Source organism: Lampris incognitus, chromosome 4, assembly GCF_029633865.1.
Source record: "Lampris incognitus isolate fLamInc1 chromosome 4, fLamInc1.hap2, whole genome shotgun sequence".
Taxonomy (NCBI): domain Eukaryota; kingdom Metazoa; phylum Chordata; class Actinopteri; order Lampriformes; family Lampridae; genus Lampris; species Lampris incognitus.
Genome location: NC_079214.1, coordinates 72,866,726 through 72,938,814, shown reverse-complemented (window position 1 = coordinate 72,938,814; position 72,089 = coordinate 72,866,726). Strand labels below are relative to the sequence as shown.

Here is a 72,089-nt window from a genome sequence, read left to right as displayed (position 1 = left end):
TTATTATTATTATAAGGTGCTGAGAGCTGCAGAGAGGGTGGTTCGCCAAGCTGCAACAAAGCAAAGTCCAAAGCGGTCTACAGTCACCCACATCGTCCGAGAGGAGACTGGCACGGAGGAGGATGTTTCTCTGCTTGGGGAGACACACTGAGGAGACAGTTTGGCATCGACAACCACCACTACAACTTGTTGTCTTTGGTTGTGTCTGTGTTTCTCAAGATCAGGTTGCACCACATTGCAAAACTCACCTCTCTTGACCTGCAGAAAGGGAGCACGAGAAAGAAACTCTGCAAAACAGTTCTCTTTCAAGGGTTTTAGGGGTTTCATGTCAAACTTTAATTAGCAACTTTTATTTTCCCCTACATTGTTATGCTACATTGTTTATATATTTATCTCTCTTTAAAATATAGTATATGTATATCTGTATTTATTTTTTATTATTACATCATACTATTGGATATAATTACGATATTATTACAGTATTATACCACTTTATTATACACGCACACACACACACACTGTATACTTCCTACCCTCACATGTAAATATTTTGTGTTGTCAGTGTTTACGTTTGTCCATTGTGTGTAATGTACTGGTCACCTATGTAAGCAACTTCGTACATGTGTAAATATGGTTTGGGGCGGGGATTTATATATATTTTCATTTGATCTGATATATAACATATATTGTTGTTATATATACTGTAGATATATTATGTGTTCATATATTGTTTATATAGCCTAATCATATATTGTTTCTTCAACTTATTAAAATAGCTGACTTTACTGCCACTATCTGCTTCTGCCTCTCTATCATATTTTAGCGTGTGTGTGTGTATATATATATATATATATTTATAGTGAGTGTTTTGCTAAATACCGTATTGTTCCGAATATAAGACAACCCTGATTATAAGACGACCCCCCTTTTTCAAGACTCATTTTTGGAAAAATACTTTTTGAAGAGCAAATATTGGTTTTATAAAGAAAAACATTATAATAAAAACACTTTGAATAAAACAAGGTAGTCTGTTTAACAGCTTTTAAATAAAATTATGTTTTCAATATATTTTAGATGAAATTGTCACATTTAAATAAAAAAATGTAAATACATTTGTAAATGAATGACTTATGGTATTTAAATAGCATACAAATGAAAATAAACTGTAGTCTATTGAGACTGTCCATCTCATAGTGAAAAAATAACCATTTCAACATTTCAATAACTGCATTAACCATCGAAGTGGTCTAATTTTAGAGCGGTCTTGAAACAAATCTGACTGAGTGAGAATGTATATTGACATTCAAAAGTCTAGACCTCGAATGTAAGACGACCCCCACTTTTTCGTACGTATTTCCAGGGTAAAAACCCCGTCTTATATTCAGAACAATACGGTAGCTACCTATCATACATCACATATATCATACACTACCGTTCAAAAGTTTGGGATCACCCAAACAATTTTGTGTTTTCCATGAAAAGTCACACTTATTCACCACCATATGTTGTGAAATGAATAGAAAATAGAGTCAAGACATTGACAAGGTTAGAAATAATGATTTGTATTTGAAATAAGATTTTTTTTACATCAAACTTTGCTTTCGTCAAAGAATCCTCCATTTGCAGCAATTACAGCATTGCAGACCTTTGGCATTCTAGCTGTTAATTTGTTGAGGTAATCTGGAGAAATTGCACCCCACGCTTCCAGAAGCAGCTCCCACAAGTTGGATTGGTTGGATGGGCACTTCTTGCGTACCATACGGTCAAGCTGCTCCCACAACAGCTCAATGGGGTTCAGATCTGGTGACTGCGCTGGCCACTCCATTACCGATAGAATACCAGCTGCCTGCTTCTGCTCTAAATAGTTCTTGCACAATTTGGAGGTGTGTTTAGGGTCATTGTCCTGTTGTAGGATGAAATTGGCTCCAATCAAGCGCTGTCCACTGGGTATGGCATGGCGTTGCAAAATGGAGTGATAGCCTTCCTTATTCAGAATCCCTTTTACCCTGTACAAATCTCCCACCTTACCAGCACCAAAGCAACCCCAGACCATCACATTACCTCCACCATGCTTAACAGATGGGGTCAGGCATTCTTCCAGCATCTTTTCATTTGTTCTGCGTCTCACAAACGTTCTTCTTTGTGATCCAAACACCTCAAACTTGGATTCATCCGTCCACAACACTTTTTTCCAGTCTTCCTCTGTCCAATGTCTGTGTTCTTTTGCCCATCTTAATCTTTTTCTTTTATTGGTCAGTCTCAGATATGGCTTTTTCTTTGCCACTCTGCCCTGAAGCCCAGAATCCCGCAGCCGCCTCTTCACTGTAGATGTTGACACTGGTGTTTTGCGGGTACTATTTAATGAAGATGCCAGTTGGGGACCTGTGAGGCGTCTGTTTCTCAAACTAGAGACTCTAATGTACTTATCTTCTTGCTCAGTTGTGCAACGCGGCCTCCCACTTCTTTTTCTACTCTGGTTAGAGCCTGTTTGTGCTGTCCTCTGAAGGGAGTAGTACACACCGGTGTAGGAAATCTTCAATTTCTTAGCAATTTCTCGCATGGAATAGCCTTCATTTCTAAGAACAAGAATACTGTCGAGTTTCAGATGAAAGTTCTCTTTTTCTGGCCATTTTGAGCGTTTAATTGACCCCACAAATGTGATGCTCCAGAAACTCAATCTGCTCAAAGGAAGGTCAGTTTTGTAGCTTCTGTAACGAGCTAAACTGTTTTCAGATGTGTGAACATGATTGCACAAGGGTTTTCTAATCATCAATTAGCCTTCTGAGCCAATGAGCAAACACATTGTACCATTAGAACACTGGAGTGATAGTTGCTTGAAATGGGCCTCTATACACCTATGTAGATATTGCACCAAAAACCAGACATTTGCAGCTAGAATAGTCATTTACCACATTAGCAATGTATAGAGTGTATTTCTTTAAAGTTAAGACTAGTTTAAAGTTATCTTCATTGAACAGTACAGTGCTTTTCCTTCAAAAATATGGACATTTCAATGTGATCCCAAACTTTTGAACGGTAGTGTATATCAGAATATTTTATTACTGTTAAGCCAACTATGAATATTAAAATACGTCAAACCATGTGTCCTGTATCATAGCTACATGTATGACGTTTTCAGCAACAAAAAAGGCGTGGAAATCAGTTTGGTATTCAGCGAGTTATGATTGATTAACTGCGCTGACAGTTCATTGCGCCTGCCAAACACATTACACTGAGTGGAGCGGGTGACCGGTCCAAGATGGCGGCCCCACGGCTCGTCAGCGCCAATAGGTAGTAGCGGTCGATGCGGCGTCTACTCTTTATATGTCTATGACTTTAAGTATGTTGCGTCACAACAGTTTGGGGGCGGGGCTAACGGGCCGTGTGGGGAAAGCGAAGCGGGAAACGAGCCTGCTGGCACTCGGCCATGAGGGTTTGAGTGTATTATGCCCTAAAGTTGTTTTTGCCTACAGTTTTGACTGCTGATATTATGTTTAGCTGCCAGCTAACATGTCACTGAAGTCTTCATAACCTGTAGCATGTGTTTTTGGAGCTAGTCTCGTCAAGTGTATACAGCCACATGCTACTTAGCGGCTAGTTAGCGCCCCTGCTAATGTATGCTAACCCTGCATGCGCGGACATTGAGGCTGCACACAGCGTCACCAGACAGCGCCCCGTGTGGCCGGGAAAGCACGGCTGCACCTCTGGCAACGAGGGACCTCCACTGTTTCCCCTCTTCATCACCTCTAGGACCGAGGTGGATTTTCCTTCACCATAGTCATCACCGGAGCAGATGACGTGAGAAGGCCGTCACCGGACATTAAGGGGCAGAGGCCTTTGACTTTTCATCAGGGGTGAGTCACCCACGGTTACAGTGCTCAAACCCAGCTTCCATCAGGCCTGCAACAGGGTTGTTTATTTGTTTATTGCCGCTTTTGTTTTTGTTTTTTATTAAGTGGGCCCACACCAGTGAATACTTAATTGTTGTTAGTTTCTGTCAAGTGTTCATTGTGAATGTAAATTCATGCAAATTGATTATTAATGTTTCCTAATTGTGAATACAGGTTTAAAGGGTTAGTGCCTATATTTTTGTTGTTGAGTGAAACTCCTTAGTGCCTTAAAAGAACACTAAAAAGGGGTCTATTTTCATTTCATTCATTATTTTCTACTGTGAATAAATAATACATCTTCATGAAAGGTCATTTCACTTTTCTCATTGTCCTGTTGATAAATATGTAATAAATAGAGGGGGTTAAAATAGTTAAAATGTACAGGATTTTATAGGGATAAGGTTAAAGTTTGAAATACATTTGCATCATAATATCTTAAGTTGGCAGACAATTAATATTTTACTTACCTTTAAGGGGTAACCTACATAAAAACAAAACAGGGTTTATGTTAAAGGACCCAGGGCGCTGTATCTCAGGTAAGGTGATACCAAGAAAGCGCCACACAGTTAACTTTCAACCCTTGTGTTGCGTGGTTATTGCACTCTAGTCCTTGCTCCTTACGAACCTAGCAGACGTGTATTATCCAAGAGTGGGTTACACAAGTGCACATGTTTAGAAAGGCAATGCAGCAGCCAGGTGAAAATTAAGACACACTGTACACAAGACTACGCATGCTAACGAAGAATTGTGAGTTTAACGACGTCGACAAGGAGATTAAAGCGCAACTGATTCAAAGCTCTCTTCAACGAGGCTACACAGACGAGCGCTCAGGGAGCCTGATAGCAGCCTGGATGAACTCCTAGACCACGGGAGATCGCTGGAATTGTCCGAGCAGCAGGCATGGGACAGAGTGCTGCTGCGCCAGTGAACGCAGTGCATCAGAAGGGGCGACCAGCTACCAGCCGACGCACCGGGAGAGCCAAGCCCAACAACCAGTGCCGTAATTGCAGGGGAAAATACCCTCACGATGTGGAATGCCCAGAAAAAGGGAAAGACTAAAGTATGCGGCAAGCTGAATCACTTCGCGAAGCAGTACAAGTCAAAGCAAAAGCAACCTCGAAAAGACTTTGAAATGAAACCCAGAGACAGTCGGCAACTCAAACCGCACAAGAAAGTGTATAACATTAACAGCACAACAACACATTAACACACAACATTCATCTAGCAGTGACGAGGCATATGTGTTGGCACCCAGTGGCAGCAACAATGCTATGCAGCCACAGACATACATTAGACTGAATGATGTTAGGATTTCAGCACTGATAGACTCAGGGGCTGCAGTGAACATTATTAGTAAAGAGGTGCTCGGTACATTGAGACCACGCCCACAACTCACCCCGGCTGACATCAGGATATTCCCTTACAGCTACACTAAACCACTGCCCACAGCCGGTGTATTCACATGCAACACAGAAGCAAGAGATAAGAAGACTAAAGCCAAATTCTATGTGGTGACTGGTGAGAGCTGCTCTCTGCTAGGCTACAAAACAGCTAAGGAGCTAGGCCTCGTCAAAATCGTGATGAGTTTGACCTCCCCAAGCAGCTGAACAGTAGCAGATGAATTGGTAGAAAGCTACCCAGAGCTGTTTTAAGGTATTGGCAAGTTAAGAGACTTTCAAATTGAGCTGCATATCAACACCGACATTCAGCCGACCTGTCAGCCACACAGGCGAGTGCCGTTTCACATCCGACAGAAAGTCGAAGAGGAATTGAAAAAGCTAGAAGATGATGACGTCATTGAAACAGTCACAGGCCCTACGCCATGGGTCTCACCCATCGTCACACCACCCAAGCCAAAAGATCCAGACAAGGTGAGAGCGTCGACATGAGACAAGCCAACACCGCCATCCAGCGCGAACGTCACATCACCTCCACCATGGACGACGTGATCCACTAGCTGAACGGAGTGACAGTCTTCTCCAAGCTTGACCTGACAGCTGGATACCATCAGTTTGAACTCCACCTGGACAGTAGGTACATCACGACCATCACAACACACCTAGGCTTGAGATGCTACAAGCGTCTGAACTTTGGGATATCTTCAGCAGTGGAGGTGTTTCAGAATGCAATCTGCCAGACACTACAAGGGATGAAAGGGGTGAATAACCTGAGTGATGACATCATTGTCTATGGGAAACGCAGACTGACCATGATGACAGCCGCCGAGCGATGTTCCACATACTGAAAGAGAGAGGGCTCACGCTCAGCAGGAAAAAGTGTGAGTTTAACAGGTCCAAGCTCAAGTTTTTCAGGTTCATCTTCTCAGCCGGCGGAATCTCAGCTGACGCCCAAAAAGGTCGCCACCATTCAGCAAGCCAGCAACCCGCGAGACCCGACTGAAGTCAGGAGCCTACTAGGTATGGCCAACTATTGCTCACGCTTTATCAAAAACTTTGCTTCAATTTCAGCACCACTATGCAAGCTGACCAGAAAAGACACACAGTGGCACTGGGGCTCAGAGCAAGACAAAGCACTACAGACCATCAAAGAAAGCCTGACCATCAACACGGTAATGTCATATTTTGACCCTAGCAAAGACACAGAACTTGTCGTGGATGCCCGCCCTTTCAGCCTGGGTGCCATTCTCTACCAAAAGGAAGAAGGGGAGAGACGCACCATAGCCTACGCCAGCTGTGCCCTCAGTGATGTAGAAAGACGCTACTCGCAAACAGAGAGGCACTGGCCATTGTTTTGAGTTGTGAACACTTCCACCTGTACCTGTATGGCAACCCTTTCATCCTTGTCACAGACCACAAGGCACTCAAGGTGATCTGGAACAACCCCCGATCGAGACCACCCACCAGGATCGAAAGAAGTGGACTGAGACTACAGCCCTACAACTTCAGGGTAGAATACAGAAAAGGAACGGAGAAACCTGTGGACTACATATCCCATCACCCTGTTCCAGTGCAGACAAGTGGTAACTAGTAACGTGCAGTGAGGTCCATGACTGGTTAGGCAGTGAACTATATGTATTTGTGCCAGAGAGAGGCACTAGCAGACTCTGCCTCAGCAGCCTGCATTCACGAATGCTAGCTTTGGGAGCAAGCCATCCTGAATAGGGCATGCCTTTTTTTTTTTTTTTTTTTTGATAAAAAAACAAGTTTTACATGATTGTTTTTATTATTTTTTACAACAATCTTAACAAATTAAAGTTAAAAAAAATACATAAATAAATATGTTTTGTAACTATCATGATTATTTCTTTTTTTTCTTTTCTTATTAGCCTGGGTGAGGCACTGCCTACCCCGCCTCCCCTGACTGCACATCACTGGTGGAAACGCAAGAGCAGAGAAGGTGGCAGAGGAGTATGTGAACTTCGTGGCAAAACATGCCACACCCAAAGCAATGACTCTCACAGAGATAAAAGATGAAACATTTAAAGGCACAGTCCTGCAGAAGGTCAGTACCCACACCAGAGACAATACATGGTTCAAAGTTGCAAGTGACACACAGCACGCTAAAATACTCAAGAAGTACAAACAAATCAGTAGTGAGCTCACTGTGTCACACACTGATGACATCATCCTGCGAGGCACAAACATTGTCATCCCTGCATCTCTTGAACACAGAGTGCTACAGCTAGCCCATGAAGGACACCAGGGCATTGTAAAGACAAAGACACTCCTCAGATCAAAGGTATGGTTTCCTAACATTGACCTGAAAGCAGAACTCACTGTTAAGAACTGTCTAGCATGCCAGGCCAATACACCCATAGCACAGTCGGAACCTTTGAAGATGTCTGAACTACCAGTAGCCCCCTGGCATAATGTCAGTGCAGATTTCTATGGCCCACTCCCTAACGGAGAATACCTGTTAGCTATCATAGATGAATACACACGCTACCCAGTAGTTGCAATTGTGAGATCCACTTCAGCCAACACAGCAATCCCAGCCATAGATAAAGTGTTCTCCATGTTTGGAATTCCGAGAAACCTAAAAACAGACAATGGGCCTCCTTTCAATAGTGAACAGTTCTCCAAGTTTGCTGGCCATCTAGGTTTCCACCACCAGAAAATAACACCCCTCTGGCTTCAAGGAAATGCAACAGCAGAACGCTTCATACGCATGCTTGGAAAAGCCATCCCCACGTGGGAGAAACTCAGAACATCCCATGGAAACATACTCAACACGTTTCTCCGTGAGTACCGCTCCACACCGCACAGCACCACTGAAGCATCACCTGCAGAACTGATGTTCCAATGCAAATCCACACCAAGATTCCGATGATCACCATGGCCACTGAAAGTGACATTGACCACAAAATCAGAGAACGGGACAAGACTGCTAAAGCAAAGGTGAAGTCTGACTCAGACGCATGCCGTCATGCCAAGTCAAGCGTACTCACCCCTGGTGATACTGTGCTTCACCAACAACCCAAGCACAACAAGCTCACCCCTCCGTGCAACAATGAGCCTTACACAGAGTCAAGGGTCAAAGGCTCGATGGTCACAGCAACCAAAGATGGACATTCCATAAGCAGAAACTCTTCTTTCTTTAAAGAGATCAATGCTGAGATACAGGACACTCAAACAGATCCTGACGAGGATGATAGTGACTGTTACTGTTGCAACACTGAGGTGTCCTTTCAGAAGCAATTGCCAGTGCCCGTCATACCTCAATGGCTATGATTAAGATCCTTACCTGTAGGCCATCAATGTGGCCAAATGAATGAGTTTAACAATATAGATGAAAACTGTTATGTGTTTCAGACTGTTTACTTTCAAGGCATTAATGGATTCATCTGAAGGACTCTAAGGCTGTTCTGTCTTTAAAGCCATTTACACTGGGTACACTATGAATATATCTTAATGATTGAAAATGAGTGTTATATCTTTGATAATGTTTGCACTAAGCACACCAATGAGTTTATTTGAACTTGAACTAAGACTTTTGAATTTTAAATTGTATGTAGCATTTGAATTTTAAATTGTATGTTGAGTTGTGATTGAGAATTAATATTGCTATTGCAGATAGTAAGTGAATCAGTTATGTGTAAGACCTTATAACCTGTTTATGCCGCCCATTGAAGCATTGCGAGGACTCCGGTTCTTTAATTACAGATGGGTTTTCTTTATTGATGCCCTCGAAAGCAAAGCTAGCATGGCTAGCATCATGTAGCATCAATCACCACCATAGAACTCCAAGGTAGACAAAATAAATGTTGTGGTTACACCGCCCCGAGCTGCCTCCCCGGCACGTTCAAGCCACTCCCCCAGCTCGGACGTGCCGGAAACATCCGAGCGCTCGGCTCGCGCTCTGAGGAGACGAGCGCTGCACTTCACCAGGTGTTTGCCATCATCCATCAGGCACACCTGCGGCAATCAGGCAGCCCTCTACAAGAAGTCTCCCAGAACACCACTCCGTGCTTCGACGTACTGAACCCTGCGGTAAAGCTCTGACAAGCCCTCCAGCGGCGTTCCTTGCAATTCTGTTTATTCCCCAGTGTCTTATCTTTGTGTCTCTCTGTTTCCTTCCAAGACTCTCCCTCCGCGACTTCCACGGCTCCCTCGTCCCCAGCGACCTTCACGTTTTTCCCCGGACCTCTCCAGCGATCTCCTCCCGTGTCCCTCTACCTGGACCCCTCCTTTCGGACTCGACTTCCCGGATCTCGGACCCGGACTTCCTCGGACAACCCCTTGCCAGGTGCACGCACATTATTTCAACACCTCCTTGTCATTTACATACCGCACCACACATAGGCTAAGAACACTCACACATAGTTATACACGCAAACCACTGGACACCACACATAGTTTATTCACACATCCCACTAACGAAACGTTTTTTGCACCATACATTCCCCTCCCCCAATAAAACCGCCTTTTTGGATTTTGAAGTCATCCTGTGTCTGTCTGCCTTGGGTTTCGCCACACGGGTCGGGTTCTGGTGCGCGAGCATAACAATAAATCATGAATTTACGTGCAATTCAGTCAATAAAGTTACACAAATGAAATTAAAGTGAGAGAATAAACTCTACTAACCATTTTGGCCTGCTTGCAGCTCAATGGGAGGGGAAAACGTCGATATCTCTTAAAAATATTTATAACTTTGCCAGACATAACGTGCACAATATGTCGGCTGTAACATCATCTTCTGACAGATAGAAATTCACCGCGGCAAGTGATGGAAAACCGGAAATGACAGTCACGTAACAAAACGGAATATCAAAATAAGAGTGCGACCTCTAGTGGTCAGCATCTGCATTCACACTCCCACCAATCACACAACTTGTGATTCTTGAATAACATTATACAAGGCATTGTTTATAAACACAAAAGGTTTTCCCAGAGTTAACCCTTTACTCAGCTTCAAGTAATAGTATGGTTTTGTGTATGGGTCTCTCTAAATAAAGAGGCTGAGATGTGTGCGTGCCTTTGCTGTCTAGAGTTGTATCACTGACTAACAGTTTGACTCTTCTGACCCTTTCGTCAGCAGCTGGGAAGACTTCTACCACCTTCGCCAACTTCCACTGATTTCTTGGTAAGTTCTCGTCTTGCAACAGGACAATGTCGTTTACTTTAGTATTTCTCCTGTCCTTGGTCAATTTTCTCCTTTCTTGCAGATTAAGCAAGTACTCCTTTCTCTACCTAGTCCAGAACTCATTTGACAAGAACTGAACTCTCTTCCGTCTTTTCTGAAGATAGAGATCCTTTTTACAAACTCTCCAGGTGGGGGCATAATGACTGAAGACTTTATTGTAAGTACATGCGATTCGGAGTCAAGGGTTCTGGGCCTGATGGATCGTTGAGATGTACAGTGGTTAGTGGTTGACTATTCACGATAGCCATCACCTCGTGTGAGTACGTTCTCAGTGACGAGCTGTCTAGTCTGCTTGCGGACTGGTCGAGGATAGATGTGAGGACACTTTACACCGTACGGATCTGTCTCTCCCAGACACCGCCCATGTGACTGGAAGCAGAAGGATTCATGACGAAGCTGCATCCCAGTTCTTTCACACGTTCTTCTGCTATTCCCTTCGTCAATTATTGGAACTCATTCCGCGCACCTATGAAGTTGGTGCCTTGGTCACTTTGGAGTTGTCTTACATTGCCCCTTATTGCGATAAAGCAATGCAACGCATTGAGGAAGGCATCGGTGGTAAGGTCGTCCAGTACCTCGATGTGAATGGCTCTTGAGCACATGCAGGTAAATATGAGCCCGTATCTCTTCAGTTCCTTCCTACCTTCTTTAACATAAAATGGTCCGAAGCAATCCATACCACTGTAAGTGAATGGAGGCGTACTTTCCATCCTCACTTGCGGAAGGTCGGCCATTTTTGTTCTTGATTAGGCTTCCTAAACTTCCTGCACTTGACGCATTTCAAGATGAGAGATGACACTTTGCTACTACATCCGAGGATCCAGATTCCATTGGCGCGTATTTCATCGATGGTCATTCCGCGACCCTGATGACACACCTTCTCGTGGTAGTGCTTGACTATGAGACGAGAGACGTGATGTCCTTTCGGGAGAATGGCTGGGTGTCTGACATGGGGATGGAGTGCGGCTCGTGTCAATCTTCCTCCCACCCTCAAGATACCAAGGCTGTCCACGAAGGGACTTAACTTGTGCAGGTAGGGTGACTTGTTCTTATGAACCTCTTTCTCTTGGCTTAGAGCGTTGATCTCTTCACTGAACGCTTCTCCTTGAACTACGTGGATTATGAATTGTTCAGCCTCTTGTCTTTCTTCAAGTGTTATGGCTTCATTAGATCCTGTCTTCAGACCCTTTGATTCCTTCGCACGACGCTTGAGTCTCGCTATGGCCTTTACTACTCTCCTCCAATCTGAGAACTTCTCAAGGCGATCTGACAGCGACCTCTCCTCCTTTGCTTTGGTTGTGAGAACCTGTGCTCTTTTGAGTTCTGGGTCTTCATTGTCGATCTCTCCAACCTTAGTCTCTTCTTCTTTAGGGAGTTCATTTTGCCATAGGAAACTGGGTCCTGTAAACCAGTTTGACTCCACAAACTCCTTTGCAGTGAGCCCGCGAGATGCGTGGTCAGCTGGGTTATCTTCCGAGGCAACATATCGCCACTGCCTTGGCTCTGTACTTGATTTGATCCGCTGGATTCGGTTGGCTACAAACACATGGAACCGCCTTGCATCATTATTGATGTATCCAAGGACAACTCTTGAGTCTGTCCAAAAGTATTCCTGTAGACCTTCCAGTTCCCTTTCTCGTTTGAGCAGATCACTTGTTCTTGTGGCCACTAATGCAGCCGAGAGCTCCAGTCTTGGGATTGTTGTTACTTTTGTTGGTGTAACTCTCGCTTTCCCCATAACAAGAGTGCAATGGACTTCTCCAGACTTGCAAACAGTTCTGAGGTAAGATCATTCTTCGTAGCCGGATGAGCTAGCATCAGCAAAATGGTGGAGTTCATACTGCTGAACTTCCTTGACTGTTGATGGTGCGTAGCACCGTGGTATCTCTACCGAATACACATTATGGAGATCTTGTAGCCAAGCTCCCCAATGCGGCCTGAGGTCATCGGGAGGTGGCTCGTCCCAACCTATCTTGTCCTGACACATCTTTTGCAGGATCATCTTCCCTGTCAAAATGAAGGGTGCGAGAAATCCAAAAGGATCAAAAACTGAGTCTACTGTAGATAGCACTCCTCTTCTGGTAAATGGATTCTCCTTTACTGCAACTCTGAACTGGAATTTATCAGAACTAATGCACCATTGGACCCCGAAAGCTCTTTCCATCTTGTGTTCTCCGAGGACCAAGTCCAGGTCGGTTGCTCCTTCAGCACATTCTTCCTTTGGGATTGTGTCAATCACCTTCTTGTTATTGCTGATGAACTTGTGTAGGCGGAGCTTTCCGGTTCTGCAAAGCTCTCTTGCTTCTTTAACAAGCTGGATCGCTTTGGTTTCATCGTCCACACTTCTCAATCCATCATCGATATAAAAGTTGGGTTTAATGAACCTCACGGTAGGTTCACTTAACTGTCCTGCTCAGCCAGGTGCTTGAGCCCGAAGTTGGCGTATCCTGGACAAGACGCAGCACCAAACAGGTGGACCTTCATGTGATACACTGATGGTGGATCTTCCATGTTGCCTTCGTACCACCACAGGAATCTGAGGTAGTCTTGGTCCCTTGGTGCAACGTGAAACTGGTGAAACATACGCTCCACATCACACATGATGGCTACTTTCCCTTTTCGGAAACGACACAAGACCCCGACAAGGGTATTCGTGAGGTCTGGTCCAATCAGCAGATGCTCGTTCAGTGATGTATTGCGTAACTTTGCGGAGCAATCAAATACAACACGAATCTTTCCTGGCTTTTGGGGATGGTAAACCCCATGGTGAGGGATATATCATGATGTTTGACTGTTGTTCTCTATCTCTGTCTCTGGGACCTTTTCAGCATCGCCTCTTGATATTATGTCCTTCATGAAAGCCACATAATCCTTGCAGTACTTCTCATCCTTTTTCAGACGTTTCCCCAGGCATTTCAGTCGATGTTCTGCACACGCTCTGTTGTTTGGCAGACTTGGCCTCTCTTCCTTGAAAGGCAATGGAGGTCTTCATGTGATATTGGAAATCCTTCACTCGTCCTTTCAGTGAAGTCTGACTCGAATACCTTGATTATGTCTGATGGAGTGATCATCTCTTTGACTTGGGTTCTGGAGGCGAAGTGGACTTTAGACTTGAGCTCTGAATGATGCGTCATAGCTGGTGTGACTTGCTTCGTGATGATACGATGGCTCACAACTATCTCATCTTCATAGTCTGTGGCAGCACTATTGTAGCCAACGATGCTCCTACCCAGCGCAGACTTAAGCGCGAAAGGCTAGTCTTCGCTACCATGGAGGACATTTCTGGGAGCTAGAGCTTGAGAACAGTTATAGCCGATTAGTAACCCTACGTCACAGTCGAGTTCTTGGGACATCTCATCTGCCAGATGTTCTAAGTGAGGCCAGGACTTTCCAGTTTCACTTGTGGGTATATGAGATCTGTTTGCTGGTATATAATCCCTGGTGTAGCTTACTGGCAGTTTGATTTTGTTTTCAGACTTGATGCCTCTCACTTGCAGTCCTGTCACCTTTTCGCTGGACACAACCTTCGTTCTTGATGTCATTGTAGATACCTTGAGCTTTACTGGATCCTTCTTGACATTCAGCATCTCAGCTATATCCTTTAAGATGAAGGTAGTGTCGCTCTGAGTGTCGAGCAGAGCATACACTAGGACTTCATTGTCTGGTTCAGTTGGTGTGGACACGTAGACTGGAACGATTGATGAGGTGCGAGTGCCACTCTTGTCTCGGACTACTCTATTGGAGGTAGCTTCATCTGATTCTTGTGTCTTCTTTGGTTTAGATCTTTTGTCTTTGTCGTTGCTTTCCTTTGGCTGGTCTTGTTTAGACTCGTCTTCGTCGTCAGTTTCATTTGATTCTGTTGGTTTAGATTTCTTTCCTTGTTTTCAGTCGTTCTTCTCACGATTTTGATGTAAGCATGTTGGATGGCGTTTTCGACATGAGACACATTTGCTCCTAGATGTACAGGCTTTGGAGTGATGGCCGGTCTCAAGTCAGCCAAAACATAGTTTCTCTTGCTGTACAAACTTGACTCTCTCTTCGATGGGTTTTTCCATGTACTTGCGACATTTATGGAGCGTGTGGCTTTGTTTCTTGCAGAACATGCACTTGATGTCTGTCTTCTCACTTGAACTATTGGTGAATGTCTTCGCACCGACGTGGCGTCTTAGTTGAGACTTGGATCTTTCTTGTTCTGTTGACTTGGATTTCTCTTCTTTTGGGTTCATTGCTTGCCATGATGTGATGGGGTTGCACGCAATACGAGCCTCTTTGTTGAGAAATGACACAAAGTACTTGAAGTCAGGGAACACATGCTATTCATCCTGAACCTTTGCGACTGTTCTGTTCCAACATGAGCTCAACCAGTCTGGTAGTCTGGCTGCTATCCTTTGGTTTTCCACACAGTCGTTGAGAGCTTGTAAACCTTGAACATATGGCATGGCTGATTCAACACTGCTCAGAAAATCTGCAAACTCACGAAGCTCTTCACTTTCTTTGGGGCCGATCTTACGCCATGAGTGTATCATGTCACGGTATGACTTACTGATCAAGAATGGATTGCCGAATCTGTCTAAGTATGCTCCAGGCGGCACGATAAGCAGTTTCTGTTCCTACGAGGAAATGCCCTTCTATAGCCTTCTTGGCTGAGCCGCCAACATACTTGCGCAGGAAGAAGAGCTTTTCTTGAACTGGCAGGTTCTTCCGATCAATCAGTGTGGAGAAGGAAAGCTTCCAATTGTTGTACTTGAGAGGATCTCCTGTGAAGACCGCAGGTTCTGGGATTGGAATTCGATTAGCTGTGATAGCTTCAGCTAGTGTTCTCACAAGGTCATTGGAAGTGCTGTGAGATGTGTCTGTTTGAGTGGAAGGGACTTGAGTGAATGGGGCTTGTTGTGGAACAGATACTGACGTGTAAATGGGATATGAGGGAAAGCCTTTAGTGACTATAGCCTGGTGTGGCTGTTGGATGTGTGTGGGCTTGGCTTGTTGTGCTGGGAGAGCTTGGGGAAGCACTGCTTGTTGTGAGGGAAGAGCTCGCGAAAGTGTTGCTTGTTGTGGTAAAAGAGGGAACAGATTATCTTCTTCATCATTATGAACACTTTTAGAGTACACCTTTAGCCTTGCCTGTGCTGCATTGAGCTTTTTTAGTTCCTCTAACCGTTCAACTTATTTCTTCTTCTAATCCAGCTTCATTTTTCTGGTAGCACTTTCTGATATAAACTGAGCTCTTTTCCTAGCGTTCTCTGCTTCGATTTCAGCTTCTCCTTCAACCGTCAACCTTTGAACTTCCAGCTCAAGTCTTCGGATTTTCTCTTCTTTCTCATGTTGTGCTTCCATTATTTTGAGTACCTCTTGTGTGGCAGCAACTTCCGCTTCAGCATGCTGTTTTGCTTCTCGTGACGCGTGGGAAGAATGCTTAGATCCCTCAGAATTGTTTGACTTCTCAGATAGTGATGTTGGATACAGTAGTTTCAAATACGGATTTGGCATCAGGCCATGTTGTAACTTCTGAACCATTATCATTGAGGAAAGGCTGAGCCTTTTTATTTGCAGTCTTAGTGATGTCAGGATCTGGACTTGACATGGCTCTTATGTTGAGGTAAGTATTATCAGTCTCAACTTGGGTGGTATTTATTTTGCTCATGATCTCCATCAGCTCGGCTTCATCATTATCCTTGAAGGATTGCTTTAATACATTCATGTAGCATTTCCACTTGTTGTATGTCTTTTGGAAGTTCACCTTCAGATCCTTCAATTTGTCATCTACTAGAGCCTGTCCCTTTTCAGTGAGCGTCCGCACGCTTTCACTTTTCCTAATGCCTACAGACTGCTGTGTAGTATCTGCCTCAGCCTGAGGTTGTGTGTCTTGTTTTATTACTTCGACTGGCTCACTAGTATCAGCTGGTCTTTGTGCCTCAACCTGAGCTTGTGTCTCTTGTGTGGTTGCTACAACTTGCTCTAGTGAGGTATGATCTGCATCAGTTGTCGGTGAAGTGTGTTCACTTATGAGTGACATGTTGAATGTGTATGTTAGGGTTTGTGGACGACCCCAAGCGCACGACACAGGCAGAGAAAGAGTTAGCCGAAAACCAGCGTAGTTTATAGATTGTTCAGAACGAAGGTCATCACAGGAGGACAAGGAGCAACTTAGAAAACAGGAAGTCCAAGAAAACTCACTGGTAATCCAAATTGGGAACGCGGCAGAATAATAGCACAGGAAAAAAACTCCACAGAGAAAATAGTAGATCCAAGGGCTGAGATAAACTCGGAGAGGATGCACAGGGAGGGAAGAGTAACCACTTCAACGAGGAGGTTACGGCACGAACTTGCACTGAGCTCTGGGAGACCAGCAAACTTTAAGCCCAGCCTTGACGAGCTGATTAGTTGCAGGTGCGGGATGAGCCGACAAGCTTCAGGTGCGAGACGGAGCGTGCGGGATGAGCCGACAAGCTTCAGGTGTGAGACGGAGCGCGCCTGGCTCGTTCCCGTTGCCAAGTGCGCAGCTCCCTGGCCGCGCTCTCAACGGTCCCGTGCGTACCAGCGAGATCACGTTGGGAAGGGGGCATGGCTGGGCGGCCGTAACAGTACCCCCCCCCCTCCACGGGAGCCACCAGGCGACTTGCCAGGTTTGTCGGGATGGGAGCGATAAAACTCGGTGAGCAGCCCAGGGTCCAGGATGAGCTGGCGGGAGACCCAGCTATGTTCCTCTGGACCGTAGCCCTCCCAGTCCACCAAATACTGGAACCCCCGTCCTCGGCGCCAGACGTCCATCTGCCGGCGGACCTTCCACTGGGGGTGCCCATCCACGATCTCAGGGGGAGGCGGAGCTGGGGCCGGAGGCATCAGAGGACTGTGGGAGACGGGCTTAACCCGAGACACATGAAAAACCGGATGGATCTTCATGGAAGCCGGAGGCTTCAGACTCACTGCCGCGGGCGGGACTGAGCACCTTCCTGATCTCAAAGGGCCCGACGAACCGGGGATTCAGCTTCTTCGCGGTGGACTGAAGCGGGAGGTCCTTCGAGGACAGCCACACCCTTTGGCCTGGGTGGTAAGTAGGCGCTGGGGACCGGCGTCGGTTGGCTCCCCAACTGGCGCGCTCAGCTGCCCGGAGCAGAGCAGCTCTGGTCACCTCCCAGACGCGACGACACCGGTTCAGATGGGTCTGCACGGAGGGAACTGCCACTTCCGACTCCTGCGCAGCAAAGAGAGGCGGCTGGTAGCCCAGGGACACCTGAAAAGGTGAGAGGCCGGTGGCAGAGCTGACCAGGGACTTGATGGCATACTCGACCCAGGGGAGGAACCGGCTCCAGGAGTTGGGCTTCTTGGCGGCAACGCACCGGAGGGCAGACTCCACGCTCTGGTTCACCTTCTCCGTCTGCCCGTTGGTCTGTGGGTGATATCCAGAGGAGAGGCTAACAGAGGCACCCAACCCCTTACAAAAGGCCCGCCATACCTGGGAGAAGAACTGGGGCCCTCGGTCCGAGACGACGTCCAGGGGAAGGCTGTGGAGACGAAACACGTGGCTCGTCAGGAGGTCCGCCGTCTCAGAAGCCGAGGGGAGGGCCACCAGGTGCACTCCCTTACTGAAGCGGTCCATCACTGTCAGGATCACAGTGTTACCTTGGGAGGGAGGCAGTCCGGAGACAAAATCCAACGCCACATGGGACCACGGCCGGCTTGGAGTTGGGAGGGGCTGCAGCAGACCCGCGGGTTCCTGGTGACAGGCCTTGCTGCGAGCACAGACGGAGCAGGCCCTTACGAAGTCCCTGACATCGTCCTTCATGGTGGGCCACCAGAAACGCCGAGCCAGGAAGGTGAAGGTGCGGTGGACACCCGGGTGGCAAGCAAATTGACTGGCATGGCCCCACTGAAGAACCCGGGACCGGACTGAGTCCGGGACGAACATACGGCGTGGAGGCACGTGACTCGGGGCAGGATGGGAGCGCAACGCCTGCCTGACCACGGTCTCGATGCCCCAGGTAACCACGCCAACCACCCTGGCCTCAGGAAGGATGGGAGTCGGCTCCTCTGTAGCTGGCTCCCTCCTCGGGTGTTTTCGGGACAGGGAGTCGGCCTTCGTGTTGCGGGACCCGGGGCTATAAGTCAGCGTGAAGTCAAACCGACTGAAGAAGCTGACCCACCGTGCCTGCCAACCATTGCGACGCTTAGTCGCTCGGATGAACGTCAAGTTCTTATGGTCAGTCCAGATGGTGAACGGCTGTTCCGCCCCCTCCAGCCAATGGCTGCACTCCTCCAGAGCAGCCACCACTGCCAGCAGCTCCCGGTTCCCGATATCGTAGTTCTTCTCGGCGGGGAGGAACCGGCGAGAGAAGAAGTCACATGGATGGACCTTCTGGTCAGACGCTGAAAGAGGACAGCCCCCAACCCGGTGTCCGAAGCGTCCACCTCCACAATGAACTGCCTCTTGGGGTTGGGGTGGAGCAGGACTGGGGCGCTGGTAAACCTCTCCTTGAGGGACTGGAACACAGAGCGGGCAGCCGGGGACCAGATGAACGGCTGGGAGGGGGAGGTCAGCCTGGTGAGAGGTTCTGCCACGCGGCTGTAGCTCCTGTAGAAGTTGGCAAACCCGATGAAGCTCTGCAATTCCTTCCGGGATGTGGGATCGGGCCAGTCCACCACAGCCTGGACCTTGCGGGGCTCGGCTCTGTCCCTTCTCAATGATCAAGCCCAGGTAGTCAACGGAAGGGGAATGGAACCGGCACTTCTCTGCCTTGACGAAGAGCCGGTTCCGGAGGAGACGTTCGAGTACCTGGCGGACATGTTCCTCGAGGATCCTGGAGAAGATGAGGATGTCATCGAGGTAGACCACCACAAACTGGTCGAGCATGTTGCGGAGAATGTCGTTCATGAGAGCCTGGAATACCGCCGGCGCGTTGTTGAGGCTGAATGGCATGACCAGTTACTCATAATGACCCCGGAGCGTCTTAAAGGCAGTCTTCCACTCGTCCCCTTTCCGGATCCAGACCAGATGATAGGCACACCGTAGGTCCAGCTTTGTGAAGACAGTAGCCTGGGTGAGGGGCTCAAGGGTGGAACTCATGAGGGGAAGGGGATACTTGTTCCTGATGGTTATCTCATTGAGTTGGCGATAGTCAATGCAGGGTCGGAGGCCCCTGTCCTTCTTCACGAAAAAGAATCCAGCTGCCACCTGGGAGGACGAGGGTCGAATGAGCCCTGCATGCTGCCAAGAACTCGGAGATGTACTCATCCATCGCAGCCTTCTCGGGGATGGTCCGACGACTGCTGGGAAGGGGTGCCCCAGAGCGGAGGTCGATAGCACAGTCATAAGGCCGATAAGGAGGAAGGGATTGGGCCCGGGTCTTGCTGAAAACCTCACCTAGATCATGGTACTCAGGGGGAACAGAGGAGAGATCAGGAGGAGAGGCACGGGCGGGGAGCAGCCTGGAGACATTGAGAATGACAGGAGGAGCTCCACTCCATGATGGTACCGGAGGCCAAGGCGATGTGTGGCTCATGCTGCACGAATCAGGGGCGCCCTAGGATCACAGGGACTGGATGATGATGAAGAACCGAAGTCTCTCCACATGGTTCCCTACTATGGTGAGAGAGACAGGGTGGGTGCGTTGGATGACGCTGGCCAGGCAGCGCTCGTCCAGCGCGAAGGCCTCCATGGGCCTCTCCAGTGTCTCTAGCGGGATGTTAGCCTGGGCAGCAAACTCTGAGTCCAGGAAACATTCCTCAGCTCCTGAGTCAAGGAGTGCACCCACCGTGAGCCGCTGGTCAGCCCAGGCCAGGGTAACGCTAACCAGATGGTTCTGTGGGGCAGGGCGGCTCACTAGGATCTCCCGGGGCACCAGTGAGCCTAGTCTTTTGGCCGAGTGGGGCAACCGCTGATCAGATGTCCCTTCTGGCCGCAGTAGAGGCATTGACCTGCCTTGAACCGGGACTCCCATTCGGCGGGACTAAGGTGCTTGCACCCCAGCCGCATAGGTTCCTCCCCCGTCGTGGTCTGGGGCGCGGAGGGAGAAACGGCCACAGGGAAAGTGGGGTGAGCAGGCGTAGGGGTCCTGTCGGGAGTGCTGGACAACTGCGGAAGGGGCGGGGATCCAAGCAGGGCTCGCTCGTGCCTCCTCTCCCGGAGGCGCCCATCAATGCGGATGGCAAGCGTGATCAGGTCATCGAGGGAGGTGGGCTCCTCCCGGGTGGCTAGCTGGTCCTTGACAGCCTCGCTGAGACCTCTCCGTAAGGTGACCCGGAAGTGACTGGTCATTCCAGCCGCTCTAGCTGCGGCCAGCCTGAACTCAACTGTCCGGGACACTGCCCTGCTGGATACTGCTCAGCCGAGCACCAGGGTCCTGGCCACAGACCGGATGGTGGAATACCTTCCGTAGTTCCACCACAAAGTCCCCGTAGGTGAGGCAGAAACTGGCCCCCATGGACCAGGAAGCAGTGGCCCACTGAGCTGCTCGGCCTGTGAGCAGGTTGGTCACGTAAGCGACATGGGCAGCAACAGACGTGAACATGCTAGGCTGGTGCGTGAAGACCAGCTCACACTGCATGATGAACGTGGCACAGGTCTCAAAGTTGCCCTCAAATGGTCGTGGACTGGAGAGGCAGGGCTCCCGAGGAATTGGGTTGAGCCCCACAGGGTTAACCGGAGCAGCAGGCGGGTTACCCACGACTCCAGGGGCAGGCTGGCCCGGCGGCTGGGTGGTGAGAGCCGCCGTAATGGTCTGCAACTGCCGCAGGATCTCTGCTTGTTGGCTCGCCAACGCCGCCTGCTGGCTCGTTAGGTTTTCCACAGAGGCCTGGACCTGAGCTCGAAGATACCTCACAGCAACAGAGGTCGCCTCTATCCGCTGGGAGTGGGAGTTGTTCAGTTGGATCTGCTTGATAAGAGCTGCTTGAACCGGAGGGGTCGGTATGTTCTCTGTGCCGGCTGGGGTCGTCATGGCAAGTTCGTACTGTTAGGGTTTGTGGAAGACCCCAAGCGCACGACACCAGGCAGAGAAAGAATTAGCCGAAAACCGGCGTAGTTTATAGATAGTTCAGAACGAAGGTCATCACAGGAGGACAAGGAGCAACTTAGAAAACAGAAAGTCCAAGAAAACTCACTGGTAATCCAAATTGGGAACGCGGCAGAATAATAGCACAGGAAAAAAAATTCCACAGAGAAAATAGTAGATCCAAGGGCTGAGATAAACTCGGAGAGGATGCACAGGGCGGGAAGAGTAACCACTTCAACGAGGAGGTTACGGCACGAACTTGCACTGAGCTCTGGGAGACCAGCAAACTTTAAGCCCAGCCTTGACGAGCTGATTAGTTGCAGGTGCGGGATGAGCCGACAAGCTTCAGGTGTGAGACGGAGCGCGCCTGGCTCGTTCCCGTTGACAAGCGCGCAGCTCCCTGGCCGCGTGCTCAGAGGTCCCGGGCGTACCAGCGAGATCACGTTGGGAAGGGGGGCACGGCTGGGCGAGCCGTAACAGTGTAGTGTTTAATGTTGTTGAAATGAAAATCAAATCTATTCTTTACTTCAATATGTGTAAATATGACTTATGTAAATATCTGTATAAAATCTTTCAATAAAGAGTGTAATATGAAATGAATCTATGAAATGTATCTATGAAATATAAATATCAACTGTTAAATGATCTGCGTAAGCCTAATTATGAAATGTTGCGTGAATAAATGTTTAGAATTATGAAATTCGAAAATGAAATTAATGTACATGTAACCTGCACGACAGGGGAATGGGCCTATGCTTGCGCAGGGACAGTTTACAGTCTAATGTCTAAGTTCAGTGGAGATTGGTGTAGGTTTTTTTCTAGACCAGATTCTAGTACTCACCCCAAAGACAACACACACACTCGTGGGTATAGTTTACAATAAAAAAAAACAATTTATTTCAACAGTTCAAAGTAAAGTTATTTCAATATCAATACTAAATTAGATGTGTTTTATGTATATATATATATATATATATATATATATTTTTTTTTTTTACTCTTATACTTTTTAAAAGTTCTTCCTAATATTCTATTTATTGTCTATATCTATATTCTATTTTATACCCTTCTAATATATTACTTATGCAGCCATATTCTACACTAACAAATTAAAGAAAATAATCCAAAATAAAGTATGAGTGCACTCAAAGAAAATAATAAAGAAAAGAAAAGGGGGAATGATTCAGTCTTCCAATCTGTGCAAGGTGCAATGTCCAGATCCTACCACAATCACAGGGGCAAGTTAATGTAGAGGCGATGATGATGAATCCAAATCCAGGGCGATGATGGGGGCAATCCAAAGGGGGTATCCAAGGGTTCCAAACGGTGTAGCAAGGGGGGTTGTTCGGGGTACAAAAAAAAACTCTGCACAAAATTGTACAGATTCCTTATTAATTGCAATCTATCAAACAATTACAAACAAAATAAAAATACCCAAATCTAGAGTCAATTCTCAGAATTAAATTATTTCCTACATATAACTAATATGCGGCTGAATGACAACAGCCTATTGCTGCAAGAACAGTTAAAAACAATGTCATCGCAGCCAGGCTGCGGCACTATCAACGTGAATTCACGTCTAGCTGGCTGCTATGGGTTCCATGGATGCCATGTAGCCCGAGTTGGCTCGGTGGCTAGTGGCAACTGGAGCTTACAGTTTTTTTTTAACAACAAGCATATTATTATATTAAAATGTCTAACATTCCTACATCAAATAAACCCTATGGACCGGGTGTCCTGACTGGTTTTAAAGCTCTGAATCATATGGGAACTGCTAAGGATCATAGATATACGTTTTAGCTGGGTTAGCTTAGCTTAGCAACCAATGGAAAATTGTCAGTCTTTAGATTTCAAGATTTTAAACTCTTATCTCACCAGGATTCCAGCAGCGTACAAAACACAAGAGAAAAGAGTCTTCCTTCTTCCTTCAACAGGAGATCATCTGTCTTTGGATAAAATCAAGATATCCTACGTAAATGGCTATGATTACATGGAACACAGAAAGCTGTTTACTTTTTAGCTTTGGCTAGCGGCTCACCAAGGAAGCTTCGTGGGAGGGATCTTTTTTGTCATAGTTCAAATGTCCTGTAGCTCAAATATCCGTAGTTCAAATATCAATAATTCAAGTATCCATAGTCAAAGTTGTCCGTATTTCTAAATATCCGTATTTCTCTTCTCTATTGTCGACGGTTGTTTGTATGGTTTAAACTCTGTAGCTAGTGTGCCTCCTAGAGGCTACCCGTGGAACTTACATACGTCACAGGGTACATGTAATCATGTGGGTTACATACAGTAAATGTACAGTAGGCTATTATGAAATACAAATATCAAATGTAGATATACCCTTTTTAACTTAACCTTATAGCGCTATAAATCTACGTCCAGCCATACAATGTTTAACACAATGAATTGCAATCAATTATAGAAATGGAAAATAATAAAACTGTACGCTACCTTAATTCAGTCTCAATAATGCACACACTTGCAATGCAATCATACAATACTTAAATGTAGAACTTGAAATACCTTGGACTTGTAGTCAACTTGAGAAATGGCGATTACCTATTCAGTCTCTTGGTAGCCTACTTGCTGCGCAGTCAATTGCAGAGAAAAGTCTACTGTTGCTTTAAAGGTGAACGCTGTCCGGTGAAATCCTGGTGCGATGGAAACTTGAATGGCAGTTCAGTACTTGCGCTACGCTACTTCCAAGCCGTCTTCTTCATCGTGCTCGCTTGCATAGCCTTGTCTGACACTGCTCCTTGAACGTCCCAACGCAACAGTTCCAACCGAGACAAATACTTCAACTGGTGACTTTCCTCTACCCGACGTCCACATAGGCTACCGCGATTCCGTCTTCAGCTTTGAGTCTTCACCGAGTGCAGTGAAGTGTTCTACTGTGCCGCCCATTGAAGCATTGCGAGGACTCCGGTTCTTTAATTACAGGGTACCTGCAGGTTTCAGTAAGTTAAATTTAAGACTTTTTAAGACCTTTTTAATGCCACTTGGAACGGAATTTAAGACCAAGATCTACAACAAAATATATACATATGGTTGGTAAAACCTAACGCTCAACAGCTGAATATTTAAACATTTGATTCGCGGAATTTCGCGCGATTGCAATCAGATAAGCGGAAGTCCTCTGTAACCAGGTTAAAATTAATGTTTTTATTTTATTTTGTTTGAGTATGAAATATCACCAAATCCTGTCTGTGTGCTGTTATTTGTGTTTACTACATTTTATTTTATGTCATTATTTACTTTTATGTATGTTTTACAACGACCGTCATATACATGTACTGTCGCTTTAAGAGAGAGGTCTTTTGGGTACACGGAAGAGGGAACGCGGGAGAGGCCTTTTTTTTGTGGGGGGAGTCTCAAGCAGCGATCGAGCCGAGCCACGCGTATTTCTTACCGTAGGACAGTTTTGCTGGTTGAGGAGACCGTAACCTTGAGTATCCCTGTAAGAAGATACTGCAAGCTGTGGGATAAAATACTTGTTTATCCTTTCTTACATCGGAGTCCCGTGGACGGTTTCTTTTTCTAACGCACACGAGTGAAGTCCGGGCAGTGGTTGAACTTCGACCCCCACGTCCGTAAGAAACACCGCTCCCGCTGGAGGACTGGACGTTTGTCGAAGGGTTTGAAACCAAAATAAATGGCAAGGTGGGCCAAATAGAGTCCTGTGTGTCCCCCCTCCTTCCTTGATCATGATGATGATGATGATGATGAGAGACTGAGGGCCCCCCACAACACCTGGGGCCCCACCCAACTAGAACACAACGCAGAGCTAATGATGAGAGTGACGGGCGTGCAGCAGGCTGACCAGCAAAGAACAGCATAGGACTGCCCCCGTTACATTGGTGCCGTGACCCTCCTGGATCCTGAGAGTGACATCAGTTGCTCGCCGCGGGAGGCTGCTGTCGTCATCAAGCCCCAGACGTCCTCAGGTATTTCTATAGACTGTACGCTCATGTTACAGTGGACTGGAGTTGAGCTGTGTGGACACTGGACAGTCATAGCTGTGGTTACCATGGACTGGGCTTGTGAACAGGACATTTGTATATGCTGAAGGGAGAAAAACACACAAAAAAAGGAAAAAAGGTTAATGTTGATGTGATTGAAGGACTCGTGTGAATAATCTATTGATGTAAACTACTGGATATGTGCATATGTGATTAATCTATTGGTGAATTTGTTGATTGTGTGTGATTGTTTCAATCTCTTAGTGATTTCTAGATTCAATTATTTAAATGAATTGAGCTTTTCACTTTTTTATTTTATCTGAGTGATAGAGGTAGGAACATGGCAGAGGGTGGTTCGTACGTAGGTGGGGGTAACATTTCTGATCAGGATCTTTTGGATAGCCAGTGTGCTATGGAGAGGGGGTACCAGTTAGATGTGGGTGGGGGTTTACGGCTAGGTGTAGGTAGGAGTTTCGGGCAGCTCTTAGAGGGCGGGGAACCAGACACCAGAGCACCAGGACCTAGAGACCCGACCACATTTGGCACTCCTCAGTTCACCTCCACACGCTACGTAGAACGGGCCAGGCCAGGTATCAGCGAAGGGGCTGTGCTAGGTAACAGCGAGCAGCCAGTGGGTGAGTTAGCCATGCTCATTACTCGGTTAGCAGAGAAGATAGGAGAGTCAATCACTGCTAAGCTGCAGGAAACACAAATGCTTAGAAACACACACACAGACAGTGCTAGGTCTGCTGAACAGCGTTCGGAGACAGTGCCTAGTGTTAGAGTAGTAATGCAGACAGACGCTAGGGAGCCTCCTATTTTCAGGGGCGATAGCTCTGATAAGTTTACAGTTCATGAGTGGGAGAGCCTTATGACTTTGTATTTGAGGAAGCGAGCCATTCCAGTTAGTGAGCAGTCACATGAGATTCTAGCTAAGCTTATGGGGAAAGCAGGGGACGTGGTGAGGATAAAGCTGCGCAACACATCTGTCGACCACATAGCGAACCCCCACATTATTTTTGATGCACTGAAGCAGCACTTTAGTGACCTCACATACTCGAGCATGCCCCTGGCGGACTTTTACAGTACGCTGCCCAAGCCAGGTGAGGACGCTATGGAGTATTGGATTAGGCTTAATAAAACAGTGGAGGTGGCTGACGAATGCTTGAAGTGGCAGGGCCGTAGTATTGAAGAGCCAAGCCACGAGGTAAGCATGATGTTTATCAAACACTGTCCAGATCAGTCTCTTGCCAATGTTTTTAAGTTCAAGTCCGCAGGGAAATGGTCTGCTAGCGAGATCCAGGAGAGGCTTGATGAGCACATGCTGGAGAGGAAGTCCCGTGTTGCTGCAGGTGGACAACGTGAAGCAGGCGCGGTAGAGCGTAGGTTCCATTCACAGGTTCATGTCCCTGTAGTCGACATGGCTCCCGACTTGAACACGACCGTGCCGGTGGTGCCATCTCCCGTCCCGGCTCATGCGTCATCTCCTATACCATTTTGTGCAAGGTCTCCTACACCGTCTCCCGCACCTGTCTCTGGCGGTGATGACTATATGAGGAGTTTGGTGAGCTTGCTAGACCGTTTGGTCACAATGCAGACTCAGGTTCCAGTTAGCGCTGCAGTCCGGACACCGACGCTGACTCAACCGCCAGCTAACGCCGCAGGGCGGGTGCCAGACGCACCACAGAGGTTGTGCAGGGTTTGTAAGTCTCCGGATCACTCCACATTTTCCCACTGCAGCCGGGAGAACCGATGTATAAACTGTTTGTCTCCTGGTCATTGGAAGAGGGACTGTCCTCACCCTCAGCCGCCCAACCAGCTCCGTTCTCAGCCTGGTGGAAGAGCTGGTCGTCAGTCTCGTCCGTTAAACTACTAAACCCACACCTAGAGAGGGATGGTGTGGGTAATGTAGATGCATCCCTCACTGATGTCTCCAACCTGGCTCACTTGTATGAAGACAAGTGTGCCAAAGCACCTCAGGGTTCGCGTATGGTCATTCAGGCGACACAGAGGATTCAGGCTTTCAGTGACTTGTGCGCGATCTGGGTTTGCTTGTGATGCAGCTGAGGTCAGGGCTTTTAGTGACTTGTTCTATGCTCCTGTTCTTGTCAACCAGAGTGTGCAGCTTAATGGCATGTTGGATACTGGCTCTATGTCATGCAGTATCAGTGAAAATGCAGTAGAGAAGCTCCGCTCTGGGGGTGTTTTCCCCGAGAAGCAGCAGCCTGAAGAGAACATTGTCTTGATTGGCTGCGGTGGTCTGGAGACTAGGCCTGATGGTTTTTATGACCTCAACATGCAGCTTTATGGTGTTTCCTTTGTCATACCCACTCTGGTCGTGCCCGGTCAGCATGATGATCTGATAGTCGGCACAAACGTCATTAAACATGTGGCCCATGTACTCAAGGGTGGTACTGAGTACTGGGACATCGCGTCCAGACAGGAACATCCGTCTAGTCCTGACGTTGAACAGTTCTTGTCCATGTTCACGAATGTAGAGCGCTGGAGGGGTGGTGCAGTTCCTGAGAAGATAGGTACTGTTAAGCTCACCCAGGCCGTGACACTCTTACCGAGGCACGAGCACTTAGTCTGGGGCAGACTTCCTGCTAAGGTGCCTATGTCAGCTGGAAGCACTGTTGTTGTGGAGCCGACAGACTCCAAGGCCATGCCACGCAGTGTCCTCGTAGGTCGATTTGTCACACCGCTCTGGGGTGATAGGTGGGTACCCATGACTGTTGTCAATCCATCTGACAAAGCCATCACGCTGAAAAGGAACTGCAAGTTGGCTGATGTGTTTCCATGCTTGGCGATTGAGGACTTTAATGTTTTCCAGGGACTGCAATCAGTTGCAGGGAGGCATGAGTCCAACGCCACAGATAGTGCCTGTCCCCCTGTCCAGCCGGCTAGGAGTTTGTCAGAGCTCGGACTCAGTGACATTGACCTCAGCTCCTGTCAGGTTAGTGAGGCATGCAAGTCCCAGCTCACTCAGCTGCTCACCGAGTACCATGACATCTTCTCCAGGGACTCTCTGGACTGTGGCGAGGTCACAGGATACACACATCGCCTCCATCTGGTGGATGAGCGCCCCTTTCGCTTGCCCTACAGGAGGGTTCCCCCAGCCCACTATCAGAAGTTGAGACAGGTTCTCACTGATATGGAGGAGAAAGGGATTATCCGGAAGTCCTCGAGCGCATACGCTTCACCGCTGGTTATGGTATGGAAGAAGGATGGCGGGCTTCGGATCTGCACTGATTTCAGATGGCTGAATGCTCGGACCTTGAAAGACGCTCATCCCTTGCCACACCAGTCGGACTGTCTTGCCGCGCTGGGTGGTAACTGCCTCTTTAGTACGATGGACCTCACCTCTGGCTTCTTCAACATCCCAATGCATGAAGATGACAAGAAGTACACTGCTTTCACGACTCCCCTTGGGTTGCATGAATACAATCGCATGCCACAGGGCCTTTGTAATAGCCCTGCAGCCTTCATGAGAATGATGATTGGGATCTTTGGGGATCTGAACTTCACGAAGCTTTTGTGCTATCTTGATGATCTTCTTGTCTTCGCGCCGTCAGAGGTTGAGGCTCTGTCGAGGCTCCGCACTGTGTTTCAGAGGTTGAGGGAGAACAACTTGAAACTGGCTCCGAAAAAGTGTCATCTGCTGCAGAAGCGGGTGCGGTTTTTGGGCCACGTGGTTGATGGCGGAGGTGTGTCTGTCGATCCCTCCAAAGTAGAGGTCATCTCCAACATGACAGTGCAGGATCTCATGGAAGGTGATGGGTGCGCGCCTTCTGTTCGTAGGATCAAATCTTTCCTTGGTATGGTATTTTACTACCAACATTTCCTCCCGAACTGCTCCTCCGTGGCTAAGCCCCTGTTCGCCCTTACAGCTGGACAAAAGAGGAGGGGGAGGTCAGCTAAGGATAAGAAGCCCCATGGCAGCTTCCGTAAGCTTACCTCCGCAGACTGGACGGTGGAATGTGGGGAAGCATTTGATCTGTTGAAGACGATGTTACTGGAGTGTGTGGTGCTTGCTCATCCAGACTTTGAGGTGCCTTTCATTTTGTCGGTCGATGCGTCTTTGGACGGACTCGGCGCGGTGCTGTCTCAAGTGCCCCGAGGAGAGTCCAAGGCCAGACCTGTTGGTTTTGCAAGCAAGTCCCTCAGTGCCTCACAGCGGAAGTATCCAGCTCATAGACTGGATTTCATGGCGCTGAAGTGGAGTGTTTGTGAAAAGTTCAGCCACTGGCTGAAGGGTCAACGCTTCACCGTTTGGACAGATAATAATCCGCTGACTTATCTCCTAACGAAGCCGAAGCTTGACGCGTGTGAGATCCGCTGGGTGTCTAAGTTGGCGTCTTACACTTTCGATCTCAAACACCTGCCAGGGAAGAAAAACGTGGTGGCGGATGCCTTGAGTTGCGACCCTTTTTCCAAGCCCGTCAGTCAGAGGCTACTTAGGGAGCCCTACCCGGATTCACAGCACTCAGTTTGGTCCAGCACGTTCAGCATCTGTCGGGTGGTCAGGATACACTGCCAATGTTATCCACCGAGGAGCTCAGGTTGAGTCAGGAGCAGGACCCCTGCATCTCCAAGGTGTTGCCCTTTGTCGCTGTTCAGAAGCGGCCATCGAGACGTGAGAGGCATGGTGCTGACCAGAAGGTCCTCAGGCTGTTGAAACAGTGGGAGAAGTTGGAAGTCAATGATGGTGTCTTGTACAGGGTGACAAAGGACCCAGTGTCCAAGCAGAGGAGGTCTCAGTATGTTTTACCTCTGAGTCTGAAAGACAAGGCACTGTCTGGCATCCACGATCACGCTGGTCATCAGGGCCAGGACCGTACTCTCTCTCTTGCAAGGCAGCGTTTTTATTGGCCTGACATGGAGAGGGATATCAGAGTATATGTCAGATGCTGTCGGAGATGTGTGTTTGGGAAGACCCCAGAGCCAGCTGCTTGCGCGCCCCTGGAGAGCATTAAAACTTCCGCACCGATGCAGCTTGTGTGTATGGATTTCTGGTCCGCTGAGGACAGTAAGCAGCGGTCAGTCGATGTCTTAGTGGTTACTGACCACTTCACTAAGCTTGCTCACGCGTTCCCCTGCACCAATCAGACAGCGAAGCAGGTCGCCAAGAAACTCTGGGATCATGTATTCTGTGTTTACGGGTTTCCGGAGAGAATACATTCTGACCAGGGCACAAACTTTGAGAGCAACCTGATTGCAGAGCTTCTCAAGTTGGCGGATGTAGCGAAGTCCCACACGACGGCCTACCATCCTATGGGTAATGGCGGGACAGAGCGTTTTAATCGCACGATGGGGAATATGCTCCGTTCCCTTCCGCTTCAGCAGAAGCAACAGTGGGCTCAGCAGATCCATTCTCTCACGCTCGCGTGCAATGCCACTGTTCACGAGACCACGGGTTATGCGCCTTTCTTCCTGATGTATGGGCGTGTCCCAAGACTGCCGGTGGATGTTATGTTCAGGCAGGTTTTGCATGATCCTCACGTTGTTGACTATGACTCTTATGCTCAGTCTCTGCTTTCCTGTCTAAGGAGTGCAATGGAGATCGCTCAGAAGCACTCCACGGCTGAGCAGCAGCATCAGGCGCGACAGTACAACAGACACGCCAAGGGCACTGTCCTGTCTGTCGGGGATCGTGTTTTGGTTGCGAACCAGAGTGAGCGAGGGAAGAGAAAGTTGGCTGACAAATGGGAGAACGGAGTGTACACAGTTGTCGGTGTCAACCCCAATATCCACGTCTACAAGATTCAGGATGCAGAGGGGCACACCAGGGTGGTGCACAGGAACCGTTTGTTGGAGGTCAACTTCTTTCCCCTTCCTGAATTAGATCAGGGTGAGGAGTCCAGTACAACCAGTCAGTTGCTTGACTGCGCAGAGTCCGATGAGGAGGACAGTGCAGATGGCATGACGGTCTCAGGGGATGCAGTGGGGCTAGCAGTCTCATCACTTGGAGACTCGCCTAGATCTGAGTGGGCAGAAGCGGAAGAGTTCATTCCGTCTAGTCTGGTAGTCAGTCCTGTGGGGGCCACTGCTCAGACTCCACCCAACACACACGCACCACACATAGAGGCATCACACTCACTCGATGTTGGTGTTATATCTCACACTGATTCGCACACAGAAGCACCACACTCGATACAGATGTTGCAGCTCGCACTGTCTCACGCACACAAGTAGAGAGCGATGGTCGGGTTAGGACACGCACAGGGAGGGTGGTGAGGTCAGTGAACAGGTAAATAGAATCTTTGGCTCAGATGCCATTTCTACGGAGTGTGAGGGTTTGAACTTTGATGGAGGTTGGAGTCATTCAAACTAGTTTAATGTGAGTTATTAGGTGTCTATCAGACAGGGTTGTTTTGGGCCAAGTGCATGGTGTGGCGTATCAGGCGTCACATTGATCTAGGGGAATACTGAGACTTGATCAACCTCATTATTTTCCGAACCTCGTAACCGAGGTAGCTCCTAAGTTGACTGGAGGACTAGGTCCTTCTTTTCACTTGTGCCAGTAGTCAGTGATGGGCTTTTCCTTTCCTCTTTCTCTTTTTATCCTGCTGTCAGGATGTTGGTGAATTTCAGGAGGGGTGAATGTAACCAGGTTAAAATTAATGTTTTTATTTTATTTTGTTTGAGTATGAAATATCACCAAATCCTGTCTGTGTGCTGTTATTTGTGTTTACTACATTTTATTTTATGTCATTATTTACTTTTATGTATGTTTTACAACGACCGTCATATACATGTACTGTCGCTTTAAGAGAGAGGTCTTGTGGGTACACGGAAGAGGGAACGCGGGAGAGGCCTTTTTTTTGTTTTGTTTTGTGGGGGGAGTGTCAAGCAGCGATCGAGCCGAGCCACGCGTGTTTCTTACCGTAGGACAGTTTTGCTGGTTGAGGAGAACGTAACCTTGAGTATCCCTGTAAGAAGATACTGCAAGCTGTGGGATAAAATACTTGTTTATCCTTTCTTACATCGGAGTCCCGTGGACGGTTTCTCCTTCTAACGCACACGAATGAAGTCCGGGCAGTGGTTGAACTTCGACCCCCACGTCCGTAAGAAACACCGCTCCCGCTGGAGGACTGGACGTTTGTCGAAGGGTTTGAAACCAAAATAAATGGCAAGGTGGGCCAAATAGAGTCCTGTGTGTCCCCCCTCCTTCCTTGATCATGATGATGATGATGATGATGAGAGACTGAGGGCCCCCCACAACACCTGGGGCCCCACCCAACTAGAACACAACGCAGAGCTAATGATGAGAGTGACGGGCGTGCAGCAGGCTGACCAGCAAAGAACAGCATAGGACTGCCCCCGTTACACCTCCTCCATGTTGAAAAAGCTGCCAGAAACTATACGCTGCTGTGATTGGTTGATTCGCTGTGAGCGTTTGATGACAAAACAACGAATCACAGCAGAGCGCTCAGCGGAGGTCCCTCCCCCCTCCCTCCGGACGATCAATTCTAGCATCAACTTTTCTTCTTCTCTCGGCGGCCATTTTGTCATGACTTAGTTAGCATTTGTCCGCCAAATTCTATATAGGCTATACCATTTAGCAATTAACCGCTCAGTAAAACCAACATCGGTATTCTTTTCGATAACTAGTTGCATTAATATTACCTACAACCGTTGCAGGTAATATTGCCATGGTATCGCATCATCCAGGTCATTTATTTGTCTATGGGGATACATATTTGTTTTAATTACAGGGAATGGCATGCTATAGCTAACAGGGGCGCCTGATACGAACCTGGAATTCATGAAAATAGCACGTGGTGGAATGAATATGTACCGTATAAGTGTGTGTCAAATATTATCTTATGTCAGTTTAGGTGTTCAATAGATTTCTCGTTCGTTTTAAAAGGCGTTATTTTATTATTTTTGCGGCGCTATCAGAACGTGACTTACCACTGCTCAGAATTTCCATCTCTGCTGTGGATTTCCGGTTTCCAGAGGCTTCTATAAGCGATTCTATCTGACCAATAGACGTCGCTGGCTGAACACATGTATGCATTTCGCCATAGAACGGTCTATTTACAACCTCACATTATTAGCTGCGGCGGAAAAAGCAGCCAACTCTGGTCACGACTGCAAGTAGTCACCGAAATGATTCGCGCTCTGCACGCAACCCAAGCTACCTTCCTCTTTGCACAACACAAACGAAGAAGAAGAAATAGTCCTCTCCCGGACAGTTCTTTTTTAAGACTTTTGAGTAATGAATTTAAGACATTTTAAGGCCTTTAATTTAGATACATGAATTTAAGACTTTTTAAGGATCCACGGACACCCTGAATTACAGATGGGTTTTCTTTATTGATGCCCTCGAAAGCAAAGCTAGCATGGTTAGCATCATGTAGCATCAATCACCACCGTAGAACTACAAGGCAGACAAAATAAATCATGAATTTACATGCAATTCAGTCAATAAAGTTACACAAATGAAATGAAAGTGAGAGAATAAACTCTACTAACCACTTTGGCCTGCTTGCAGCTCAATGGGAAGGGAAAACTTCGATATCTCTTCAAAATCTCTATAACTTTGCCAGACATAATGTCACAATATGTCGGCTGTAACATCATCTTCTGACAGACAGAAATTCACTGCGGCAAGTGATGGAAAACCGGAAATGACAGTCACGTAACAAAATTGAATATCAAAATAAGAGTGCGATCTCTAGTGGTCAACATCTGCATTCACACTGTTTGTGAAGACAATGGTGTTAATCATTTAAAAAAAGGGAGTGATGTAATGTTTACGGATATGTACAACATTACAGTGATTAATATTTACGACAGTGATGTATTGTTCTGACAGTGTTGACAGTGGCGTTATTATTATTATTAAACCATATCCAGTTATTTGCCTTCTTCTTCACCGAGTGTTCTGCACCGTCGGCCTTTTTACAGAGCCCAATTCAACTTGTCAAATGGGGAATTTCTGCAAAGTGTAGATATGCCAAAAGTTGTCAACTCTCTTTAAAGGACTGAGTTGGTGGCAGAGATAAGGTATGTATAACGGAGAAAAAAAGCAACAAATAAATAAATGCACTTTATTTATTTTTTTATTTCCAATTAGTATTTTAAAATTAAATTTTCACTTAATAATTCTGTTATGTATGTGTGAATTTGATCTTATTGAATTATTATTTCAATTACGGTTATTAGTATTCCATGCGGAAATGATGTCGCTTGCTTCACGTCACTCCTTCTGTACCGCCTATGCTTCCGTAACTTCCGCCTTCCCTTCACAGTGCCGTATTGCATTGATGAGATGAGTTGTGTATAAAATGCTGTTGTGCTATTTCATTGTTTTATTTGAAAAATTAGCTGCTAATGTTATAACTTTTAATGCATATTGTTTTGCTGGTAATGCGCTAACATTAACCAGCAGTTTTACGTAGTTTTGACGGCTAAATAATGTTTTTGTTGAAGTTGTAGAAGTGTAGATATAAAGTGTATCCGCCGCCATTTTATGACGGCGGGCCGCCCTGTATAATGCGACTAAATGTGGTGTAAACTGTATAGTGTTATTTTTCATTTGTAGGAGCAGAGGTGCAGAAGAGAGACCAAAAATGTGTTGTCATTATCTTCTGCAGGTGTTTGTTTTCTTCTGTTTAATGTGTTTGTTTTGCTCACTCGGGCCCCATGCACCGTTTTATTTTGCCCAGTAGGTGTCACTAGTGCTACACAAATACTTTTTATGGTTATGACAAGAAATTAGTTATAATTAAGAAAATATGTCCTTTAATTTGTGTATGGCTGTAAATATGGTTGTATACGCTTTGTTGATTTAAATACATATTGTAATGTCAAGTTAATTGCATGTATTTTAAGAAACATGTAATAAGATAGTGCCGTATTGCACTGATGAGGAGCCGAGGTGCAGAAGAGAGACCAAAGTTTGTTATTATCTTCTGCAGAACCAATAAAGGCAGGAAAAACAGTCCTTGTGAGTTGCCTCCTTCTATGCCTTATCCACAACCACTACACTGGTGCTGAGACCCGTTTGAAACGGTTACATATGCCTTGTGAGCTTCTTGACTCCCTTTATCAAAGTTCAATCCAAATACCAAAGAAGAGTTCTTTGAAAAGGGGGGTCATGGTTCAACTGACCGCTCATCCCCTTGTCATATAGATTCATCAACATCATTCATCAACGTTTGTCACTTTAACCTCTGTTGCTGGTTGACTGGATTTGACAGTTTCCCCCACTTGATTCATCACATGCCACATTACATACTATTCATCAATGCAACTATGGGATTTCCTTCCCTTTTCAGTGCAGTTTGTAATGTCTTTAAGGTCGTCACCTTAAGAAAAATTATTTACAGACGTAAGAATGAAATCGGAAAGAAACCCCTCAGTAGTGGATATCATAGGCCACTTGTGTCTCAAACAGAAGACCCTGACTGATAAAGATCCCCTCAGCGTCTGTTGGTGGTGGCCCTTCTCCTCCCTCAGCTGGGGGTCTCCAAGGCTCCATACCCCCGGATTTGGCCAGTGTCTGAACCATCTCGAGGTCAAGGAGCGCCTACTTCATGCTGACAGCACCCACTCACCAGAGGACAGCTGCTTGACGTGGGCCCAAGGATAGGCTTTGTGTGGTTGAGGACATACATCTCATGGCCATGGTCATCGCGGTACTCCTCCAGCCAGGCAAAGGTGGTGGGGCCGTCCGAGCAGTCGTTTACATAGAGGAAGCTCTCTTCCTTGCTGGTGCAGAAAGAGCCATCTTCATCTTTCTGGTGCTGCTTGTGACGAGTGTAGATGATGATGATGATGATGAGGAGGAGGAGGGCTGTGAGTGCCAACAGGGAAATGCCCACAACAATGGCCATCTGGGTGGCAGGGCCCAGGGCGTTGATGTCCGTGCTCGCCTGCTTGTACAGGGGCTCCTGGCTCACGTCCAGAACATCAGGTTGGTAGTAGGATTTGCATGAGGAAGATGAAAGGGATGGTGAGTTCAATCGAGGCCAGAACTGGGATGAGGAGGAAGAGAAGGACATGTTGACAGCCAGGTGGAAGGTCACCCTCACCACACCACCGGGGTTCCATGCCTCACATTCATAGCGCTCGGCATGCGCCACCATCACATTGCTGAGGAACAACCTGTATCCAGACCGAACCTGTCCCTTTCACCCCCTTCCTCTCTCCCACGCACCAGCCCACGAACCCCCCCCCCGCACTCCCACTCCTGCTCCGACCGCTGATCCCACTGCTGATCGGTGGCACAGTCACCAGCCCTCCAGATGACCCCAACCGGAAGATCTTCCCATCAGCGCCTAGTTCTTGCACCAGGCCCTAGGGGCAATAAATGGGCCTTACCATGGGAGGCCTTCCTCCAGGTGACTTGAGGCTGACAATATCCAGAGGCCTGGCAGGAAACACAGACACTCTCCCCCAGGCGAACGGTCAGTGGCTGGGCTCCAGCTGCACCGGGTGGGGGGGGGGGTGCAGACAAGGCTGTTGGCTGCTAGCTCTACCAAGCTGAGGTAGGAGAGACATGGAGGCTCCAAACACATCAGCCGGTGCCTTCTGAGCCATCAAAACATACATACATTCCAACATAAATTTTAAGAAGTGATTTAAAAGAAGGCAATTAGTTTGCTTGCCTAATTTCCTCAGGTAGAAAGTTTCACAGCTGTGGAGTTTTACAGAAAATGCCCAGTCACCTTTCGTAACAAGGCTGGCTGGGGGAACAGTTATAAAGGACCTGCCTGAAGAGCACAGGCAGTGGACAGGCCCATTGGGTGTGAGTAAATAAGTGATGTATGTAGGAGCGAGGCCATGTATGGCTTTAGGCTTTAAAAGTAATTAGTAAAAGTTTAAAATCCATCCTATACCTAAGAGGTAGCCAGTGAAGCATTGCAAGAATGGGAGTGATGTGGTCATATGGCTTAGAATTTGTTAACAGTCTGGCAGCTGAGTTTTGGACGAGCTGGCGGCGGGAGATGGACTTTTGACTGAGCCCTGAATACAGTGAGTTATAATAAGCCAGACGTGATGAGATGAATGCATGGATGGCTTTTCTTTTCCTTTTCCTATTTTTTTTTTTGAGATAGAAAACTTTTAACTTTTATGAAGTTCCTAATTTGAAAGAAGCAAGACTGCACTACCTTGGTGATTTGTGTCAAAACGGAGTTCAGAGTCAAAAAAGACACCCAAATTGCAGGCAGAGTGCTTAGAATTGGAGGACAGATTTCCCAGACTCTTTTCCAGGTCGTCAGTTTTGGACTCATTGAGCCAGAAGGAAATTAGTGACATCCAGCATTTAATACCAGAGAGACAAGCCATAACATGAGAAAGATTGAGCGTGTCATTTCCAGTAAGTGGGACATAAAGCTGGGTGTCGTCCGCATAATGGCGAAAATTTATAGTATGATGACGGATGATCTGAACCATGTGGAGCATGTAAATGGAAAATAATAATGGAACAAGAACTGACCTCTGGGGGACACCACATGTGAGGGGGGCTGGGGATGAGGAGAATTTTCCCATTACAACAGAGAAAGATCTGTCAGATAGGTGGGATTGGAACCAGGCAAGCGCAGTATCCTTAATGCTGACATAGTTTTCCAGGCCATTTAAAAGGGTGTCGCGGTTGACCGTATCAAAAGTGGAACTCAGGTCAAGTAGAATTGAAATTGAGCAAGAACAAGAGTCAGCGGTGAGCCATCAATCATTGGTAACTTTAATAACAGCTGTTTCTGTGCTGTGTTGGATATGGAACCCTGATTGAAATTGCTCGAAGATACTACAACTATGCATGTGTGTGATTAGTTGAAGAGCAACAGACTTTTTTAAGACTTTAGATAAAAAAGATTTTAGATTTGAAATTGGCCCAAAATTGCTTAAAACAATAGGGTCAACAATAGGCCTGTTCAATTGAATCAATTCATCTGGACACAACGTTTAGTGGGAGAAATTTGTCATCACTCATCTAAGTGACTTCCTCAGTCTCAACTAACTGCGGGTATCCCCTAACCGTATAAACAGCACAGTAGCATAATAACTAAAAACAACGATTGGTTTCACATGCAAATTGCTGTGACCATTAACTAGAGTTACAATGACGATGTGTACTATTCACAGAGTATTGGAGAAAAGTTGCAATCACAGCATTGTAAGATGGTAACAGATGTGCTGTTAGCCCCCCTCATATCATGGTCTTCCCCTCTTCTCATAGATGGCATCTTTGACATCTCATTCAAATCGGCGTTCTTCCCTATCAAAGATGTGCACATATTCATCCTTGAAAGAGTGGCCACTGGTATGTAGATGGGTGTAGACTGCAGAGTCCTGGCCTTTTGAGGTAGCTCTTCTGTGTTGTGCCATCTTCGTCGCCAATGTCTGGTTTCCTCAATGTACAATTCATGGCAATCCCTCCGGTACTTAACATTGTACACATTATATTGCTCTTTTTGTGCAGGGGAACCCGATCCTTGGGGTGGACAAGTTTCTGGCACTGTCCATTTTGGGGTTTGAAAGCAACCGAGATGGGGGGTTTGGTTAATACACATCTCAACTGTTCCGACACTCCCGCCACATATGGAATCACCATTGGTTTATGTTTGGACAACTGTTGTCCTTCTCCTCTCTTCAATCAACTGGTGCACTGTTTAGGCGTCTTCCTGGCTTTGACAAACACCCAGTTAGGATAACCACACTTAACCAGTGCCTGTTTAATGTGGGATTTCTCCCCTTTCCCTGCTGCTGTGTTGGTGGTGACACTGTCACCTCAGTGGTACAGCGTCCTGATGACTCCTAGTTTGTCCTCCAGTGGATGATGAGAATCAAACCTTAAGTACTGATTAGCATGTGTTGGTTTATGGTAAACATCAACAATCAAAAGTCCCCCATCACCAATTGCTATTTCTAGATCTAAGAAGGGTAACCTGTCATTTTTCACATCCTCCTTGCTGAAATTCATACTCAGTAAAATCCTGAGTGTTAATTTAACTCCGAGAGTGTACAAATGGAACACTCGGGATTTTACTGTGTATGGTTGTTCAATTTTAATCCAGGTGTCATCCACAAATCTGAACCAATGGCTAGGTGGTGTCCCTGGATAGAACATCAGAGCCCTCTTTTCGACTTCCTCCATATAAAAGTTGTCCGAGGTGAACTTGGGGAAGGAACCCATAGCACATCCACACTTCTGCCTGTGGTACTGCCTGCCCCCTGTATATGTGGGGCATGGACTGAAGACACATCTTCAGGAGCAGACACACTCGGTCAGTGTTAAGGTGGTACTGTTGCTAAGGGTGAGGTCACACTGTAATTTCATATGGACCAGTTCCACTGCTTCATGTACAGGAACGCACGTGAAGAGAGATGTACATCATCAGAGACTATTATTTCATCTAACTCCATAATGTTGTCCCTCACCTTATCCACAAAGTCCATAGTGTTCTGAATGTGATGGCCATTACTTCCTACCAACGTGTAAAGTATATGCCAGAAACTTAGAGATTTTATAGGTAACTCAGTCACCTTGCGGTTGGTCCAGATGACATACCTGTGGAGGCATGGAGTTGTTTAGAAGAGATGGCAGTGGATTTTTTAACGATTGTTTAACACAATCTTGGAAAGTGAGAGGATACCCGAGGAGTGGAGAAGCAGCATACTGGTACCGGTTTTCAAGAATAAAGGTGATGTGCAGAGCTGTAACAATTACAGAGGTATAAAGTTGATCAGCCACAGCATGACGTTATGGGGAAGAGTAGTGGAAGCTAGGTTAAGAGGACACGTGATTAGCGAGCAGTAGTATGGCTTCATGCCATGAAAGAACACTACAGTTGCAATGTTTGCTTTGAGTATGTTGATGGAGAAGTACAGACAAAGTCAGAAGGAGTTGCATTGTGTCTTTGTGGATTTAGAGAAAAAAAATATGAGTGCACCAAGAGAGGGGGTGTAGTTATTGTATGAGGAAGTCAGGAGTGGCAGAGAAGTATGCAAGTGTGGTGCAGGATAAGTATGAGGGCAGTGTGACAGTGGTGAAGTGTGCGGTTGATGCAGATGCAGAGAACAGGAAGAGATGGAAACGGATGATCTGCTGTGGTGATCCCTAACAGGAGCAGCCGAATGTAGTAGATATTAGAGGGACAGCCCAGGTTGGACGGTTTGGAGATAAAGCAAGAGAGGGAAGACTGAGATTGTTTGGACATATGCGGAGGAGAGATCATTCATCATCATTCACCTTAGATCATTCACCTTTGACTCTGTCTAGTCAAAGTCAAAGTGTCTTTATTGTCCCTTGTAGGGAAATTAGTTTGCAGCCAGTATAAAAACTCTCACACAAAGACAAAACATACAAACACCAAGGCGGAATTGACAACAGGACATAGTGGGCAAGGAGAACCAAAGTAGTTCAAATATAAAATATACAGACCAAGGAAACTAGCAAACTGCAGACAACAGATGCATACTATCTACTATTTAACAATTGGAAGGCAGTGGGGACAAAGGAAGCCCTGTATCTCTTAGTCCTAATACAGGCCGAAGGGGGTTATAAAGATCAGTAAGCTGGGTTTGGCTTCTCCCTAAAATCTTGCTAGCCCATTTGATGAGTCTATCAAGCCGTTTTTTATTGACCTAAGTCAAGTTACCAGACCAAGCCACAATACAATACATTAAAACTGTTTCAATAAACATTGTATAGAAGGGAGTCATCATCTAGGATGAAACATTAAATGTACACATTTTCCTCAGGAAAAAGTCTTCGTTGGACCTTCTTTGATGTGGAAGCAATGTGAGTTTCAAAGCATTTTTTTTTTTTGCCAAGAACAACCCCCAGATATTTGTAGCTGTCCACAAGCTCAATGTCAGCACCTTTAATGCTGGTTGGTACAGGACTATGAGGAGTCTTTCTAAAACTGATCGTCATATCTTTAGTTTCAGACACATTTAAGTGGAGAAAGGACTCATCACACCAAGATACAAAATCATCGACCACTGGTCTGTGTTGTTTCTCCTCCTCCCCTTCAAGAAGACTTACAATCACTGAATCATCCGCAAATGTGAATATGTGTCTATTGGTATGGTTGCTGCGACAGTCATTAGTGTACAAGATGTAGAGTAACAGGGAGAGGCAACAGCCCTGAGGGGAACCAGTTGATGAGTACAGCTGATTAGAAAAAGAGCCATTAACCCTCACACACTGAGACCTATCAGCCAAGAAGTCCAGTATCCAGCCAACTAGATTAAGATCCAGTTTGAAGAAATGAATTAGCTTATCTGCTAACAGATGTGACTGAAATGTGTTAAAGGCTGAGGAGAAATCAATAAACAACCGCCTGGCATGAGCACTTGTCCCCTCAAGATGGCGGTACAGAAAATTTGAAAGTGTTATCATGGCATCTTGTACACCCCTATCGGGCCTGCATGCAAATTGCAGTTGTAACCTGCACGACAGGGGAATGGGCCTATGCTTGCGCAGGGACAGTTTACAGTCTAATGTCTAAGTTCAGTGGAGATTGGTGTAGGTTTTTTTCTAGACCAGATTCTAGTACTCACCCCAAAGACAACACACACACTCGTGGGTATAGTTTGCAATAAAAAAAAACCCAATTTATTTCAACAGTTCAAAGTAAAGTTATTTCAATATCAATACTAAATTAGATGTGTTATATATATATATTTTACTCTATTATACTTTTTAAAAGTTCTTCCTAATATTCTATTTATTGTCTATATCTATCTATATTCTATTTTATACCCTTCTAATATATTACTTATGCAGCCATATTCTACACTAACAAATTAAAGAAAATAATCCAAAATAAAGTATGAGTGCACTCAAAGAAAATAATAAAGAAAAGAAAAGGGGGAATGATTCAGTGTTCCAATCTGTGCAAGGTGCAATGTCCAGATCCTACCACAATCACAGGGGCAAGTTAATGTAGAGGCGATGATGATGAATCCAAATCCAGGGCGATGATTGGGGCAATCCAAAGGGGGTATCCAAGGGTTCCAAACGGTGTAGCAAGGGGGGTTGTTCGGGGTACAAAAAAAAACAGTCTGCACAAAATTGTACAGATTCCTTATTAATTGCAATCTCTATCAAACAATTACAAACAAAATAAAAATACCCAAATCTAGAGTCAATTCTCAGAATTAAATCATTTCCTACATATAACTAATATGCGGCTGAATGACAACAGCCTATTGCTGCAAGAACAGTTAAAAACAATGTCATCGCAGCCAGGCTGCGGCACTATCAACGTGAATTCACGTCTAGCTGGCTGCTATGGGTTCCATGGATGCCATGTAGCCCGAGTTGGCTCGGTGGCTAGTGGCAACTGGAGCTTACAGTTTTTTTTTTAACAACAAGCATATTATTATATTAAAATGTCTAACATTCCTGCATCAAATAAACCCTATGGACCGGGTGTCCTGACTGGTTTTAAAGCTCTGAATCATATGGGAACTGCTAAGGATCATAGATATACGTTTTAGCTGGGTTAGCTTAGCTTAGCAACCAATGGAAAATTGTCAGTCTTTAGATTTCAAGATTTTAAACTCTTATCTCACCAGGATTCCAGCAGCGTACAAAACACAAGAGAAGAGTCTTCCTTCAACAGGAGATCATCTGTCTTTGGATAAAATCAAGATATCCTACGTAAATGGCTATGATTACATGGAACACAGAAAGCTGTTTACTTTTTAGCTTTGGCTAGCGGCTCACCAAGGAAGCTTCGTGGGAGGGATCTTTTTTGTCGTAGTTCAAATGTCCTGTAGCTCAAATATCCGTAGTTCAACTATCAATAATTCAAGTATCCATAGTCAAAGTTGTCCGTATTTCTAAATATCCGTATTTCTCTTCTCTATTGTTGACGGTTGTTTGTATGGTTTAAACTCTGTAGCTCGTGTGCCTCCTAGAGGCTACTCGTGGAACTTACATACGTCACAGGGTACATGTAATCATGTGGGTTACATTCTCCCCCTCTAAACCGCATCAGTCTCTGCATGCGTCTAAACACTGTATGGTCTTGCAGAGGGCACTCTAGAAGAATCAGGGACATTTCTGCCCAAACTTTCGAAAAATGAGGCCATGGCTAAGACTAAAGGCCTTCCTAGTTCACCATAACAGAGTCTCTCAGGGGGATGTCTTTCTCTGATAGATCTTCCGATTGGTTCGCTCTCAGACGGGTTTCCGTCAGACAGGTCAGCCTCTCGGGTTCAAGTGGGTTGTTTTCAGGTGAACGTCCTTCAATAGGTCCAAACTGAGGTACAACAGTAGTAGATGATGCGGGGTCTCCCTCAGGTAAGTGTCTTCGAACAGGTTGAGAGAATTCATCTGTAACTACTTCTGTCTCACGCCCAATTGGTTTCTTTTCAAGTAACTGATTGTGAACAGACTCAGGGGTATGGGGTACTTCACTAAGGAGTGGTCTATCAGATTGGGAGAACTCCGACGGACTTGGATTCAACCCGACTGGGTTCAACAGTTCCGTGGCACGTGCTAGAGGGGTGGCCTGTGTGGTTGTCCTAATGCTTTGGGGAAACTTTGTGGAGATCTGTGGATAGCAATCCTCATCCTCGTCACTGCTGGGCATATCTGGGTCAACAATATTGTCGTGCCTGGTCTGCTGCGAGACTGCTTCCCTGCGTCTCAGCCTCCTTGTTGGTAAGTTTGTTTCAGGTTCTGAGACTATCTGTAACAGGTAGAAAGCCGCAGGGCAGAAGAAGGTCTCTGTGAAGGGTACGGTGTGGACCTTCACCCTGTTCTTGCTTGACGACATACACTGGGCCATCTCCCACCCTCTTCACCAAAGTATGGACTTCCTTTTCCCATCTGTCCGCAAGTTTATGTTTTCCTCTTAAATTGACATTCTTCACCAGGACTCTATCTCCGGTAACAAGTTCTGCGGCTCTGATCTTTTTATCAAACCTGGCTTTAGTCTTCTCTCCCATCTTCTTAGAGCTTTCAGAAGCAAGTGCATAGCTGTCTTGGAGGCGCTGTCGAAGATGTTTAACATACTCCGAATGCAACTTGAATCCAATTTGGTCTGGTGTAAGGCCTAGAACCAGATCAATGGGTAGTCTTGGCTGTCTACCAAACAACAATTCATATGGAGCCTGTGGTGTCATTTTTCGTGCAATTGTATGCATGGACTAGCGGTTTGACAAAGTCCCTCCAATGATATTTATCCTTGTCTTCTAGTGTCCCGAGCATGCTGAGAAGGGTTCTGTTAAATCTCTCGACAGGGTTTCCACGTGGATGGTATGGCGTGGTTCTGATCTTTTCGGTTCCAATCAGACAGCACAACTCCTTGATGGTGTGGGATTCAAAATCTCTCCCCTGGTCACTGAGAAGGCGACTTGGAAAACCATACTGTACAATGAAGTTTTCCCACAGTGTTTTGGCAACCGTATTCGCCTTTTGGTCTTTCGTGGGGATGGCAACGGCAAACTTGGTGAAGTGATCTGTGATGACGAGGATGTTTCTAGTGTCCTTACTATCAGGCTCAATACAGAGGTAATCCATACACACCAGTTCAAGGGGATAACTGGTCTGTATATTCTCCATATGAGCAGCATGCTGGGAATTGGCTTTCCGCCTCACGCATCTTTCACAAGTCCTACACTTCTGTTCAACAGACTGAAACATCTTTGGCCAGAAAAATCTGAAACGAACAAGATGAAGGACACGCTGAGCGCCAAGATGACCGACTTCATCATGAAGGCCTTGCAATGCTCTTTCTCTGTGGCTACTAGGCAGCACCAGCTGATAGATCTGATTCCCACGATCAAGACATTTCCTGAACAGTACTCCATCTATAAGCTCTAGTCTATTCCATTCTCTAAGGAGCAGCTTGACTTCTGACAGTTCAGAGGACATCTCTTGAAAAGTGGGTTTTCGGTTTCCTTGAATGAAACTGATCACACGTCTGATAGATGGATCCTGTCTTTGAGACTGATACCAGTCATTGTGAGTCATTCCAGGGAGGGTGCCTTGTCCAGAGAACACAAAGTCATCAGGGATGGCAGAAGCATCTAAAGCTAAGGATTCAGCAAGAATGGGGAGTTCTGGCTGCAAATAGTCAGCCAAAGTGGTCACAGAGTGGCGTTGACATAAAGCAGACAGCATGTCACCAGAAACAGTTTTGCTTTCTCCATCCAAAACCCTTTGCTTCAGCTCTTCTATCCTCGCTTTCTCCTGCTTGAACTCCTCATCTTCTTCTGACGGACTCTGGGGTCTTCTGGACAGCCCATCGGCATCTTGATTGCTGATCCCAGCCCTATACTTTATGATGAACCTGTAGGTTGACAGAGCGGCTAACCAGCGATGTCCTGCTGCATCAAGCTTTGCTGTGGTCAACACATAAGTTAGGGTGTTATTGTCTGTTAAAACCTGAAATTCTGTTCCATAGAGGTAATCATGGAATTTCTCACAGATAGCCCATTTCAAGGCGAGGTACTCTTGCTTGTGGGCAGGATAGTTTTGTTCACTACTGGATAGTCCTCTGCTGGCATAAGCTACAACCCTCAGCTTCCCATCGTGTTCCTGATAGAGCGCAGCACCGAGACCATCGCGGCTGGCATCAGTATGCAGGACGTAAGGAAGATTGGGATTGGCGAAGGCAAGAACAGGGGCCGAAGTCAGTTTATCTATGAGAGTTCTAAAAGCAACGTCACACTCTTCAGTCCACTCATTTCCAAAAGGTAAGGTGGGATTGATGGAAGTGTTGACCCTGTCCTTCTTGTAAATCTTCCCTCTTTTCCTTGGAGCAACATAGCCAGCAGTTAGAGCATTCAATGGCTTTGCTATTTTAGAGTACCCTTCCACAAAACGTCGGTAATATCCAGCAAATCCTAGGAAGCATTTGAGCTTTTTTCTGTTTGTGGGTTGAGGCCATTCTCTCAAAGCAGAGACTTTGCTTGGATCTGTGTGGACTCCATTGGCATCTACAACATGGCCAAGGTATTTAACAGAAGTCTGGAAAAAATGGCATTTTTCAGGGGACAACTTTAGGCCATAGTCTTTGAGCCGGTTCAACACTTTCATCAATCTGGCCTCGTGCTCTTCTAGTGTGTCAGAGAAGACAATCAGGTCATCCAGAAATACTAGTACTTCATTGAGATGCAGGTCTCCAACACATTTCTCCATCAGTCTCTGAAAGGTGCTTGGTGCATTTGTCACACCTTGGGGCATACGATTAAACTCATAGAAGCCTAGAGGGCAGACAAAAGCGGTCTTGTGCTTATCTTCCTCTGCAACTTCTACTTGATAGTAGCCTGACTTCAGATCCATGACAGAAAACCATTTGGCTCCACTAAGAGCAGAGAAGGTGCCTTCGATGTTGGGGAGAGCATAGGCATCTTTGGTCGTTCTCATGTTCAGCTTCCTGAAATCTATGCAGTCTTATTGCACCATTCTTCTTCTTGACAACTACAATGGGGGAAGCAAATGGAGACTCTGACTCGCGAATAATTCCAGCGTCTAGCAGCTCTCTTAGGTATTGTTTGACAGCTTCTCTGTCAGAGGGATGAATGGGTCTGGGTCGCTCTCTAAAAGGGGCCTCATGCTGGAGTCGGATGCGATGTTTTACTGCAGTCGTATGACCATGAGACAAGTCATCAACAGCAAACACCTCTGGCATGCTGTTCAGCTGGTGTGTGATCCGTTTTTTCCACTCTTCTGGAATGGGGGAATCTTCCAAATCAAAGTTGGTGGTGTTACTCTGAGACTGAGGGATGTCAGGCACAGTCATATTTTGGGATTCAGACGGCATCACATACTGTGCTACCATCATTTCAGCTATCACCTGCCTTGGATGCAGTGTGACACTACGATCAGTCACATTTCTGAGAATGACAGGAATCTTGTTTAAAGATCGAAGTGGAGTTTCTATCAAGGAATTTTCAACGAACACTCCACCAGGTAAGGAAACGGTTTCAGGGGATTCGACCGCGAAAAGGGAACGTGGGAAATGTTTCTTCACTCTGACATCTCCAAAGACAGACACTTTTCTTCCTGGTGGAATGGTGACAGGATGGCGTCCATGCAACTTAACATGATTGGCTGAAATCTCTTCCTGATGACTTAGGGCAACATGCTGGAACAGCAAGATACAGTCACTATTGATATTGGGCCTTTGTAAGAATTCTCTTCCATGCTTTTCTATGCCACCTTCATATAATCTGTCAAGGACATTGGTTCCAATCAATAGGGGAATCTGAGTGTTAAAATGGCAATTTGGCACAATGAGAACTAATGAAGAGACCTGTTCAGCTACGCCAGTGATGCTGCTGGGGAAGGAGATGAGGGCTTGGATATAACCCTGGTAAGGAACATGTTGGCCACCTGCACCTTCTATCTGGAAAAGAGTCTGAATGGGCTGGATGGGGAGGAACGATAAGTGGTTCAAGTAGAATGTCTCTGAAATGGTTGTTACTTGGGAACCGGTGTCAAGGATTGATTCACATTCTATTCCTTCAATGGAGACAGATGCAGTGCAGCGTGGCCCTACAAGTTCACAGGGAAGGGATTGGCCATTTTGGTATCTTTGTCTATCTATTTTTTCTTGTCTGGGTTCTATTCATAATATCATTAATGGGTTTGGGACTCTTATGCTGGTACTTAGCTCCTGAACGTCCCGAAACAGGAGCTGCTACCAGTTTAAAGGCATGGAGGTGAGGGTATGCGTATTCCTGTGAGCTTCACGTTTTTGTCTCAGCTTGGTGTTCTTTTGATGGACAAGAGCGGGGTTGGGGGCACTCACACAGTGGGCAGCAATGTGACCATCTCCACCACATTTAAAGCAGAACCATGGCTTGGGAAAACGAGGCGTGTAAATTCGAGGTGTGGAGGCATTCGTGACCATGCAGCTGGTTTCAATCTGAGTTCTGTTTGGCTGTGGTTCTTCCTTGATGTACAGGGTTGCAATTTGTTTCTTTAACTCAGCTACCTCATCGCGGAGTTTCTGTGTGTCTTCATTTTTGTTTTCGGCTGGGGCTTCGATTCCATAAACAGTGTGGGCATGCACTGAAGCTTTTGAGCTCCCTAGATGTTTCTTCATCCTATCTAGTTTAGCTGAACGACGGCCTTCTTCTGTCCTAAGCTGATGAAGCAATTCAGGAAATGAGGGTGGGCTATTTTTTTTCTGTTCAAGCTGAAGACCTAAAATCAACGAGTGGTCCCAGCATCCTCTGCAGAACTGTCTTATTAAGTGTTTTTCTGAATCTACAAGTGAAGCTCCCCCTCTAGAGATGACTTTAGTGAGGAGGGTCTGAAGTCTGAATAAATAATCAGATGGCTTCTCTCCAGAATTCTGGTTTGCACTCAAGAATGCAGCAAAAAGCTCTTCTCCATCTTCTACGACTCCAAAGGCTGATTCGATGTGGTTTACGTACGCAACAGGGTTTGCATTGACACCAAGTGGTTTCACCATGTCAGAAGCTGGACCAACCAAACTCTCTAGAACCTTTCTGATTTTTTGTGAATCGGTGACATAGGTGTCACTTAGAAGCAGCTCAACTTGAGTTCTCCAAGCTTCATAATCTACTTCCCCATTTGGCTTTGGAAGCCTACCTGAGAAGGTTCGAACTTTACTTGGGCTACTGTATGGTTGTGTTGACTCATTCTTAATAACATGTTCTACTACTATGTTCTGGATGCTCGGGGGATTAATGATGTCTTCTTCAAGGCTCATTGAATTTACGCACGGATGAGTGTGTGGTTGGAGCACGGTGAATGTCAGATATAGATGGCCGTCTGTTACATTCTTGGGTCATGCTAGGCGTGTGCTCAACATCAATGCTAGGCTTAGTGTCTTGCATAGGGCTGTGATCCGGTAAAGACGTGTTGTCAGTTTTCTGTGATGCTGTAGACCGAATGCGCCTCAGTTCATTTTCTAAGATGGAGGCATAGCCTGACATGGCACTACCACCAATAGCGCTGAGTTCTTCGAGATATTGCTGGGCTAAGTCTTTGCCTATTTCCTCTTGACATATTTGACTAATTGTTCTGACATTCCATAGAGTAGTTGGATCAACAGGGCTAGGTATAAGGCCAAGGGTATCTGGGGTTATCCTAGTGATTGACTTTTCACACTCAAATTCTATTATTACCCTACCATTAGGTTGGTTGGGCTCATCCACAACTCTGATGCAGGATGAGATCTTCCCATGTTGTTCGAAGAAGCTTATTATCGTTTCGGCAGAGCTCATTTCATCAACTAATAAGCAGTTTTGTCCATGGACTTTATACTGATTGCAAAGATCCATATTGACTGTGTTATTTTCAAAATAAAAAAATATATAATCAAGTATTTTATAGAGAGGTGTGGTCAGTGGGGTAGTATATGGCCTGAAACGCTAATTAACCAATCTCCTGGCTGGCTCGCCAACTTTCTGTAACATGCACGATAGGGGAATGGGCCTATGCTTGCGCAGGGACAGTTTACAGTCTAATGTCTAAGTTCAGTGGAGATTGGTGTAGGTTTTTTTCTAGACCAGATTCTAGTACTCACCCCAAAAACAACACACACACTCGTGGGTATAGTTTACAATAAAAAAAAACAATTTATTTCAACAGTTCAAAGTAAAGTTATTTCAATAGCAATACTAAATTAGATGTGTTATACATATATATATATATATTTTACTCTGTTATACTTTTTAAAAGTTCTTCCTAATATTCTATTTATTGTCTATATCTATCTATATTCTATTTTATACCCTTCTAATATATTACTTATGCAGCCATATTCTACACTAACAATTTAAAGAAAATAATCCAAAATAAAGTATGAGTGCACTCAAAGAAAATAATAAAGAAAAGAAAAGGGGGAATGATTCAGTCTTCCAATCTGTGCAAGGTGCAATGTCCAGATCCTACCACAATCACAGGGGCAAGTTAATGTAGAGGCGATGATGAAGAATCCAAATCCAGGGCGATGATGGGGGCAATCCAAAGGGGGTATCCAAGGGTTCCAAAAGGGTGTAGCAAGGGGGGTTGTTCGGGGTACTAAAAAACCAGTCTGCACAAAATTGTACAGATTCCTTATTAATTGCAATCTCTATCAAACAATTACAAACAAAATAAAAATACCCAAATCTAGAGTCAATTCTCAGAATTAAATCATTTCCTACATATAACTAATATGCGGCTGAATGACAACAGCCTATTGCTGTAAGAACAGTTAAAAACAATGTCATCGCAGCCAGGCTGCGGCACTATCAACGTGAATTCACGTCTAGCTGGCTGCTATGGGTTCCATGGATGCCATATAGCCCGAGTTGGCTCGGTGGCTAGTGGCAACTGGAGCTTACAGTTTTTTTTAACAACAAGCATATTATTATATTAAAATGTCTAACATTCCTACATCAAATAAACCCTATGGACCGGGTGTCCTGACTGGTTTTAAAGCTCTGAATCATATGGGAACTGCTAAGGATCATAGATATACGTTTTAGCTGGGTTAGCTTAGCAACCAATGGAAAATTGTCAGTCTTTAGATTTCAAGATTTTAAACTCTTATCTCACCAGGATTCCAGCAGCGTACAAAACACAAGAGAAAAGAGTCTTCCTTCTTCCTTCAACAGGAGATCATCTGTCTTTGGATAAAATCAAGATATCCTACGTAAATGGCTATGATTACATGGAACACAGAAAGCTGTTTACTTTTTAGCTTTGGCTAGCGGCTCACCAAGGAAGCTTCGTGGGAGGGATCTTTTTTGTCGTAGTTCAAATGTCCTGTAGCTCAAATATCCGTAGTTCAAATATCAATAATTCAGGTATCCATAGTCAAAGTTGTCCGTATTTCTAAATATCCGTATTTCTCTTCTCTATTGTTGACGGTTGTTTGTATGGTTTAAACTCTGTAGCTCGTGTGCCTCCTAGAGGCTACTCGTGGAACTTACATACGTCACAGGGTACATGTAATCATGTGGGTTACACAGTGAATCAACGGATTTCTCCACCTGCGATAAAACGTCGTTTTTAATGAGCTTCTCAAATATCTTCATGATTACAGAAGCTAATATAGTGGGTATATTGGGAGAAAGATGCTGAAGACTAAGCTTCCACCCCAGAGGAAAAGGGGGAGGCCAAAGAGGAGGTTTATGGGTGTGGTGAAGGAGGACATGCAGGTGGTTGGCGTGACAGAGGAATATGCAGAAGAAAGGAAGAGATGAAAATAGATTATCTGCTGTAGCGACCCCTAACGACAGCATTCGAATGAAAAGAAGAAGAATGGAAGGTCATGGAAATTGTTCTAACATAATATACATACCGTCGTTAAGTGCATTAATTGTTTACTCGAAGTAATTACCTCAGAACGAAGTTTAGTCTGCGGCTAACTTCTGCTTGTTAACTGACTCGCTTGCTAACCGTTATTAAAGAATTGTCCGCCAGTAGCTCCTCCAGACAGAAGAAATCTGCCAAACAGCAACTGGATTTTGCTTCTGAACTTTTGACGATGAGATGAATACAATCGATAGTGACCACTCATACTCACGGCCTAGCAGCCCACGACTGTCTCCTTCACCTGCTCCTGACACCATTAAAAAGTCCAAAAATGAAGAAAACCAAAACTGAACCGACGCTGCTCGAGCTACAACTGCAAAGACTAATGACAGGTTAGACAATCTAGAATAGTGACATGAAAGCAGTGAAAGTGACTTGCACGGAGAACGACAAGAAGTAAAGGAACTTGAAGAAAATCTGAACGAGGCTGAGAGATACCGTCGTAGATGGAACCTACGTATCGCTCGAATTCCCGGACAGACAGATGACAGTATCAAGCAGCGGGTCATAAAAATCTGCGGCGCTGTCATTACCGAGTTCAGAGCAAAAGTATCGAACGACGCAGTTTGGGATCCAAGGAGCAGAACAATGGACCCAGGTCCAAGACAAGCCCGGCAGCCTTGATGGACGTTGTGCGAGTGGCACGCGGAGAGGCTATGACGGGCAGTGGCAGTGCAGGTGTCATTGGCAGCTCTGAAAACAAGCAGAAATAACAAATAATAAAGATTAAACATGGCTCTTTCCAGGATAAGTAACATTACAGAGTTTGGTGAATACCATATACAATAAGTATTTAACAATAAGTAAACATACAGCTGTTAAATTGTAGATGGCCTTCTTTTACAACACTTTTATCCGAATCATGATCTTGAGTATGCATCTCATTCACCTATTACTAGCAGATGTGTAAAATGAGTGATACTAATTCAATTATCCCCATCCATGTCCGACGCCTCACTTTTGATCGGGGTTGATTGCTGGATTGGCAGGAGTGTGGCCCGTGGCAAGGCTGGAGAAGTCTAACCAAAGATGTCATCTTGCAACTGAGAAAGCACATGCATTTCAATTAAACTTATTGCTCAAACTGCAGGTGTAAATAAGTTTGAAAGTGAGAATTACTGAGTGCTATCAATGCAACTTACGTTCTCTTTGGGTGTAATGAAGGGCTGGTCAGCCACCTGCTGTTCAGCCTCCTCTTCATCAGCCCTCTGGGACCTGTCTTGAACCAGGCACAGGTCGACAGCCTGGCTCTACATATTGCAGGTCAAATCTGTCCTCTGTGTCTCTGTGGCTCAACTGCAGTGCAGGGTATTTGGCATGGCCCATCACCCTCTCCGACGCCGCGTTCGACTGCATGATGAACAACTCGTCGTCCTCCTCCATCTCAGTACTGAACCACAAGCTTGGACTCAAAACGCAGACTCAGTCTCAGTTCACAAAAATCAGTCCTTTTAATAAAAATGAGGTCGGTACACAGGTGATCAGATAGCAAGGCAACAGTGTCCAAATCGCCAGGCGAAAGGCGAGGTCAAAAAAGGCAAAAACAGGTCAGAAAACTATAGGGCTCAAGAAACTTACACAAGAGGAAAAATGCTGGAACGCTGTCACAAGGAACAAGACGAACTGACAAAGAAGGAAGGGAACACTAAGACTATATACTCTGGAGGAGGGGAGACAATGAGACACAGGTGCAACACATTAGGGCAGGGCAGGTAATCACACAGGAGGGAGACACATGAGGGCAGGAAGTAAAGGACCTGAAACGAGACAAGAGGTGATTATCAAAATAAAACAGGAAGTACAAGACAAAGAACACTGGGAGAAACAAAAAGATAACTTAACTATCCAGACGGCGTCTGACAGTACCACCCCCCCACCCTTTTACTGCCGGCTCCAGACGGCCCAGGGTCGCCAGGGAAGTCCCAGATGAGGGAGGGGTCCAGGATGTTGCTGGCCGAGACCCAGGAACGTTTCTTCGCGCCATATCCCTCCCAGTCGACCAGGTATTGTGAGTCCCGGCCCCGACGCCGGACCGCTAGGAGCTTGCGGACGGTGTAAACAGGGCCACCATCGACGAACCGAGGGGGAGGAGGGGGCCTGGAGGCAGGGACCAGAGGGTTTTCTATGGCCGGTTTGATCTGACTTATGTGGAAGGGTGGGTGGACTCATGGCTCTGGGGAGTTTGAGCTTGACAGCAACTGGGTTAATGACTTTGGAAATAGGGAATGGCCCCACAAACCTGGGAGCGAGTTTCCGGGACTCCACCCTGAGAGGCAGGTCTTTAGTGGATAGCCATACCCTCTGGCCGCTCCTGTAAGTGGGGGCAGGGATCCGCGTCAGTCAGCCGCTCGGAATTGCGGAGTAGTGTGCGTCGGGCCTGGGCCCAGGTGTGGCGACAGCGGCGCTCCAGAGCCAGCGCAGAGGGCACACTGACCTCCCTCTCAAAGGCAGGGGAGAGAGGAGGTTGATATCCATAGTCACACTGAAAGGGGGAGAGACCAGATGAGGAACATGAGAGAGAGTTGTGTGCCTACTAAACCCAGGGGAGCTGACTGCTCCATGTGTTGGGGCACTGGGAGGCGAGGCAACACAGGCTGGTCTCCAGCTCCTGATTCAGGCGCTCCGTCTGACCGTTGGTTTGGGGATGGTGGCCAGATGAGAGGCTGACGGATGCTCCCAGGAGTGAACAGAAAGCCCGCCAGAATTGTGCCACAAACTGCGTGCCCCCGTCAAACACAATGTCCCTGGGGAAGCCATGGAGGCTAAAAACATGATGCAGCATCACCTCGGCTGTCTCCTTCAGCTTCTTCGCGGTGGACTGAAGCGGGAGATCCTTCGAGGACAGCCACACCCTTTGGCCTGGTTGGTACGTAGGTGCTGCGGACCGGCGTCGGTTGGCTTCCCAACTGGCGCGCTCAGCTGCCCGGAGCAGAGCAGCTCTGGTCATCTCCCAGGTGAGAGGCCGGTGACAGAGCTGACCAGGGAGTTGATGGCATACTCGACCCAGGGGAGGAACCGGCTCCAGGAGCTGGGCTTCTTGGCGGCCACGCGCCGGAGGGCAGACTCCACGCTCTGGTTCATCCTCTCTGTCTGTCCGTTAGTCTGTGGGTGATAGCCAGAGGAGAGACTAACAGAGGCACCCAACCCCTTACAAAAGGCCTGCCATACCTGGGAGACGAACTGGGGCCCTCGGTCCGAGACGACGTCCAGGGGAAGCCCGTGGAGACGAAACACGTGGCTCGTCAGGAGGTCCGCCGTCTCAGAAGCCGATGGGAGTCTGGGGAGGGCCACCAGGTGCACTCCCTTACTGAAGCGGTCCACCAATGTCAGGATCACAGTGTTACCCTGGGAGGGAGGCAGTCCGGAGACAAAATCCAACGCCACATGGGACCAGGGCCGCCTTGGAGTTGGGAGGGGCTGCAGCAGACCCGCGGGTGCCTGGTGAAAGGCCTTGCTGCGAGCACAGACGGAGCAGGCCCCTACGAAGTCCCTGACGTCGTTCCTCATGGTGGGCCACCAGAAACGCCGAGCCAGAAAGGTGAAGGTGCGGTGGACACCCGGATGGCAAGCAAACTGACGGGCATGGCCCCACTGGAGAACCCGGGGCCGGACTGCGTCCGGGACGAATAGGCGACGTGGAGGGGCGTGGCACGGGGCGGGATGGGAGCGCAACGCCTGCCTGACCACGGTCTCGATGCCCTAGGTAACCACGCCAACCACCCTGGCCTCAGGAAGGATGGGAGTCGGCTCCTCTGTAGCTGGCTCCCTCCTTGGGTGTTTTCGGGACAGGGAGTCTGCCTTCGTGTTTCGGGACACGGGGCGATAAGTCAGCGTGAAGTCAAACCGACTGAGGAAGCTGACCCACCGTGCCTGCCAACCGGCGAGAGAAGAAGGCGCATGGGTTGACCTTCTGGTCAGACGCTGACCGCTGAGAGAGGACGGCCCCCAACCCGGTGTCCGAAGCGTCCACCTCTACGATGAACTGCCTCTTGGGGTCGGGGTGGAGCAGGACCGGGGCGCTGGTGAACCTCTCCTTGAGGGACTGGAACGCAGAGCGGGCAGCCGGGGACCAGATGAACGGCTGGGAGGGGGAGGTCAGCCTGGTGAGAGGTTCTGCCACGTGGCTGTAGTTCCGGATGAACCTCCGATAGAAGTTCGCGAACCCGAGGAAGCTCTGTAATTCCTTCCGTGATGTGGGATCGGGCCAGTCCACCACAGCCTGGATCTTGCGGGGGTCGGCCCGGGTCTGTCCCCTCTCAACGATGAAGCCCAGGTAGTCAACGGAAGGGGAATGGAACCGGCACTTCTCTGCCTTGACGAAGAGCCGGTTCCGGAGGAGACGTTCGAGTACCCGGCGGACATGCTGGACATGTTCCTCGAGGGTCCTGGAGAAGATGAGGATGTCATCGAGGTACACCACCACAAACTCGTCGAGCATGTCGCGGAGAATGTCATTCATGAGAGCCTGGAATACCGCCGGGGCGTTGGTGAGGCCGAACGGCATGACCAGGTACTCATAATGACCCCGGGACGTCTTAAAGGCTGTCTTCCACTCGTCCCCCTTCCGGATCCGGACCAGATGAGAGGCACACCGGAGGTCGAGCTTAGTGAAGACTGTAGCCTGGGTGAGGGGCTCAAGGGTGGAACTCATGAGAGGAAGGGGGTACTTGTTTTTGACGGTTATCTCATTGAGTTGGCGATAGTCAATGCAGGGTCGGAGGCCCCCGTCCTTCTTCACGAAAAAGAATCCAGCTGCCACCTGGGAGGACGAGGGCCGAATGAGCTCCGCTGCCAAGGACTCGGAGATGTACTCGTCCATCGCAGCTTTCTCGGGGATGGTCAGACTGTACAGACGACTGCTGGGAAGGGGTGCCCCAGAGTGGAGGTCGATAGCACAGTCATAAGGCCAATGAGGAGGAAGAGATTGGGCCCAGGTCTTGCTGAAAACCTCACCTAACTCATGGTACTCAGGGGGAACAGAGGAGAGGTCGGGAGGCGGGGTACTAGGGGCACGTCGGGGGGATGGGGTGGGAGCAGCCTGGAGACATTGGGCATGACAGGAGGAGCTCCACTCCATGATGGTACCGGAGGCCCAGGCGATGTGTGGCTCATGCTGCACAAACCAGGGGCGCCCTAGGATCACAGGGACTAACGGGGACTGGATGATGTAGACCCGAAGTCTCTCCACATGGTTACCTGCTATGGTGAGAGAGACAGGGTGGGTGCGTTGGGTGACGCTGGCCAGGCAGTGCTCGTCCAGCGCGAAGGCCTCCATGGGCTTCTCCAGCGTCTCCAGCGGGATGTTAGCCTGGGCAGCAAACTCCGAGTCCCGGAAACACTCATCAGCCCCCGAGTCGAGGAGTGCACCCACCATGAGCCGCTGGTCAGCCCAGGCCAGGGTAACGCTAACTAGATGGTTCTGTGGGGCAGGACGGCGGGAACAGGAAAGTCGGCTCACTAGGATCTCCCGGGGCCCCAGTGAGCCTAGTCTTTTGGCCAAGTGGGGCAGCCGCTGATCAGATGTCCCTTCTGGCCACAGTAGAGGCACTGACCCGCCTTGAACCGGGCCTCCCGTTCGGCCGGGCTAAGGCGCCATGCGCCCCAGCTGCATAGGTTCCTCCCCCGTCATGGTCTGGGGCGCGGTGGGAGAAATGGCCACAGGGAAAGTGGGGCGAACAGGAATAGGGATCCTGTTAGGAGTGCTGGACGACTGGGGAATGGACAGGGATCCACACAGGGCTCGCTCGTGCCTCCTCTCCCGGAGGCATCCGTCGATGCGGATGGCGAGCTTGATCAGGTCCTCGAGGGCGGTGGGCTCCTCCCGGGTGGCTAGCTGGTCCTTCACAGCCTCGCTGAGACCTCTCCGGAAGGTGACCCGAAGTGACCGGTCGTTCCAGCCGCTCTCAGCTGCGGCCAGCCTGAACTCCACCGAGTAGTCTGTGACACTGCCACTGCCCTGCTGGATACTGCTCAGCCGAGCACCAGGGTCCAGGCCACCGACTGGATGGTGGAAAACCTTCCGTAGTTCCGCCTCAAAGGCCTCGTAGGTGAGGCAGAAACTGGCCTTCATGGACCAGGAAGCAGTGGCCCACTGAGCTGCTCGGCCTGTGAGCAGGTTGGTCACGTAAGCGACCTGGGCAGCATCAGAGGTGAACATGCTGGGTTGGTGCAGGAAGACCAGCTCACACTGCATGATGAACGTGGCACAGGTCTCAAAGTCGCCATCAAACGGTCGTGGGCTGGAGAGGCAGGGCTTCTGGGGAACTGGGATGAGCCCCACAGGGTTATCTGGGGCAGCGGGCCCAGGGGGCGGGTTACCCACGACTCCAGGGGCAGGCTGGCCCGGCGGCTAGATGGTGAGAGCCGCCGTGATGGTTTGCAACTGTCGCAGGATCTCTGCTTGTTGGCTCGCCAACGCCGCCTGCTGCCTCGTTAGGTTACCCACACAGGCCTGGAGGGGCGGGACCCGAGTCTGAAGATCTCTCACCGCGGCGGAGGCCGCCTCTAGCTGCTGGGTGTGGGAATTAGTCAGTTGGATCTGTTCGATGAGAGCGCCTCGAAGCGGGCTGGCCGGTACGCTCTCTGTGTCGGCTGGGGTCGTCATGGTCAGTTTGTACTGTTAGTGTTTGTGGAAGACCCCAAGCGCACGACACCAGACAGAGATGGGGTTAGCCGAAAACTGGCGTACTTTATTCCTTGCTCGTACAAATAGTCAAACATCAGAAGGCAATGAGCGACAAGGAAAAAACGGAAAGTCCAAGGGGGAAAAAAACTCGCAGGTAATCCAAACGGGAACACGACAGGATACTTCCACGGGGAAACTTTGCAAGGGAAAAACATGAACCAAGGGCTGGGATGAGTTCGTAGAGAAAAGGACCGTGGGAGGAGAGTAGCCGCTACTGCGGGTGCGGGCAGGTTACAACACGAACTGACAACGGGCACGTGGGAGGCCACCAAACTTAAGCCCAGCCCTGATGACTAAGCCCGGCCATGACGAGCCGATTGGCTGCCGGCGCGGGGTGAGCGGGCCATGGCGTGGGGTGAGCGAGCCACAACATCAATACCCTTTTGAAATTTTGGCTTTGGACTATCTGTCATTTGGGCGGGGCAATGATGCATTATCCATACTGGTAGTAACAGACCTGTTTTCGAGATACGCAGTGGCCATCCCCACAAGGGACCAGACAGCCCAGACCACCGCGAAGGCACTTTGGCGGCATGTCATCCAACTGTTTGGCTGCCCTGAACGCATCCGGACAGATCGGGGGGGGGGGTGCGTTTGAATCTGAGCTCATGAAAGAACTCTGCCAAGTGTATGGATGCACCAAGAGCCGCACAACCCCGTACCACCCACAGGGCAATGGGGCCTGGGAACGGTTTAATCAGACCCTCCTGGGACTGTTGAACACCTTAGACCAGGAGGGCCAAGCGCATTGAGTTGACCAGCTGCCATATTTGTTGCAGGCATACAACAACACGCCACACAGCTCGACAGGCCTCGCCCCCTTCTATGTTCTCTATGGGAGGCATGCCAGGTTGCCAGTTGACATGGCCCTGGGTATCTCCCCGACTCAACGACAGGGCCCTGTGGGGGATTGGGTGACTCATCACCAGAAGCAGCTAGTGGCAGCCTACTGACAGGTACAAGGACATACCAGATGGCGGCAGGAGTGGGATCAGCGTCGCTACAACCGAAGGGCCAAGGCTCTTCCCCTGTCACCTGGGGAAAGGGTGCTCTGCAAGAACTTTAGGCGGAGGGCCAGGGGGAAGTTGGGGCCTTACTGGGTGCCGAAGCCTTTCGTGGTGGTCTCCCAGCTTAACCCAGGGCAGCCTGTTTATGTGATTCGCCCTGAAGGCAAGGATGGGCCCACACGTTCAATCCACCGCAACAATTTGCGTCCCTGTCCAGGGGTCTGGACCATGCGCTGGGATGAGGAAGAGGAAGACCAGGGGAGGAAGACTCCACAGGGGGAGGTGGGGTTTTGGCCTGTCAATCTCCAATGTAGCCCAAGGCACCCAGGTCCTTCCCAAAAACCTCCAAGACCAGGTAGGGGCAGGTGTACCTGAAACCGACCTAGTGGGGCGTGGAGGAGGAGAGTCTTTAGCCGAATCCGCAGATGAGTCAGAAGTTGAGGGTTTTGTGCCGAAACCCAGGCGCTCCGAAAGAGTAACCTTCAGGGTGCCTCCTGTAAGGTTTGGGCATTAGTATGATGGTCAGGATGACCATTGTTAAAGGGGGGAGGGAAATGTCAAGTGTCCTGGCTCATAGTCAATTGTGTGAATATAAGTTGTGGGTATTATTATTGTAATGTGACTCTTAAGAGTGGGTTTTATATGTTGCGGGGGGTCTATCTGTGCTCATGGACTGTATGTGGATTCGCTGTGAGAGACTTCCTTGTGGCTGGGAGTGAACACTGGACCGGGATGGGTTGCTTCCCTTCGTGGGGGGAGCGGTATGACGAACGAGGGGGGAGGAGCATACCGGCGGGAAGCTGTGATGCGGAAGGGACCGGCGCCGAGAGAGCGATTGCAACGCGAGCTAAGTATTTAGTTCAGGAGCGTTGGCGCTGCATTCCCATTAGTGTTGTAATCGCTGCTCTAAAAGCGGCCGACTGGCGTCCCGATTGCTGTGTGTTGACCGTGGCCTGCTGCCGAGTAGACCGGTGTTCGTCGAACGTGCGCTGCATCCGGGAGGTGGAGCGAGGAGACGAGCGACGGGTGACCATTCTGTGCACAACGCTCTCAACTCGTCCAGATGAAGGGAAGTTGTATTTCCATTCTGTTGGTGTTGTCCCATTGCTAGTTTTCGTCCTCGGCTCGGTGAGGCCGTGAAACTGAGCCCTGTTGTTATGCTTCCTCTGTAGCTGGGGGCGGAGCCTCGAGCGACTACACTCACACTGAAGTGCCGGTTGGGGGAGTTCGGCCTGATCGAGACGGCACCATTCCATTTACGCCCTGGAACGTGACGTCACCAGCCTAGATTGGGTGACTGTGGACTGTGGCAGCTATTAGTCTTCTGGACAGTGGGTTGACTCTCCTCCTTTTTATTGTGGCCAGTACATTGAACTGATTACTTCCCCCACCCCCCCTTGTGGTGTGGAGTAGATGCATTGCTGTATAAGTGGGATGAATTTGCGGTTTCCAGATTGATGTGTTTTAACTTAAGATGTGCCCTGTGTTATTTGTGCCTTGTATGAATAAACTCTTTGTAATAATTTATTAGTGTTCTTGCGTGTTGCCTGTGTATTGGGTGGATCTGGTTATTGTGGTGTGGGAGGTAGCCCTCGGTCGCGACAATAGCGCCTGGGAGGTCAACAGATCTTGTGATGGAGTCACCAATAATAAGGATTTCAGGTAGTCTGACCTTACAACCCCATTGTAGACAGAAAGCTTTGGAGAAAGAGACAGTTGAATGTCGTCAGCCACATTAGGTGGGGCAGCGTCAGGAACAGCAAAGCGAGTCAAAACAGTTTCACCTGGCAAGACGCCGCTGTCGATGACGTCACCACTGGCCACAGCTGCGTTTCCCATGACAAGGGTCGTTGGGGGGGGTTTCGACGCTTCCTTCTCTTGTTGGAGTGGACTGGGGCAGGCAGTTCCGGAGCAGACTGTGTATGAGTAGCCGTTAGCTCTGTTAGCTGATCAAGTGGAGCAAAGAAGTTTGAGAGCGGGAGAAAGTCTTCATCCGCGTCTGGACAGAACAGAGGAAGAGAAATCCTTCTCCCTTTCCTCACAACGGACGCCCAGGAGCGGGGATGATCAGTGGACGGGCCGGGAGCGGGGCCTTCTGCCGGACTCTCAGAGCTGCAAGTAGCGTCTAGCTGCAGCAGAGCCACCTGGGGTAGGAGCAGAGACTGCCGCTGGTGGACGTCATCCAAAAAGTTCTTGATGGAGTGGAGCTCGGATCTCAGACTGGACAGCTCAGACTCTTCTACGTTGGGTCGAGAAATACGTCTCTAGAGTTGCCGTTGCTGAGTGCAGCCCAGTTTGGACTGGCATAAAAAGCGTGTTGAGAGCAACAGCCCGCTCGGTCTGATCAGCAATGGGAACACATTGCACACATTTTTCCTGTCGTCTGTTGTGTTGTTTTTGTTGGTATTTTATCCTCAGCTATTGTCATTATGTCACGTTACTCTACCCAGCCACTGAGGATGCACAAGCCAGTGCATCCTTAGTGCCGGTCCCAAGCCCGGACAAATGGGGAGGGTTGCGTCAGGAAGGGCATCCGGCGTAAAATCTTTGCCAAATCAAATATGCGGATCATAAATAAGACTTACATACCGGATCGGTCGAGGCCTGGGTTACCAACGACCGCCACCGGTACTGTTAACCAGCAGGGTGTCGGTGGAAACTATGCTACTGTTGGGCGAAGGAGAAGGAGAGGAGGAAAGCATGTCCAGAGGCAGCTAGAGAGGAGGAAGGGTAGGCATGTGGAGGTGAGAGTTGGAACTTTGAATGTTGGCACTATGACTGGTAAAGGGAGAGAGCTGGCTGACATGATGGAAAGAAGAAAGGTAGGCATACTGTGTGTGCAAGAGACCAGGTGGAAGGGGAGTAAGGCCAGGAGTATCGGAGGTGGGTTCAAACTCTTCTACCATGGTGTGAATGGGAGGAGAAATGGGGTAGGGGTAATTCTGAAGGAAGAGTATGTCAAGAGCGTGCTGGAGGTGAAGAGAGTGTCAGACAGAGTGATGAGTATGAAGCTGGAAATTGAAGGTTTATTGCTGAATGTTATCAGCGCATATGCCCCGCAAGTTGGGTGTGAGATGGATGAAAAAGAAGAATTCTGGAATGAGTTGGACGACATGGTGGAGAGGGTACCCAAGGAGGAGAGAGTGGTGATTGGAGCGGACTTCAATGGACATGTTGGTGAAGGGAACAGAGGTGATGAGGAGGTGATGGGAAAGTATGGAGTCAAGAAGAGAAATGTGGAAGGACAGATGGTGGTCGATTTTGCGAAAAGGATGGAAATGGCTGTGGTGAATACATATTTCAAGAAGAGGGAGGAACACAGGGTGACGTACAAGAGTGGAGGGAAGTGCACACAGGTGGACTATATCTTATGTAGAAGGCACCATCTAAAAGGGATTGGAGACTGCAAGGTGGTGACAGGGGAGAGCGTAGCCAGGCAGCATCGGATGGTGGTCTGTAGGATGACTTTGGAGACCAAGAAGAGGAAGCGAGTGAACACACAGCCGAAGATCAAATGGTGGAAGTTGAAGAAGGAAGACTGTTGTGTGGAGTTCAGGCAGGAGTTAAGACAGGCACTGGGTGGTTGTGAAGAGTTGCCAGATGGCTGGAAAACCACTGCAGAAATAGTGAGGGAGACAGCTAGGAAGGTACTTGGTGTGTCATCAGGACAGAGGAAGGAAGACAAGGAGACTTGGTGGTGGGATGAGGAAGTACAGCAAATTATACAGAGGAGAAGGTTGGCAAAGAAGAAGTGGGATAGTCAGAGAGATGAAGAAAGTAGACAGGAGTACAAGGAGATGCAGCGTAAAGCAAAGAGAGAGGTGGCAAAGGCAAAGGAAAAGGCGTATGGTGAGTTGTATGACAGATTAGACACTAAGGAAGGAGAAAAGGACTTGTACCGATTGGCTAGACAGAGGGACCAAGCTGCAAAGGATGTGCAGCAAGTTAGGGCGATCAAGGATAGAGATGGAAATGTGCTGACAAGCGAGGAGAGTGTGCTAAGAAGGTGGAAGGAATACTTTGAGGGGCTGATGAATGAAGAAAATGAGAGAGAGAGAAGGTTGGATGATGTAGGGATAGTGGATCAGGAAGTTCAGCGGATTAGCAAGGCGGAAGTGAGGGCAGCTATGAAGAGGATGAAGAATGGAAAGGCAGTTGGTCCTGATGACATACCTGTGGAGGCATGGAGATGTTTAGGAGAGATGGCAGTGGAGTTTCTAACTAGATTGTTTAAAACAATACTGGAAAGTGAGAGGATGCCTGAGGAGTGGAGAAGAAGCATACTGGTACCGATTTTCAAGAACAAGGGCGATGTGCAGAACTGTAACAACTACAGAGGTATAAAGTTGATCAGCCACAGCATGAAGATTTGGGAAAGAGTAATAGAAGCTAGGTTAAGAGGAGAGGTGACGATCAGCGAGCAGCAGTATGGGTTCATGCCACGAAAGAGCACCACAGATGCGATGTTTGCTTTGAGAATGTTGATTGAGAAGTATAGAGAAGGCCAGAAAGAGTTGCATTGTGTCTTTGTAGATTTAGAGAAAGCTTATGACAGAGTGCCGAGAGAGGAGGTGTGGTATTGTATGAGGAAGTCAGGAGTTGCAGAGAAGTATGTAGGAGTGGTGCAGGATACGTATGAGGGAAGTGTGACAATGGTGAGGTGTGCGGTTGGAATGACGGATGGGTTCAAGGTGGAGGTGGGATTACATCAAGGATCGGCTCTTAGCCCTTTCTTGTTTGCAATGGTGATGGACAGGTTGACGGACAAGATCAGGCAGGAGTCTCCATGGACGATGATGTTCGCGGATGACATTGTGATCTGTAGTGAGAGTAGGGTGCAGGTTGAGGAGAGCCTGGAGAGGTGGAGGTATGCACTAGAGAGAAGAGGAATGAAAGTCAGTAGGAGCAAGACGGAATACCTATGCGTGAATGAGAGAGAGGACAGTGGAATGGTCAGGATGCAAGGAGTGGAGGTGACAAAGACATCTGAGTTTAAATACTTGGGGTCAACTGTCCAAAGTAACGGGGAGTGCAGTTGAGAGGTGAAAAAGAGAGTGCAGGCAGGTTGGAGTGGGTGGAGAAGAGTGTCAGGAGTGATTTGCGACAGAAGGGTACCAGCAAGAGTTAAAGGGAAAGTTTACAAGATGGTTGTGAGACCAGCTATGTTATATGGTTTGGAGACAGTGGCACTGACGAAAAGACAGGAGGCGGAGCTGGAGGTGGCAGAGTTGAAGATGCTAAGATTTTCACTGGGAGTAACGAAGAAGGACAGGATTAGGAACGATTATATTAGAGGGACCGCTCAGGTTGGACGGTTTGGAGACAAAGCAAGAGAGGCAAGATTTAGATGGCTTGGACATGTGTGGAGGAGAGATGCTGAGTATATTGGGAGAAGGATGCTGAATATGGAGCTGCCAGGGAAGAGGAGAAGAGGAAGGCCAAAGAGGAGGTTTATGGATGTGGTGAGGGAAGACATGTAGGTGGCTGGTGTGACAGAGGAAGACGCAGAAGACAGGAAGAAATGGAAACGGATGATCCGCTGTGGCGACCCCTAACGGGAGCAGCCGAAAGTAGTAGTAGTAGACTCTAGCAAGCTTCTAGGCTCTAGGCTCATGAATGTGGGAGGGAGAACATGCAGGTGGCTGGTGTGGCAGAGAACGATGCAGAGGACACGAAGAGATGTAAACGGGCGATCCGCTGTAGCAATCCCTAACGGGAGCAGCCCAAAAGAGAAGAAGACTCTTGCAAGCTTCTGTTTATGTTTTGTTTTGCTTTATTATTATTTAAACATATTATATGCATATACTACATAGCCTTGATTCTAAACTTGCCTTGTCTTACATCATCTGAAAGACTTGCAAAACAGGAACCAGTCAGGATGCGTGAGACAAATTTGGGAAAGAATGTGTATATATATATATATATATATATATATATATATATATATATATATATATATATATATACATAGTTCTGGCTGGGGGACGAAAAATCATGCTGAATAGTGAGGACTAGAAAAGCTTACTGCTATCACTTTTATGTTAGGCTAATAAACCAAATGTCTTCTCTTTTTTGTTAAAAATTAAATGTAAGCACAACAGTGATTTTTTTTCTAATAAAAAATGTAGATGCCTTGTTTCAGGGAAACAAGAAGGCACATAAGAAGTACCTCGAATTACAAAAATGTGTCACCACAATCCTCAACCTATTGATGTTGAAATGAAGATGAGTCCTTCTTCATATCCATATCGTTTTCTTCATATCCATATCTTCTTCATATCATATATTCTTCTTCATATTCATATCTTCTTCTTCATGTCCATATATTCTTCTTATGCATATCTTCTTCTTCATATCCATATCTTCTTCGTATCCATATCTTCTTCTTCATATCCATATCTTCTTCTTCATGTCCATATCTTCTTATGTCCAAGATGGTGGCGCGCTTGACGCAGCTGCTTCTGTGGTTCCCTGTTCAATGTCGTGTTTTCTTTGTTATTTATACGTTAGTTTTAAGTTTACTTACAAGTGTAGGTCATGCGCTCTTCTACAACCATCAGGAACTTTTAAACCTCAGAACGGATTACTCACTTCCCTCCACCATCACGGACAATTTCCCCATCGATATTATCCGCTCACCGGCCTCGCAGTGGAAACGCTGCCCCCGTCGGCAACGTAAACAAAAGAGGGGGAAACGTGGCGGGCTACATGCTAAGCTAAGTAGCGCTCCCTTCAAAATGTCCCTCCCCAGCATCTTCATGGCTAATGTCCGGCCGTTAGCTAACAAATGGATGATATAAGACTCAGGCTGTCCTGTCAGAAAAGGCTGCAGAACTGCTGTCTGCTGATGTTTACGGAGACTTGGCTCAGCAGCAACATAGCGACTCGGCAGTCGAGCTAGCGGGCCGCACAGCCTTCCGTGCCGACAGGACAGCGGACTCCGGCAAGATCCGCGGAGGAAGTTTGAGTATTTATGTCAATAACTCTTGGTGCAACAATATAAAGATCGTTGAAAGGCATTGCTCTGCTGATCTCGAGCTCCTTATGATTCAGTGCAGGCCTTTTTACCTGCCCAGGGAGCTAACGGCCATTAACATCGCCTCTGTATACATCCCCCCACATGCTAATGCTAAGGAAGTACTTAAGCAGACAACAGACCAAACACCCGGACAATGCCTTTATCATAGGTGGTGACTTTAATCAGGCTAACCTCAGGGCTGTATTAACCAAATTCCACCAGCATGTCTCCTGCCCCACTAGGGGACAAAACACCCTGGACCATCTCTATACAAACATCAAGGACTCATACAAAGCTACTCCCTGCCCTCATCTGGGGCATTCTGACCACCTCTGCCTGTTCCTGGTCCCAGCCTACAAACCCCTAATAAAACGGGTCAAGCCAGCAGTAAAGACAATCACTGTCGGGCCAGAAGGAGCAGTCTCTGAACTCCAGGACTGTTTTGAAAACACAGACTAGAGTGTTTTTGCACAAACAGCTACCTATGGCTCCCATATAGACATTAATGAACAGACATCTGCCATACTAGCCTAAATTAACTTTTGCACTGAGAGTGTCACAACAAAAAAAATCAGTCTGCACCTTTCCAAACCAGAAACCCTGGATGACCAGTGAGGTCCGGCAGCTGCTGAAAGTCCGGGATGCAGCGTTCAAGTCAGGTAACTGTGAGTCCTACAGCGCAGCCAGATCCAACCTCAAAAAGGGCATCAGAACAGCCAAACGTAAATATTCCCTACGAACAGAGGACCACTTTCACAATAACTCTGATCCTTGGCTAATGTGGCAAGGCATTCAGTCTATCACAGACTACAAAAGCTCTAATTGTGGTCCCGCTGTCCATGATGCCTCCCTGCCAGACAAGCTACACCATATGCCCGCTTCGACAAGGACAATACTGACCCAGCCACAAAAATCCCCAGCCACCCAGGAAACCAGGTGCTCACTCTATCAGTCGCAGAGGTCACAGAATCACTGCGCAGAGTGAACACACGGAAGGCTGCCGGACCAGACGGCATACCAGGTTGGGTCTACCGGGAATGTGCCAACCAGCTGGCTGGGGTCTTCACACCTGTATTTAACCTCTCACTGTCCCAATCTAAAGTCCCGGCATGGTTTAAGACCACCTCTATCATTCCTGTCTCCAAGAAACCAACATCCACATGTCTGAATGACTACCGACCCATAGCACTCACCCCCATTGCCATAGAAGTGCTTTGAAAGACTGGTTCTGGCTCACATCAAAAACATTATCCCTGTTGTGCGTCGGAAAGGAACCAGTGCAGGGGTTCGGTAGGGTCAAGCCCGTAGGCACGTTTATTTATATTCAGGGAAGGGAAATGCGGGATGTGTATGGTGCAACAAGAGTCCTGGGTGTGAGGTGTGTAAAGGACTATGTGTTTGTGTGAAGGACGAGTGTGGTGCGTGTGTGCAGGAATGTAAATGACTGGAGGGTGTTTGTGCGTGTGCGTGCTGGTGAAGCGCAAGTCCAGGAGTAGGAGTTCTGCAGGAGGCAGCGTGGGAGCACAAGGGAGGGGTCCGAGGAACACAAGGGACGCCTGGAAGACGGAGCCCGAGAAGCATCGGGGATTCTGGGAGGACGGGGGAGAGAGACACGGAATTAGACTCAGGAATCACAACGCAGGAATTGCAGGAGAAAACCACAACCAAAGTGTCTAGCGAGCTACGTGGTAACTACCGTACTAGATGGCACAATCTGGCACCGATGGCACGTCAGCGTCTTCTCTTATAGCTGGCTGCAGATTGGCTTCAGGTGCGCTGATTTCAGATGAGCCTCTGGTGCGTGGCTGCGCTCTCAACGAGCGCGCTGATTGAACCCAGCCGGTAGACTCAGGCGGAGACGCGCCTTGCGTGTGGACCACAACAGTACCCCCCCCTCCTACGGGAGCCACCGGGCGCACGTCCAGGGGCGTCAGGGTGTTATAGGTAGAAGTCCGACAGGAGGGCGGGGTCGCTGATGTAAGACCGGGGCACCCAGCTCTGGTCTTCCGGACCGTAGCAACTCCCAGTCCACCAAGTACTGGAAGCCCCTCCCACGGCGGCGGACAAGCAACAGCTTCCTGACCGGCCAGACCGGGTCGCCGTCCTGGAGTACACGGGGGGGGGGGGCTGCGACAGGTGGGGAGAGGGCACTGACAGACACAGGCTTCAGCTTGGAAACATGAAACACGGGATGTGCCCGAAGAGAAGGAGGGAGAGACAAACGCACCGCAGTGGGGTTGATGATCCTCTCCACAGTGTAGGGTCCCACGTAGCGAGCTGCGAGCTTGCGAGAGGTCGTCGGGATGGGGAGGTCCTTGGCCAGGAGCCAGACACGCTGACCAGGCTGGTAGACCGGGGCTGGGACGCGACGCCGGTTAGAGGAGCGTTGGGACCGGTCGTTGGCTCGCAGCAGGGCGGCACGAGCAGACCTCCACATGCGGCGGCGTTGGCGGAGATGATCCCTGGCTGACGGGACCGCCACCTCAGTCTCTTGCTGGGGAAACATGGGGGGCTGGTAGCCCAGTGAACATTCCAGTGGCAGGAGACATTCCAGTGGCAGAGCTAATCATGGTGTTGTGAGCATACTCAACCCAGGCCAGGTGCTTGCTCCAGGTCGAGGGGCTGCTGGTGGTCACACATCTCAGGGCAGACTCCAGGCTCTGGTTGGTGCGTTCCGCCTGTCCGTTAGTCTGAGGGTGGTAACCAGAAGAGAGACTGACCGTGGCCCCAATCCCCCTACAGAAGGCCTGCCACACCTGGGAAGAGAACTGGGGACCACGGTAAGAAACAATGTCCAGGGGAATGCCATGGAGACGGACTACGTGGACAACCAGGAGTTCGGCGGTCTCGGCGGAGGACGGGAGCTTGGGGAGCGCCACGAAATGGGCCTGCTTGGAAAAACGATCGACAATGGTGAGTATGACTGTGTTACCCTGAGACACCGGGAGTCCAGTCACGAAGTCTAGGGAGATGTGTGACCAGGGGCGACTGGGGACCGGGAGGGGACGCAGGAGACCAGCAGGGTGGGGATGGGAGGTCTTACTCCGGGCGCAGGTTATACACGCCGCCCCAAACTCCCGAACGTCAGCCTCCATGGTAGGCCACCAGAAGCGCCGCCGGAGGAAGTACAGTGTCCTGGAGGCGCCAGGGTGGCAGGTGAAGCGGCTGGAGTGGCCCCACTCGAGAACCCTGGAGCGGACTGGGGCAGGCACAAACAGACGGTTAGGGGGAACGTTACCAGGGCTGGGGTGAGTTCGCTGGGCGGTCCTGACCAGAGAGTCGATGGCCCAGGTGACGACACCCACAACACGGGTCGGAGGCAAGATGGTGTCCAGGGCACCCTCCTGGGTGCTATCCTTCGTAGACGCCCCCGGGTGGAGCCGAGAGAGCGCGTCTGCTCTGGAATTCTGTGAGCCTGGACGATAGGACAGCATGAAATTGAATCGGCTGAAGAATTGCGCCCAGCGGGCCTGGCGGTCACTCACCCGTTTAGCTGACCGGATGTACACCAGATTCCGGTGGTCTGACCACACCAGGAAGGGATGCTCCGCCCCCTCGAGCCAGTGTCTCCATTCTGCCAGGGCGGCGTGGACGGCCAGCAGCTCCCGGTCGCCGAAGTCATAGTTGCGCTCAGCTGGTGTGAGGCGCCGGGAGAAAAAGGCGCAGTGGTGCAGACGGTGATCCTCTGCTGAGCGTTGTGAGAGGACCGCCCCAAACCCAGAGTCAGAGGCGTCCACCTCCACCACGAACTGGCGGGTAGGATCCGGGTGGGCAAGCACCGGGGCCTCGGAGAACCTCCTCTTGAGGTCTGTAAAGGCGGTCTGATCCTCCGGGGTCCAGTCAAACTGGCGGAGGGTGGAGGTGAGGGCTGAGAGGGGCGCGGCGATGCGGCCGTAGTCCTTAATGAACTTCCTGTAGAAACCCGCAAAACCCAGGAAGCGTTGCAGCTCTGTCCGGTTCTGGGGTCTGGGCCACTCCAACACTGCCCCGACCTTCTTAGGGTCGGTCCGAATGCGCCCCGCCTCCACAATGTGGCCAAGGAACTCCAGTGAGGGAGTGTGAAAAGCGCACTACTCCGCCTTGACAAACAGGCGCTTCTCCAGAAGGCGCTGCAACACCAGGCGAACGTGTTGGATGTGTTCGTTGAGAGAGCGGGGAAAAAACTAGAATGTCGTCCAAATAAACCACAACAAAAACACTGATCATGTCCCGGAGCACGTCATTAACAAGGGTCTGGAAAACAGCAGGGGCGTTTGTGAGGCCGAAAGGCATAACCAAGTACTCGAAATGTCCCAGTGGCGTATTGAAAGCAATCGTCTCTTTCTCTGATGCGGACGAGATGGTAAGCACTGCGTAAATCAAGCTTGGTAAAAATGGTGGCAGCAGAGAGGGGTTCAAACGTGGAGCTCATGAGGGGTAATGGATAGCGATTTTTAACTGTGACGTCATTAAGATTTCTATAATCAATACAGGGGCGGAGCGTGCCATCCTTCTTACCAACAAAGAAGAATCCGGCTGCCATGGGGAAGTCGGAGTGGCGAATGATCCCGGAGGCGAGTGAGTCGGTGATGTACTCCTGCATGGCCTTCTTCTCAGGAAAAGTGATGTTATACAGCCTCCCGGGCGGAGTACGAGCACCAGGGAGGAGCTCAATAGCGCAGTTGTAGGGGCAGTGTGGAGGGAGAGAAAGCGCCTCGGTCTTGCTGAAGGCAGCTGCAAGGTCATGATAAACCTCGAGCACGTTGGAGAGGTCTAGAGGATGAGGCTCAGCCTTAGGAGCCCCAGGAGGATAGGAGGCAGAGCGGAGACAGTTTGCGTGGCATGCAACACTCCACCCGATGATCTGAGCGGAGGACCAGGCGATGTTGGGGTCATGCCTCTGCAACCAAGGCCTCCCGAGAGCCAGTGGTGAGGAGGGAGCAGTGAACACAAGGAGGCGGATTGTCTCGACATGGTTGCCTGAGACAGTTAGCTTGAGAGACTCAGTAGTGTGGGTGATGAGACAGAGAGCGCGTCCATCCAGCGAGCGGGTCTCAATAGGGGTCTCCAGCGGGGTGAGCCTGCCGAGCTAGGGCCCGTCAATGAAACTCCCGTCGGCTCCAGAGTCGATAAAGGCGCTGATAGGCAGAGACTGCTGACCCCAGGCGAGAGACGCAGGGAACAAAGGAGAGGGGGAAGGCTTGTTCTGGGGCAGAGTCATGCAGCTTACTAGCAGCCCCTCCCCTAGTAAGCTCGGCCTTTTGGGCGTGTGGTACAGTCCCGAATGAAGTGTCCGGCCTGCCCACAGTACAAACAGAGCCGGCCTCGCATGCGCTGTTCGCGCTCAGCCCCGGTGAGGCGTGACCGAGCCACCTCCATGGGCTCCACACCAGGCTCAGGTGGTCGTGGCGAGGGAGTGGGCGGAGCTGCTGGTGCTGGCTGGGGACCCCGGAGGGGGCGAGGTGACTGGGGGGTACCCCGGGGAGAGGTGAGGGACTGGCGCTGAGCTCGAGCGCGTTCGTCTCACCTCTTCAGAGCCAGGTCGATTAACTCATTGCAGGTCGCCGGCCAGTCTCTAAAAAGTCCATCCTTGACCTCCTCGCTTAAGCCCCGCCTGTATGCACTCAGCAGGGCCTCGTCATTCCAACGGCATTCTGCGGCCAGGACTCGGAAATCGACGGTGTATTCGGC

The 72,089-nt window shown here is 48.3% G+C and overlaps 1 pseudogene; it reads right to left on the bottom strand.

Moving 5' to 3' along the window:
- Positions 1–35,815: 35,815 nt before the first annotated feature.
- On the bottom strand, positions 35,816–53,092 carry LOC130112132 (leucine-rich repeat-containing protein 24-like; annotated as a pseudogene).
- Positions 53,093–72,089: the final 18,997 nt, after the last annotated feature.